We start from the raw sequence: 72,089 nt of genomic DNA, 5'->3' as shown, positions 1-72,089 counted from the left end.
GCCAACGGTCGAATCCCAATCGATTGGATTGCTCCCAATCGATTGTGGAGGCTTTGGATCGATTGGCCGATCGATCCAGAGTGTCTCTGTGCTCCTGGGAATCGCTTGGATCGATCGGCTGATCGATCCAGGGCTTATCGCGTAAAATCGCAGCTTCCAATCGATCAGCCGATCGATTGGAGGCTCCCAATTGATCGGTCGATCGATTGGGAGGCATTTTGTGGGATCGAAAATTCTCCCCAATCGATCAGCTGATCGATTGGGGAAGCCTTTATCGCAGGGACTCGCCCAATCGATCAACCGATCGATTGGGCATGAGCCAATCGATCGACTGATCGATCAGCTCCTTGTTTTTGCCTAAAACCAAGTCCAAAGTCCCCTAAACCAACATCCGGTCAACCATAACCTGTTGGTACATTATGCCTAGCATCCGGCCACCCTTGACCTGCTAGGACTCTCTCACCAAGTGTCCGGTCAATCCCTTTGACCCACTTGGATTTTTCTCCTTGTGCCAAGTGTCCGGTCGTCCATGACCCACTTGGACTTCCACCAGATGTCTGGTCAACCTTGACCCATCTAAATTTCCTGTGTCTGGCTTCACTCACCAAGACTTCCCTTTTGCCTAACTTCACTCACTAGGACTTCTCCTCTGCCTGACTTCATGTTAGTTAGAGCCCTAGAGGTAATCATTTGATGATTGTTGAATAGACTCGTTGTATCATATTCTTGTATATAAATAAAAACATTTGTTTTTAGTTATTATACTTCCTTGTATTGGTGCCAAATAACTAAGTATAATAGCGTCCTTGAGTAGAAGATTCTTACCTATATCAATCGATTGGTTGAATCGATAGTGAGATGATATAGAGAACACTACTCTTAATCATTCCTAGTCAAGTATTAACATTCAGGGACAATGTTAATGCGACGAGACTAGCATGTAGGTCAACTCGATGACTTGATCTCACAAGTCATGGATATGGAGATATCAAGTTGACACATGGGTATGCATTGGAGAATATATACTGAATGACCCTCCATGAGAAAGTATCATAGATCGTTATATAAGTGACATATACTTTCTCATGTGGCTATTAGTATGACTATTAGTCCTTGGACTTGAAGTCACCATGGTTCCCTACATAAGGAGTTACGTACTTTGGCTTCGTCAAACGTCACCCGTAACTGGGTGGACTATAAAGGCGATTACTGGATATGTAACAAATTATGCGGAGGGATGTGAGTGATGTAGATGGGATCTATCCCTCCTATATGACGGGAGAGACATCGATATTCTTGATAGAGTGAGACCACTAAGTGCATGGCCATGCCCAAATGAGTCAATATGAGATGTTGAGCTCATTTGATTGAGTGAGTCTACTTGGAGTTCAAGATTTAGATTGATTAGAGGATGACACGGTCTATGCCTCACATTGATCAATCTAGATATCAAGGATAGAAGGACACTTGTCATATATTGTGAAGAGTCATAATTAGTAGTCACAAGGTGATGTTGGATCTCAACATTCTTATAACTTGGGTAGTAATGATGTGTTGCTAGATACCGCTCATTACTTATGCTTCTAAATGAGTTTAGGAGCATTGCCAACGTTATAAGAACCTATAGGTTCACACACAAAGGGCAATTAGATGGAGATTAGGTTCATTTGATGTACCTAAAGGATTAGGTTCATGTGATGAACCAAATTGGATTAAGAGTAATCCAAATTGAGCTAATTGAGTTGAACTCAATTTGGTTCATGTGTTAAGTGAGTCTAATTTGGACTTAAACTCATTTAATTAATTTAATTCAGTGAATAGAGATTCATTAAATTAAAATTGACTTGAACCAATGGTTAGATTAGATCAACCAAGGGAGAGAAGTGGTCAAGTTTGACTTGACTTAAGTAGGAAGATGAAGAGTCAAGTTTTGACTTGACTTTGACTTGACCAATGCCACATCATCAAGGCTTCTTCATTTGGTCAAGTTTGACTTGACCAAATGCCACCTCATGGAGGAGATCAAGAGCCTTGACTCTTGATATTTCATGGGGGTTACAAGCCATTAAGTGGCCGGCCACTTAAAGATGTGAATAAGTGCATTTTGTGTGCTAATTGATTTTCATCTTCTTCACTTTGTTTTTCTTCTTCTCCCTCTCTTCCTCCTTGCCATGACCATCAAAGGTGCTAGCACACCTTTTGTTTGGTTTTCTCCATCTCCTTGCTTGTGTGGATACATATAGAGGAGTGTCTACTTTGATACTCTCGAGATCCGGCGAATCTTTGGACGAGCGGGATTACGCGAAGGGCTTCGCATCAAGGGTAACCTCCTTTCCTTTGTAGATCTAGTGTAGATCTAGGTTAGAGAAACTCGTACACGAAATTTTGTTTTATAAACTTCGCACGGATCCGTGACATGAGAATTTCGGGGGTTCTGCAACGCAAAAAGCAATTTTTGCAGCCCGAAAACCCCAACAGTGGTATCAGAGTCACGTGCGAAGCATGTACGAGTTTTAATTTGTATTTTTATGAAAATTATAGATCTGTGAATTTCTGTAAGTTTGTGATTTTTATAGATTTTATGGGTAATTTTCTCGTAGAAGCGAAGCATAAGTGTTTAGACACTTGTAGGCTTCGACTGCCGAGAAAATATTTCCGAAACGGCAAGATTTCACCCCCAAATCATTTTGGGACAGCGGACTAAGGCGCTGTAGGATCGCTAAGGAACACTCGCGATGGTTATATCGCGGGTAGGGGTGCTGCCCCTGACCCCGCAAGGGGCTTCATTCCGCGATTGCGCTCGAAAATCGCTAAACGGGACCGCCGGGAATTTTTTACTCATAAAATTGTAAAAATTGTAATAAAATTACAGAAATTTATAGAAATTACATAATTTAGAATTATGTATTATTTTGTGATGGCCATGTCCCAAAAGATCCAATTAGATTAGAAATTTGTGTTGTAATTCATATTATGGCCTGCGTGTCATTTTCTATGATGTGCGTGTTGTATATGATACACGACCTGCGCGTCGTGCCTTTCCTATTTTTATATTCCTGTTGTAAATAGTTTAGACTCGAATGTAACTCGAGTTTCACCTTTGTAATGTACAAATTGGAGCGGTGGAAGATCCAATCGAGACAGAGTTACGAGGAGGGCGCGAGCAACACAAGGTGGTCAAAGGAAGGAGCTTGAGAAGCTGTTGACCTTAGGTTGACCATCCGATCTTCTCATTGGCTTGAGAAGATCGTAGTAGGGACATAACTAATCACAAAATATTTAATTAATTGCTTGTGTCTGTATATGTGATGCATGCTAGAATAGTAATTAATTAGCGCCTTAACGATTAGATTAGATCTAAATCGCGTACATGATGCGCCCTAACGATTAGATTAGATCTAAATCGCGTATATGATACACCTCGTCGATTAGATTAGATCTCAATCGCGTCAACTCATAATGCCTACCATGTCGTGATACCTATCACTACCTCGATCACATGTTGTTGTTGAATCTGCCAAAGTAGAGCAACACATATTATCTTAGTAGGGTACGGAGGGACAATTTTGGTCCCGCCTATCAACGCATGGGTGAGTACAACTCAATTAGATTGAGTAATTAGTTAACTCAATTAGATCGAGTTTAACTATAGGCATTTTCCAATGGTTGGTAGATAGGTCAAAATCACGTTTATATTAACTCTTGGGCGTATTAGCCAAAACTAACTCGAGTTTTAATATAAATGCGGATCTTGATCCTATAAACAAGAGTTGCATAGAGATGTAATTGGTAATTAGTTACCTACCGATCATACTAAGTCTTGGGCGATTTAGCCAAAGCTAACTCAAGGGGTAGTATGATGTAGATCTTGTCCCACATAAATTATAGAATTCAGTGGGAGCATCATTTAATTAAAAGGCCTAATTAAATGATTAATAGAATATGATATTTATTTATTTTTCTGCATTTTTCTGTTGTAGATAACCATGACGTCAAATACGAACTCTTTCTCCCTGCGTTCTGTCCTTGAGAAGGACAAGCTCAACGGAGCAAATTTCCGGGACTGGTACAGGAACCTGAGAATCATTCTCACACAAGAACGTAAACTGTACGTTCTGGAGTAGCCCATTCCGGAGGCACCTCCTGCCACTGCCACGTGAGAGGACCGTGATGCTTACAAGAAGCATCAAGATGATGCATTAGATGTGTCATGTCTTATGCTCGCGACCATGAACTCAGAGCTTCAGAAGCAACACGAGTTGATGGGCGCTTATGATATGGTTGAACATCTTCGTCAACTATATCAAGGACAAGCGAGGCACGAGAGATTTGAGATCTCTAAGGCACTGTTTCAGTGCAAGATGCAAGATGGGACTCCCGTAGGCCCATATGTAATCAAAATGATTGGGTATATAGAAAACCTACAGAGGTTGGGATTCCCACTTGGCCAAGAGCTAGCCACTGATATGATCTTGCATTCCTTGCCAGATAGTTATAGTCAATTCGTTCTAAATTATAACATGAACGAAATTAATAAGGCACTACCCGAGTTGCTTAACATGTTAAGAACTGCTGAGCTCAACCTTAAGAAGGTTAAGCCCAACTTCATTTTGATGGTGCAAAAGGGCAAAGGCAAGGGCAAGCCTAAAGGTAAGGGAAAGTCCCAAGCCAAGGGCAAAGGCAAGGCACTGAAACCCAAAGGAGGGGTTGCTAAGGATGCTACCTGCTTCCACTGCGGTCAGACCGGGCGCTGGAAGAGGAACTGCAAAGTGTACCTGAAAGATCTTAAGAAGAAGAGAAGTGAGACTTCCACTTCAGGTATCTATGTTATAGAAGTCAATCTATCTATTTCTTCATCATGAGTATTAGATACCGGATGTGCTTCTCACATTTGTACTAATGTGCAGGCGCTGAGAAATAGCAGGGCATTGACGAAGGGCGAGTTGGACCTACGTGTAGGCAATGGAGCACGGGTTGCTACTGTTGCTATAGGAACTTATCATCTATCTTTGACTTCTGGGCTTGTATTAGAATTAGATGAATGTTGTTATATGTTTGCTTTAACTAAGAATATAATTTCAGTTTCTTGTTTGGACAAGAAATGTTTTTCATTTATAATAAAGAACAAATGTTGTTCAGTTTATTTAAATGATATGTTCTATTGTAGTTCACCTCTGATGAACAGACTCTATATTCTAGACCTTGAGAACCCTATCTATAACATAAGTACCAAGAGGTTCAAGTCAAATGACATGAACCAAACCTATCTCTGGCACTGTCGCTTAGGTCATATAAATGACAAACGCTTATCCTAGCTCCATAAAGATGGTCTGCTGGAGTCATTTGATTTTGAATCATATGAGACATGCAAGTCATGCCTTCTAGGCAAGATGACCAAGACTCCCTTTAGTGGTCACAGTGAGAGAGCGGCTGACTTGTTAGGTCTTATACATAGTGATGTATGTGGCCCTTTCAATGTCGCTGCTAGAGGTGGTTATAGGTACTTCATTACATTTACTGATGACTTCAGTAGATATGACTATGTGTATATAATAACACATAAGTCAGAATCCTTTAAAAAGTTCAAAGAATTCAAGAATAAAGTACAAAACCAGCTTGGTAAGAGTATTAAGATACTTCGATCAGATTGAGGTGGTGAATACCTTAGCCATGAGTTTCATGACTATCTAGCTGAGTGTGGGATTCTATCTCAACTCACTCCTCCTGGAACACCACAGTGGAATGGTGTATCCGAAAGGAGGAATCGTACCTTATTAGATTGGTACGATTTATGATGAGTCACACAGATCTTTCTATGTATCTTTGGGGCTATGCTCTAGACACAGCAACCTTCATTTTCAACCGAGTTTCATCCAAGGTTGTAATAAAGACACCATATAGGATATGGACTGGGAGAGATGCCTAGGTGTCTTTTATGAGGATTTGGGGTTGTGAGTCTTACGTTAGACGTCAAGTCTCGGACAAATTGGGACCCAAATCCGACAAGTGCTATTTCATTGGATATCCCAAGGAAACGAAGGGATATTACTTCTACATTCCCAGTCAACACAGGGTAGTTGTGGCTAAGACTGGAGTATTTCTAGAAAGGGATTTTGTTTCTAGAAAGACTAGTGGGAGTACGTTCGATCTTGAAGAAGTTCAAAATGTGGACTATAGCACAGAAGCCTCGATGGAAGTTGAACTGAAACCACAAAGTGTTGTGGATGATGTTGTTCCACAAGGAGTTGAGGAACAACAACCAGTTCAAGTAGACCTACCTCTTCGCAGATCTGATAGGGTACGTCGTCAGCCTGAGAGATATTTATTTCTCTTGTCTGACCATGATGACGTTGTGCTCATTGAGGATGAGCCTACCTCCTATTAGAAAGTTGTGATGAGACCAGATTCCGAGAAATGGCTAGAGGCCATGAGATCCGAGATGGAATCCATGTACACCAACCAAGTATGGACTTTGGTTGATCTACCTGAAGGGGGCAAACCCATTGGGTGTAAGTGGGTCTTTAAGAGAAAGACTGACATGGATGGACTTATTTATAAGGGTCGCTTGGTAGCTAAAGATTTCAAGCAAATTCATGGTATTGACTATGATGAAATCTTTTCTCCAGTAGCGATGTTTAAGTCCATTCGGATCATGCTTGCTATTGCAGCATACCATGACTATGAGATCTGGCAGATTGATGTCAAAACCGCGTTTCTGAATAGAAACCTGCTCGAGGATGTGTACATGACACAACCTGAGGGTTTTGAAGATCCACAGCATACTGGCAGAGTATGCAAGCTGCATAGGTCCATTTATGGACTAAAGCAAGCTTCTCGGAGCTAGAATCTTCGATTCGATGATGCAATCAAACAGTTTGGTTTCAACAAGAATGAAGATGAGCCTTGTGTCTACAAGAAGGTTGCAGGGAACACAGTTGTCTTCCTTATATTATATGTGGATGACATACTACTCATTGGGAAAGACATCCCTTTACTGCAGTCTGTCAAGACTTGGCTAGGGACTTGTTTCTCAATGAAGGACTTAGGTGAAGCATTCCGCATTCTAGGCATACAGATCTATAGAGATAGATCTAAGAGATTGCTTGGCCTAAGTCAGAGTATATACATTGACAAGGTACTACTTCGATTTGCCATGCAGAACTCCAAGAAGGATTTCTGCCGATGTCACATGGTATGAGTCTTTCGAAGACTCAAAGTCCCTCTTCTAGAGAGGAGAGACCGCATGGATCAAATCCCTTATACTTCAGCCATAAGATCTATCATGTATGTCATGCTATGTACTCGTCCTGATGTCTCATATGGTTTGAGCATGACGAGCAGATACCAGTCAGATCCAGGTGAAAGTCACTAGATAGCGGTCAAGAATATTCTTAAGTACTTGAGAAGGACTAAAGAATATTTCTTGATATATGGAGGCGATGATGAGCTAACTGTAAAGGGTTACAGTGATGCCAGCTTCCAGACCGACCAGGATGATTATCGATCGCAGTCAGGGTTCATGTTTTGCATAAATGGTGGTGTTGTGAGCTGGAAGAGTTCGGAGCAGGACACAGTTGCTGATTCTAGAACAGAGGCTGAGTATATTGCTGCATCAGAAGCAGCAAAGGAGGCAGTTTGGATCCGTAAGTTCATCACTGAACTTGGGGTGGTTCCTAGCATCGCTGACCCTATTGAGCTCTATTGTGACAACAATGAAGCAATAACACAGGCTAAGGAACCTCGCTCACACCAACGGACCAAACACATACTACGACACTTCCATCTCATTTGAGAGATTATCGAGAGAGGAGATGTGAAGATTTACAGAGTACCCACAGAGGCTAACATCGCAGATCCCTTGACCAAGGCTTTGGCACATAGAAAGCATGATGGTCACAATGGGTCATTAGGCCTTAGAGCCTACACTGATTGGCACTAGTGCTAGTGGGAGATTGTTAGTTAGAGCCCTAGAGCCAATCATTTGATGATTGTTGAATGGACTCGTTGTATCATATTCTTGTATACAAATAAAGGCATTTGTTTTTTGTTATTATACTTACTTGTATTTGTGCCAAATAACTAAGTATAATAGCGTCCTTGAGTAGAAGGTTCTTACCTATATCAATCGATTGGTTGAATCGATAGTGAGATGATATAGGGAACACTACTCTTAATCATTCCTAGTCAAGTATTAACATTCAGGGACAATGTTAATGTGACGAGACTAGCATGTAGGTCAACTCGATGACTTGATCTCACAAGTCATGGATATGGAGATATCAAGTTGACACATGGGTATGCATTAGAGAATGTATACTGAATGACCCGCCATGAGAAAGTATCATGGATCGTTATATGAGTGTCATATACTTTCTCATGTGGCTATTAGTATGACTATTAGTCCTTGAACCTGAAGTCACCATGGTTCCCTACATAAGGAGTTACGTACTTTGGCTTCGTCAAACATCACCCGTAACTGGGTGGACTATAAAGGCGATTACTGGATATGTAACAAATTATGCGGAGGGATGTGAGTGATGTAGATGGGATCTATCCCTCCTATATGATGGGAGAGACATCGATATTTTTGATAGAGTAAGACCACTAAGTGCATTGTCATGCCCAAATGAGTCAATATGAGATGTTGAGCTCATTTGATTGAGTGAGTCTACTTGGAGTTCAAGATTTAGATTGATTAGAGGATGACACGGTCTATGCCTCACATTGATCAATCTAGATGTCAAGGATAGAAGGACACTTGTCATATATTGTGAAGAGTCACAATTAGTAGTCACAAGGTGATGTTGGATCTCAACATTCTTATAACTTGGGTAGTAATGATGTGTTGCTAGATACCGCTCATTACTTATGCTTCTAAATGAGTTTAGGAGCATTGCCAACGTTATAAGAACCTATAGGGTCACACACAAAGGGCAATTAGATGGAGATTAGGTTCATTTGATGTACCTAAAGGATTAGGTTCTTGTGATGAACCAAATTGGATTAAGAGTAATCCAAATTGAGCTAATTGAGTTGGACTCAATTTGGTTTATGTGTTAAGTGAGTCTAATTTGGACTTAAACTCATTTAATTAATTTAATTCAGTGAATAGAGATTCATTAAATTAAAATTGACTTAACCAATGGTTAGATTAGATCAACCAAGGGAGAGAAGTGATCAAGTTTGACTTGGCTTAAGTAGGAAGATGAAGAGTCAAGTTTGACTTGACTTTGACTTGACCAATGTCACATCATCAAGGCTTCTTCATTTGGTCAAGTTTGACTTGGCCAAATGGCACCTCATGGAGGAGATCAAGAGCCTTGACTCTTGATATTCCATGGGGGTTACAAGCCATTAAGTGGCCGGCCACTTAAAGATGTGAATTAGTGCATTTTGTGTGCTAATTGATTTTCATCTTCTTCACTTTGTTTTTCTTCTTCTCCCTCTCTTCCTCCTTGCCATGACCATCAAAGGTGCTAGCACACCTTTTGTTTGGTTTTCTCCATCTCCTTGCTTGTGTGGATACACATAGAGGAGTATCTACTTTGATACTCTCGAGATCCGACGAACCTTTGGACGAGCAGGATTACGCGAAGGGCTTCGCATCAAGAGTAACCTCCTTTCCTTTGTAGATCTAGTGTAGATCTAGGTTAGAGAAACTCGTACACGAAATTTTATTTTATAAACTTCGCACGAATCCGTGGCATGAGAATTTCGGGGTTTCCGCAACGCAAAAAGTGGTTTTTACGGCCCGAAAAACCCAACACTTCTATCACCAGGACTTTCCTTACTGCCTAGCTTCACTCACTAGGACTTCTCCTCTGCCTGGCTTCACTCGCCAGGACTTTCCTTACTGCCTAGCTTCACTCACTAGGACTTTCACCTGGCTTCACTCACCAGGATTTTCTTCTGCCTAGCTTCACTCACTAGGAATTTCACCTGGCTTCACTCACCCGGATTTTCCTTACTGCCTAGCTTCACTCACTAGGACTTTCACCTGTTTCCTTACTGCCTAGCTTCACTCACTAGGACTTTCACCTGGCTTCACTCACTAGGATTTTCAACTCTGCCTAACCTCCCAGTTAGGACTTTCACCTGGCTTCACTCACTAGGATTTTTCAGTCAAGTATCCAGTCAACCTTGACCTACTTGACTCTCCTTCACAAATCTCCCCACATGAACAATTGCACCTGCAATCTCCATGTGTCGTCTCCATGTATTGTCAAACATCGAAACCCAAACATCACGACTCAAGCTTGAACTAATTCAAGCTCAGTCAACCAGGTCAACCTTGACCTAGGGAATATTGCACCAACAACCTAGACCACTTTCTATCTTTCTATCCTTAGATAAGGTAGTTTTAGCATGAAATGATTTATAATTTTTCTTAAGTTTTTCATGCTTCCTATTTTTATGATAAATAGCATTAAAATGATAAAGATTAGATCTAGCATGATTTCTATCATTATTTAAATATATACCATTAACTAATGGTACCTTATCTTTGTTTTTGAAGTTCCCCCTTGACTTGAGATTCCTCCTATCTTTTGGATCGAATTTCTCCCCTTTGGAAATTAACTCTAATAATGCCCTCTTTGATTGCAAGAAAAACACACAATATGCTCATTGCCTTTATGTATCATGGGGCTGACCTCCTTTGGCTTCTCCTTGCCCTTAGGTGCTAGTTGACCATTCTTCTTGGTCAATTTTAGACACTTACTCTTGTAGTGTCCATTCTCTCTACACTCAAAGTAAATGATATGATTTTTATTTTTACAAATTAAAATTGTTATACATTCTTTGTTTGTAGGGGTGACATAAGATTTTTCTTCATTTAACCCAGAAGTAGAAGCTTCTTCTTGCTCCGGTATCAATGATTGACGTTCCCCCTCAATCCTTGAGGTGGATGCCTCTTTAATTTCATCCTTGAATGTTGAGCACCTCTCAACCTCTAAATTCTCATGCATATGAAACAAAGAGTTTCTCTCTTTGCCTTTGTCATTGCATTCGGTTGAGGATGGGTCTTCATGAAACTTTGCCAATTTGCTTCAAAACTCTTTGGCATCTTGATACTCCCTAATTTTACACAATATGGGGCTTGGCAAAAAATTAACAAATAATTTAGTTACCTTGTCTTTTACCTCACACCTCTTGATTTGGTCCTTACTCAATTTCTTCTTCTTGAGAAGTTGTTTGTTTCCATCACTTGGAGTTTGAAATCCCTCCATTAGAGCAAACCATTGCTCTATCTCCATCATGAAATTTTTTTCGACCTTTGATTTCTAAAGATCGAAGTTTCCAATTCCAAATGGTAAAAGTGCTCGGATATCATATTCGAATCCATCTTGTCACTCCATTTTTGAACTTGAGCTCCTTGAACGATAATTTCTTGAATTGTTGAATTACAGCTTCAAGCTTCAAAACTTCTTCTTCTGGCTCGTTGCTTTCTCTGTGATTAGTCTAATGAAGAGAAACCTTACTTTGATACCACTTGTTAGGATACTTCAGGATTTAGAGGGGGTGATTAGCTTTAATTGCTTTGTTGATGATGATTTACAGTAGAAACTTGAAGCAATGCTAATACTCTTGATTTTACTTGGTATTCACCTCATTAAGGTGACTAATCCAAGGGTCTACTCTCCTCATGATCTCATCCACTATGAAATCTACTTCTCGGAAATAATTCAGAGGCGAAAAACCTTGTACAATCTCACAACAAGAATACAATGAAAGCAAGAAGTAAATACACAATACAAATAAAACCTTGCTCGCTTGATCTCTTGTTACTCGTAGATGCCTCTTGAAGCTTGGAAAGTGCAACAACATTTCTCTTCCAAAAACTCCAAGACTAGCGAAGAAGGGTGGAGAAGAAGAGGTTTGAATCCTTTGAAGAAATGCCTTTTATCTAGAAAATTAGGGCTCCCAATTGATTGGCCTTATTTTCAATTGATTGTCACATCATATCTAAACAAATCTAGCTATTCAAATCTCGTAACGGCTCTTTTCTGCTTCTTCCAGTTGATTACTTAATAGATTAACTGACTTCAATCAATCACTTGATCGATTATGAAGCCACTATATGTTCACGAATTCCTTCCAATTGATTATCTAATTGATTAAACTCCTTGTGAGGAAGCTATTATGCTTCGCGAAAAAACTCCTCTTGATTGATTTTTCTGATCGATTAAGATACTTATTATTTAGAGAAGAAAAACTCTCAATCGATCACCTGATTGATTGGCGTAGCCCTTAATCGATTGCCCAATTGATCCAAAACCTTTCCGTTTCATGAAGAAAGACTTCCAATCAATCACCTGATTGATTGACTTTGGACCAATCGATTATCCAATCAATCGATTTCCCAACCCTAATTCACTTAACCCGAGTCAAGGGTTTCCTTTCCCAACATCCGATCGAACATTTGATCAACCGTGACCTATTGAGAATTTCTCACCAAGTGTCTAGTCAACCTTTGACCCACTTAGACTTTCCATCTCATGGCAACTTTCCGTTAGATTTTCAATAACCAAGTGCAGTCCTCCTTGACTCACTTGGACTTTTATCTTGCCTAACCACAGTTAGGATTTTATTCTTACCAACGTGAAATCCTCCTTGACTCACTTGGACTTTCCTTTGCCTAACCGTAGTTAGGACTTTCTTTGCCAATGTGTGGTCCTCCTTGACCCACTTGGACTTTCCTTTACCTAATCACAGTTAGAACTTCCCTTGCCAATGTGCAGTCCTCCTTGACCTACTTGTATTTTCCCTTACCAAACCCTCGAGTTAGGACTTTGCCTTACCAAACCTCTTGTTAGAACTTTACCTTGCCTAACCCTCGAGTTAGTGCTTTGCCAGTTAAATATCTAGTTCTCCATGACCTATTTGACTTTCCTCTCACATATCATCAAGTATCTAGTCAAAATTGACATACTTGACATCTTTCAGATATTTTCTAAACATATTGTCCAAATATCGAAACTCAAACTTAAATCCACTAGAGCTTAGTTAAACTGGTCAACCTTGATCCAAGGATGATTGCACCAATAATCTCCCAACACAAACATGAGTTGAAAATTATGGATTGATAAATCCAGGTGGTTACTCCATAAATATAGTTTCCTCAAAATGACCATTAAGGAAAGCATTAGAAACATCTAATTGTCGAACAAGCCAATTAGAGCTAACATCAATCAATAATAATAGTGTGATAGATGTAATTTTGATAATTGGGCTAAATATGTCATTAAAGTCAATACCTGATTGTTTATTAAATCCTTTGACAACAAGTCGAGTTTTATATTGTTCAAGAGAACCATCAACTCAATGCTTAAGACAAAATACTCATTTAAAGCCCACAATATTTATAGAGGGAGTGCGTGAAACTAGACTCTATGTTCTATTATGAAGAAGTATATCAAATTATATAGTCATTGTACTACGCCAATTCAAATCCTTATTCGATTGTGAAAAATAATTTGGTTCGACAAATTTTGAAGAGGCCACCAAAGCTCGTGGAAGAGGATATTGATTTGTGATTGATGGGCATCATGCATAGATGTCACTTAAGGGAAGTATGCGACAATGAATATTATCATTTAGATCACTTGTTGATGGTGATGAGGAAGTAGACTGACATGGTGATTTTGTTGACAAACTTGTATTATTTGAGGATCTAGAGCTAGAAAGCATATTATCTTCAACTAGTGAGGCTTCTGAGATTGGAGCAGCAACTTGAGTTGATTCCGATGGTATAGGGAAGTTATTAAAGAGCTCCAAAGCAGGATCCAGGATGTCATCATTTCCAATAATGTTAGGTGGTATCAAGAAGGTGTTGTAGGATCGAAAAGAATTTAGATATCTACACAATGGTATGATATTGACCACTTTGGGCCTAAGCCCTCATGGTTTTGCTCTTGGGTTTACCCAAAAGGCCTTATACCAATGGAGATATCTTTTCTCTTATAAACCCATGATCTTTTTCATGTGTTTTCAATATGGGACTATGTTTGCAACCTTGCAACCCCAACAATCCCCCCCACCCCCTCAAACAAAGGACCATAGGTTTCCCACGTCCGATCCTCAACCCACCAGGTCTTCCTGCTCCTCGGTCCACCCGACCTACTAGGACTTCCTTGCCTAGTCGCAACTAGGACTTCCTGCCTGGTATCTGGTCCTCTTGATCCGAACATAGGAGCCCCCACTTTCTTTATTTGAGGTTAATATTGTATCCACACGTCTTAATCAGACCATAGCTCTTGTGCACAGTCGGCGGTTAAACCTTCTGGCAGTCCGGCTCTGATACCAATTGTAGGATCGAAAAGAATTTAGATATCTCCACAATGGTATGATATTGTCCACTTTGGGCCTAAGCCCTCATGGTTTTGCTCTTGGGTTCTACCCAAAAGGCCTCATACCAATGGAGATATCTTTTCTCTTATAAACCCATGATCTTTTCCATGTGTTTTCAATATGGAACTATGTTTGCAATCCTAACAGGTGCCACCTGTATCTGGAGTAGAGATTGAAGAAGCTGCTAAAAAGGGGAATAGAGACTCATTAAAAGTAACATGTTGTAAAATATATATTTGTTCTGTTGGTATATGCTGTTGGGATATACCCGATATGGTGTGTGCTAAAACATGTTTGTAAACATGCATAACAAAAAATAAAACAATAATAATTCATAAATTATTACATCACACGCACCATACGCATACAAGGATACAGCATAGCAAACATGATCGCATAATTAAATTTTTATGAAAAGTAAATTTACGTTAGGTATACCTTACGGATGACCTGTAACGAGAAGGACATCAATCGTAGCGACGTTATCGAACCTCGCCTCTATTCATATCCATGCCGAGCTCGTTAAGACAACTCCTTGAGTACAAGTCTCTCCTTTGGAAGTTACTAGCCACGAGCGAAGAAGAGGGATCAAGAGGAAGAGGAAGAGAAGCACACAAGGAAGAGATTTCTTCCTTGTGGTAGTCACGACAACAAGGGGAATGACTTCCCCTTGTTGGCGGTGGCAAAGAGAGAGGGGAGAGGGAGAGGAAAAGAGAAATTGGGTTAAGGTTTTCTAAAAACCTTACAAGTCAATTAATGATCTCATGTGTATAATTTTCCCTCAACCATATCAATATATATCCCTTATTAATGAGTTGGATTAGAAAGCCTAAATCTAACCCATTATCCCTAAAAAAAATTAGCTCATTAACCCCTTGGTTTGGTTCATAACTAAATCAAGTTGGTTCATGACTAATTCATAATTAAACCAAATATGGTCCAACTCTTCCATAAGAGATGTGACCCATCCGCGCTTCCATTATGACAAATATTTTCATATTTATCTTATATACGATCCAACTCTTCCATAAGAGATGTGACTCATCTGTACTTCCATTGTGACAAATATTTCCATATTTGTCTTATGTATGGTATCCTATTCTTTAACTGGTTTTACGTCTTTTAGAGACTCGTTAGTGTGTGTGACCCAATAGGTTTCTGGTTTATCTTAGCCATTCATAATTAAGTAGTTAATCATAGAACGATCATGAGTGGCACCTAGTAGTATATCATGACACCCAATTAGTTGGAAAATCATATTTGATCTTAGAATTAATTCTAAACCTTTCAGCAACTACAGTGAGTCGTGCCTCATTCCTTTCACTCGTCTTATACCCACTTGGTTCAGGACATAGTCTATGTGTCTTGTCCCCACTAGGCTGACTACGTCACACCTACCCTAAGTAATACTTCCTTATTCTGTGGATTCAAATTACTCGTACATGTGTACAAGAGTCTCATACTCTTAACTTGTGATGCTTTGGCTGAAGACTTTGAGTAATAATCCTAACGAGTGGCCATAGGGAATACGTCTACTCGCAAGGAGCGGTGAATCCTCTGTAGGCTATCCAAACACCTTCGGACACTTCAACTTATACCCAATCATCCCGGGTCCATACCTCAATGAGATGCTTGCTTAAGATGTCAAAGTATGTCTCCATGACCAAGATGAGTTGTATACCTCAAGTCGAAGGAAACTTGCACTTGTATTACAGTAAGAACTTCACAGATATATCTATATATATGTAGAGAATCATATGAAGTCTTACAGTGAGTCACTTCAATGAACTAGTTATCATAACCAGCATCCACGTTTAACTCTCGACATCTCAATATCTCCAGCCAGTGAGAAAACGGCTGCTTGGCCGAATCAATGAGTATAACCTGTGCTAGTCTTACAGAATTGATGATGTCCGAATGCATCAATTTGATGACTAGAAAAATTTTAATATATTCATAGTTGCGCATGTAGAGATAATCACTAATTGCGATCCAATCACAAATTCTCTCATACTATGAATTATATTACGGACATTCAGTAAATGATTTTAAGATAATTAAACATATAATATGCTCTCAAATAGTGAATCTATACTTATTAAATAAATAGAAAAAATCATAAGGTGATTGCCTTAGGACATCCCTCAAATTCTAACATATGCAAGCAACGATACTCATGGTGCAAATTACTATAACTAAGAAAAACACATTGAAGTGAACGAGAGTCAAGTTTATATTTAGAGTAGGGGTTTAACAATGAATAACATGCATAACCAAAAATATGAAAAAAAAAAGTAAAGTCAGAAGTATGATTATAAAGTTTTTCCAAATGACACTTATGATTGAACAATGAGATAGGAAGTCGATTTATGAGATATATCACAATATAAACAGCTTTATCCCAAAATTTACACGGAATTGATGACTCTGATGAACAATCCCACAAGAGAAGATGACAACGAAGAGTTTGATATTCGTCTCCCCAATCAAAATAAAGAGAGAGAATTTTATGATTAAAATATCGTTTAACTTGATTTTAAAAATTATAAAATATATCTAATAAATCAGATTTTCTTCTCATAAGATAGAGCCAAGTATATTTGCTAAAATGATTAATGAAGGTAGCATAATATTGGAAACTTCGGTTAGACAAAATAGGTGCAGGGCCCCAAATATTCGAATAAATTATTTCAGGTGGAAAATTAGAAATATGATCGAATGAAGAGAAATGTAGCTTATGACTTTTAAATTCCATACAATCCCTACATGAATGAGATGGAGAGGAGGTAAAAGAAGTAGATAAACCATACCTATTGATGATTGACTGAATAATGTGAAGAGAAGGATGATCAAGTCGAACATGTCAAGTTAGTTTATTTGTGCGTTCACCAATAAAAATTTTGATTGAAAAACTTTAAAGATAGTAGAGGTCATTTTTTATTCTTTCATAAAACACAATAGTATCTATTTCTCTATCTTTTATAAGATAATGATTATGATACAATTCAAAATAGAGATTTTTATAAAAACAAAACTGGCGTGTGGAGAGTAAATTTTTAGTAATAGATGGAACATGAGAGAGTAAATTTTTAGTAATAGATAGAACATGAAAAGTATTACGCATGTGAAAAGTATGATTAAATAAACAAATATATGTATTTTCAAAATTAATAATTTGTAAACATGAACCATTGTTTATTTTAACCGTACCTGAGCCAATAGCCTCCTTATCTGCTTCTCCAATTTTCCGTTTGGAGGCTGAGTTCATTGCCAATAGGGCCTTCTTCCACACGGAAGAGGAATTACAAAAGTTTCTAAGGTGGGCTAGCTATTGATTGAATTGAGAACCTAGTCTCCATTTTTTCTCCCATTGTTAAAATTATCGAAGATTCAAAGCCCAATTTAGCCAGTTCCGAGCGACATTGCTGTTAATTATGAGGCTAAGGAACAAAAGAGAAGAGAGTGTGGTGAATTTTTACATATTGATATTGACAATCAATCAACCAATAGTGGATTATCAGCTACTTATTAAGTAATGCATGAGGCATGCAAAAGGAAGTCATACAGCGATCCAATTTGCTGCCACTTCCTTATCAGTAATTAAACACTAAACTGTGCCAAAATCTTGGCAAATCACTTGACCTCGACACTTTAACTGTAACTTCGCCGTCTTCTGTTTTTAGCATCATCAGCAGCTTTGTTAATCATCGTTTAGAATCTGCATGGCCTCTCAAGAAGTTGATCAGCCATCAATTTTCCAAGCGACATGATCACATGCAAAATGAGATAAAATATTCGCATATCCAGGCATCAAAATCCATGCAAACTTTCCCACTCACACGTCACTGGCACTATTAATATTTGTCATTCAAAGGCGATCCTATTTAGCTTACGACCTGATTCAGCCGGTTTGCTTGATCAAATGAAAAAGTTGTTCAAGGTCGGAATGGGCACAGTTTGATGTCTCCTCCAACTTAAAAAATATGATTGATACACACTCAATTAGCATAGCCAAGCCCGAGCAGCTCATTGTATTCATTCGTTTGCATATTTAATACTACATGATTAGTCGCAATTATATGATGCATGTTCGTGGTAACGAATGTCTTCGGTTGGAAGGGCATGCATTAGTCCATCATCCAAAAGGCATTCATCCAAGTCATCATCTCTCTTAACGTGATGATGTAGGTCGAGCATAGTCATTTTATAATCATCTTTTACTATCACCATCAAACAAGTTGAGGACTCTTTTCTGATTGTCCAGGCGGACCACCTTAGTTATTACCTGGTCCAATCGAGCCCCATCAAGAGCAAGCTATCTTTGAACACGTAGCTCAAAAAACTTGAGCAATAACCTTATCATGTCTCACTTCTAATACCGTGCATAGGCACAATCCTGTACGTTATGTTGTCCTCTCAATCGCATGAGGTGACTGATGAACCAAACAAATTGACAGATTCGGCCTGTCCGGTCTAAATATTATGGCATTCAATTCAATCCATATATATCCAATCGGTCAGCACATGGTTTCGCATCTCTCTCTTGGCCCATGGAATGCGTACGCACGCACATATCCATATAAAAATTACGATTGCTCACTCCCGTTTCTTTGTGCTCGAGTCCAACACTGTCACTTGGCATCCGAAAAGCTTCGATCTCACGTATTCCTTTGGCCTGCAATGCTGAACCCCATGAGGCTTATCAAGATGGTGAGGAAGTGGCAGAAGTTGGCCGCCCTCGGCCGGAGAAGGATCAAGTCGGAGAGGCCCGAAAACAGAGACGGTGAAGCAGGGCCGCCGTGGTCTTCGACGGTGGCCAGCAAGGGGCACGTGTTCGTGTACACCGCCGACGGGAAGCGCTTTATGGTGCCGTTGAAGTACCTGAGCAGCGGTCTCTTTCGGGAGCTACTGCAGCGGTCGGAGGAAGAGTTCGGCCTGCCGGCCGACGGCCCCATCACGCTGCCCTGTGGGGCCGCATGCATGGAGTCCGTCATCAGCTTCCTCCACGGCCGGGGCAACAGCAACGCGGAGAGGGTCGTGCTTGATACAATCAGCTGTGGCGGCGGTGTTGGACGATGCACGGAGGCGGCCGCTGGGAAAGGAGGAGTCAGCCAGCATCTGATCCTCTATGGTTTTTGAATAATTGATTAAATTGTAGCATCATTTCCGGAGTCCCTCCGTCTTGAAATTGTATAAACAGAGAAACAGCCTCGGATAGGTGGTCAATTCTGAATTTAACTCAGGGAAATAGTTTCCCAATCGAAAAATAAACAAGGGAAAATTTGGGACAGTGGGTTTGAATGTTTGCATCATAAATATATGCAGTGTTGTATATAAAAAAGCCGAATCGAATTGATGTTGACTGTATTTATCAATTAAAAATGTAAATGAACAATAGTCCAACTCAGTATTAGCCTAGCTTGATATTCAATGTTCGACTTGTTGTCTAAAAATCTCAGCAAGCTTAAACTTCGATACGATGGAGCTCATCGACAAACACAATCAGCTAAAACTTTGTTTCGTGAACAAGAAATATAGCTATTTATTCAACTTTGGAGGATTGGAGGAGTAAATCATGTCCATCTACTCTTGTCCACTTATAAGTTAATCCAATAGTTTGGTTATCCCTTAGGTTGAATTGCTAGCTATTTTATATAGTAAAAAGTGATTATATCCATCTTGAATGTTTCTTATAATCTATTTTCAAGTTATACAAAGAAAGGTAAATCATAGATCAATTTATAATTGATCGTTAAGTTAATTAGAGGATGAAAGAATTTTTTTTAAAATATGTATATATCGTTGAAAATTGATTTACTATTTTATTATAGTAAATTTACCCATGCAGTTTAAATGATAAACAAGTGTACTACTCTTGTGCATATATCCAACTTAAGTGACAATTTTTTCAGGCCGGGTTGGAAAAGCAGCTAGCAGCTAGCAGCAGAGCAGTGGGGGCATGTATGCATCATCAATTAAGAACAGCCAAAAGTCAATGAACCTCTACTTGTACAGCACCACATGTTGCTCTCAGTATATTTTTATACTCATTAAAAATTAATCGGAGTATTTATCAGAGCAAATAATAAACATAAAGCATGATTCTTATCACGATTCACAGACAGAAAACTTTTCCCATAACTAATAATCAAACGGTACTGGCTCACGTGAAAGCCCTGCAGATGCAATCGTGCATACTTTACGTTATGAAACTTCCATTCTATGGATGAACAAATTAACTACTTTTAAGGTCATCCGTAACGCTGCGTTAAAGTGACGTTATAATATTATTGTAACTTTAACACGGCATTGCAGAACGTTACGTTAAGATTAAACGCTTGAACGTGTTCAGTGATCTGAACGCGTTCAAACTGCATAGGGGTGGGCCAGGGTGACCCACTCCCATGCTATATATATATTTTTAAAAAAATTATAAATTTTAAAATTAAAAAAAAGGCAACAGATATTTAATTAAAAAAACCAACGGCTAATTAAAAAAAAAGCAACAGCTGTTTAATTTATAAATTTTAATAAAACGGTCACTTTTTAACGGCTAATTAACGGCTAGTTTGAAACTTTGACTATAAATATACATCCATATGTGCACATTTTTCATTCCCACTCACTACTTTTTCAATTTTACTCTCTAAATTCTCTTCCCATCTATTTTTTCAAGTTCCTATCATCTTATTTTCTATCCGAAATGGATGAAAATAATAGGACATTTTTTACAAATTTCTTGAATTCTACAAACAACTCGCAAGAATATTCATCTTCCCAAAATCCATAAATTCTACCAAATTATCAATACCCATATCCATTTCCCAATATGCCGTTTCCTCCACAAAATCTTCAAAATGTCCAAGGTTTTGGAAATTCTATGAATCATCTGAATTATGCCCTTCGAGGTCCATATCAATCGCTTTCAGCCGAATATTGGCAAAACATGAGCCATCCATATTTCATGTCGTCGGTTGTTCATGGATATGGTACCCCGCACACAACTGGTATGTCTTTCACTCCTTCAATGTCGAATGAACCTGCAACTCCGACTTTTGTCCCGGAGACTCAACTTTCCGACCGTGAATCCCCAATTGAGGTGGTCAATTTAGAAAAGGCGGTTTCAAATGCTGAGGGTACAAGAAAGCGTTCAAGTTGGACAAAGGTTGAAGACGAGGTCTTAGCGAGAAGTTTTGTCACTATCAGTGATGATCCAATAATCGGCAATGATCAAAAGGCGGATGCTTTTTGGGGACGGGTTGCAAGCTACTACAATGAGAATCTTCCTCTAGGTTCAAACACCAGAAATGTAAATGTTATACGGTCACATTGGCACAATACAATCCAAAAGAAGGTATATCGATTCAACGCAAATTACAATAGTATTTATAGTTCATATCGAAGTGGTCACAGTGATGAAGATATATTGAGGTTTGCATACGAAAAATATCTATCCGAAAACAATGGTGTTGCATTCAATCTCGAACATGTGTGGAGAATTGTCAAAGACCGTCCAATGTTTACTCTACAGTCCGTTGATCACTTTGTGGCCACAAAGAAGACGAGGACCTCAGAGTCAGGAGCAAGCAACACCTCCTCCAACCAAGATGTGAGTATAGACTTGGATTATGAAGATACTCATCCAATGGGGCAAAAGGCAGCAAAAAGAAAGGGAAAAGACAAAGTAAAATCGACCATGGAGGATCTGACAGTAAACTACAACAATATTATCACAAAGTTTACTGAGTACACAAGCGTGAAGAAGTCCGAAGTCGATTTGAAACAAAAACAACTCGAAGTAGAGGAGATTAAGGCAAAAGCTGTATTGTCCAAATCTAAAGCTAAGAATCGTCGCTTGAAGTTGAAGGAGTACGAAATATTGAACAAAGACACCTTGCAGATGACAAAGGAGCAGCTTATCATACATGAATGTCTATGCAAGGATATTAGGTCGAGATGGAATATCTAAATTATTTACTTAACGTTCATTTTCTAGTATTATTATATTTTCGAGTGATTGTAATTTTTAATTATTGTATTTCTCATTTCGATTAATGTAATTTTTAATTTCGTTTTCTCACAAACATTTATTTTATTTAATACATATATTTAAAAAATTAATTTTATTTTTGAAAAATAATAAAATTTTATTTTTAAACGTAAAATTATTATTAAAAAATAATAATAATTTAAATATTTTAAAACATATTTATTTAATATGGTATAATGTTAAAATGAGTGAGTGGACGGTGGGACCCATGAATAATGAGTATTAACGTTAAAAGGGATTTGGGTGAAAGAATGATGTTATTATAACGAGTATGTGACAGTGAGCCCCATACTTTTTGGTGATGTGGTGGGTGTTATAATACTAGAGCATTGTGGAGGCTCTAAGTCGACGGATCATCACTAAATCTCAAAGACTTGAAAAGAAGAGGACTGTACACGTCAAAAATATATTAATAATTATTTATCCTCATAACAACGGTTAAAATTTTCAACGGTTAACTAAGTATTTAAAACTTGAATTTTAACTACGACATATGATAAGGAATTTTTTTAATGAAATGATAATTTAAAAAATATTGGTCATAAAAATTTTTTATAGATCGAATTGATCATTTTCAATATTAATCAGTTGAAAGAGTTAATACTCAAAGTAAAAAAAAAATAACTTATAAAAAAATAAATATATATCATCAAAATGTACAATTATATAAAAGTAATCATGAAATTTCTTATGTCACATCTGATGAACTGTCAGATTTGGATCGAGAATCATAGTAGCGTGCATGTGCTAACTCAGGTACCATCTCTCACTCTTTTTGTAACGCGTGTTGGTTGCCTACTCATCCCTCATACTTGATACCAAAGTTGAGTTATCAATCAACACTATCCATGATCTATGTCCATATTGTTCGTGTCTCCCAGGGCCAGCTTGAGGCATGTCACCAGAGGTGATGGCCCAGGGCTTCTGATTTTTAGAGGTCCCAAATATATATATATATATATATATATAACAAGGGGAAGCTCCACCTGTCGCATGCTTCTTAATTCCTTTATACTTTTCGCACTGTTATTTTTCGAGCTAGATTCTTCTTTCCATCTTCTCAATAGTGGTCTCTATAAGATCGAAAAGTGCTAGAGGGAGAGGGGAAGGGAGGGGGGGGGGGGGGGGGGGGGGGAATAACGCTCGTGGTTAATTCGTTCGTTTTAAAAGAATCGATCAAAGATACGCAGCGGAATAGTAAACATCAAACACAAATACCAAGATTTTACTTGATTCGGAGTCTATGACGACTCCTACTCCAAATCTCGCACGTAAGAGTGCTTTCGATGGGCAATCACTATAGCTTCGGAAATTTACAAATCAAAGTACACTTTAAATGCAATAAATAAAAATAAACCGACAAGTAAGAAAAGATAATTTAAGGTTTCTGGTTGTCAGAGTCGAGTTACGACTTTGCCAAATCATCCTTTGAGCAGTGCGCAGTAGAAAGATTGCTGAAATCAAAGATGCGTAAGGCTCAGCTCGCGACTGCCTTAAATAGCTCGTTGAGGGCGACTCCAGTTGGGATTTTTATCTTGAATTCACAGCGTCAATAAACTCCACAGCTCCTGCTGCTTATCCACCCGAAGGCGCTTCTAAGCTCCATGGAGAGCACCCTCCATCCAACGTCCAAGGTGCCTCCAGCAGTCTTGGAGGGTGCCTTCTACCCTGTTGTGCGGAGTCTTCGATTAATGCACCCGAGGCCCCCTCCAAGCTACATGGAGAGCGCCTTGGGAACTATTCATTCGAGGTTTTAAGCCCTTTCCACTCCCTGCAAGATGTGTTAGTCCAAAAAATCAACCATACCCTGCAAAACAAAGTTCTCACAATATAGACATGAAAAATAAAGCTTTTGACAATCTCCGGACTATCCGGTTCTGACTCCGGATTTCGCCTCCGAAAACCCTAGGTTGAACTGATGCCCACTATTTCCTCTTCGGGAAACACGTCCTCACCTACTCCTCTCAGGAGAGTTTATCTATTGCCAGATCGGTCCTCTAGACTGCTTGAACTTTCTGCTTAGGGTTACCAATCCCTAAAACCTAGGATTACCGCCCCCTAGGGTTTTCCATAGCCTAGCGTTACCACCCCCTAGGGTTTTCCACCTGCCTAACCGCAGCTAGGACTTTCTATCACCTAGGGTTACTACCCCCTAGGACTTAGAGTTACCACCCCTAGGAGTTTCCACCTGCCTAGAATCCACTAGGACTTTTACCTAAGAACACTTAGGACTTTTCTTGTAAGCTCATTCAAATTTGTTAGATCACAAGACAACTTAACTTTGGACCTTTTGACATAATCAAAATCCAGGTTTGATCGTCAGATGCTTCCCGCACTAACAATCTTTCCCTTTTTGATTATGGCAACCCAGTTCAAAGTTAAGTAAAATAACAATAAATAAAGGAATTTAAGAGCATAAATATAATAATTTGTAAAAAAACTCCCTTATGCTCCTTTCATAAAAATTATGTTAAAATTTTTAACTTTCACTTTTCTCTCCCCCTTTGACATAAATTAAAAATAATACTAAGTAGAGAGAAGGTTGTTTTTACACGTAAAGATAGAAAAAAATATTTATTCTATTTAACTTTAAGCTCCCCCTAAAGGTAGCACTTAAAAAACTTAACTAATTTTTAAGCGTTTGAAAGTGAGTTAGCTTTTTCAAAAAACTTAGCTAAACTTAGCTTTGAAAAATATTTAGCTGGAAAAAAAAACTTAGCAAATCTTAAGTTTTGAAACAGTCTTTGCCCTCTTTTTTTTTTTAAAAAAAAACTTACCTAAATTTTAGCTTTGAAAATAATTGCTTTGATAAAGAGTTAGAGAAAAACTTAGCTTTAACAGGATTTTGATGAAAAAGATTTTGATAAAACATTTAACTTTAAAAAGAATTTCTTGTAAATTTTTTTTTGATAAAAGCTTAGTTTCAAAAAAATTGATCAAAACATAGTTAAGTTGTAACGCCCCGGCCCGGGCGGGCCCCACCCGGACCGAACCAGGAACAACACCATAATTACCTATTGGTTTGATGACTAGCTCCATAGACCACTGGAGGTCCTTTCAGCGTGCTTTGTCCTCACTCGCACGTACCCTGGAAAACTTCCCAGGAGGTCACCTATCCTTAGATTTCTCCAAGCCAAGCACGCTTAACTTTGGAGTTCTTAAGTTTGGGCTTCCGAAAAGGAAGGTGCACCTTGGTGATATGGATAGTATCATCTAACCTTTTAAGTCATATTTAACCAGAATCTCAGAACCGGGGTATTACAATCACCCCCACTTAAAGACACAACGTCCTCGTTGTGTAACCACAAATCACACCACAAACAAATCCCAGAATCTCCCTCGCTAGGTGGTGCCCTGGGTGCTCCTACCACAGGCGCACTCACGGTCGCAAGGTCGCTCTGATACCATCTGTAACGCCCCGGCCCAGGCGGGCCCCACCCGGACCGAACCAGGAACAACACCATAATTACCTATTGGTTTGATGACTAGCTCCACAGACCACCGGAGGTCCTTTCAGCGTGCTTTGTCCTCACTCGTACGCACCCTGGAAAACTTCTCAGGAGGTCACCCATCCTCAGATTTCTCCAAGCCAAGCACGCTTAACTTTGGAGTTCTTAAGTTTGGACTTCCGAAAAGGAAGGTGCACCTTGGTGATATGGATAGTATCATCTAACCTTTTAAGTCATATTTAACCAGAATCTCAGAACCGGGGTATTACATAAGTACTTAGCTTTATAAAGATGTGGATAAAAGCTCAGTTAAGTACTTAGATTAAAAAGGATTTTCATAAAAAACTTAGTTAAGTACTTAGTTAAAAAAAAATTGATAAAAAATTTAGTTAAGTACTTATCTTAAAAAAAATTGATAAAAAGCTTAGTTAAAAAATTTGTTTTTCTAGAAAAAATATTTAAACTTACTTTTTCAAAAAATATTTAAGGATTATTTTAAAAAAAAATGGTTAAAAAGGAAAATTGAATTTCCTTTAAACAAAAACTTTAACCTTTCAAAGAGCAAAAAGAAAAGTTTAACTTTGAAATTTTGAAAAAGAATACTTTAACTTTTCAAAACAAAAAATTAACTTAACTTGACTCCCTTTACTCCCCTTTGATTAATGCCATAAAAATATTTTGAGGATCCTAGAGTCCAAGCATGTATAAGATAAAAAAAATGATCTATTTTTCTAATTTTCCAAGGTAGTTTTCTATTTTCAAGATTTTCCATCTCACCCGTTCTAAGTTATCAAACATGTAAGACTTATGAGTTTGTGTGAGAAGGGGTTAAGTTATTTTAATTTTATCAATATTTAAAAATATTGAATTGAGATTTTAAAATATAAGTTTAAATTTTTAAATTTTAAAATATAAGTTTAATTAGATTTAAACATTTGACAATAACTAAAATTTTGAAGCTTTTGAAAATATATTGAAAATTAATTAAGTTTGAAATTATAAACTTACATATTAATTAAGATTTTGAAAATCTAAGAATTAATAATTTGAAAATTAATAATTAAATAATTAAGATTTTTGAAATTCATTATGATTTTGAAATTAATTTTGAGATTAATTACGATTTTTAAATTAATTATTATTTTGAAATTAATTATGAAATTAAGTAAGATTTTGAAATTAATTATGATTTTATAAATAATTATAATTTTGTAAATAATTATGATTTTGAAATTAATTTTTCAAAATTAATTAAGTTAATTTAATTTAATTTAATTTTAATTAATTTGGGTTTGGTTAACTACTTTAAATTTAGGTCCATCTCACCCTTTTCTAGATTTTCAATTAGGGAATCTTAATAATTTTGTGAGATGGTTAATTTAATCTTCAATTTAAATTCCAATCTCAGGATTGATTTACAATTGAGTTAGACTAAGATTTTACAGTTAATCAATTAAATATTTATTTCAATGATTGACTTCTAAGTTGTGGCGATGCACTAGTCCTTCTTGGGTATGAGATCATCCACCACTTCTAGACAAAGCCTTTCAAAAAAATTGGATATTTAATTTCCTTTCTGAAACTCCTCAGTCTAACTAGTCAAGTGTGAATTAAGCCTAGGTCCTTATCTATCCTAGTCTAAGCATGTATAGTGAAAGCAGTAAAGCAAGCATCAAGCAAATCTATCTATAAAAAAATAGTCTTTCTATTAGCTCTTCCTGGATCATAGCCTCGATAAGGTCTATCAAGATAGTGAATATGATCCTTGGGAATCCAATATTGATCAAGTCCAACTTGATTAATCAAGTTAGACTTGGGGACCCATGCTTGAACTAAGTTTCTATTTGATCAATTTACTAATGATAAGTAGGATCTAAATCTTTGTTTGACCTTGTATCCAAGCCCAATTCAGTTGTATACGACCCTTTGCTTTCCAAGAATCAGATCAAGATTCTTAGAACCCAAAGTAAACCATTCCAATGAGTCATTGAGTTCTTTGACTTGAGTTCTCAAATTGGAATTTTCTTCTTGAACTTGCTCAGTCAAAGAACTTGAGTTACTTGCTTCCTTAAGGGATGCTACCTCCTTTTGGATTGACTTGACCTGGATGTTGGATTTTTTCAATTTCTTTAATAAATATGAAACTAAATTTTGTAAATCATCTACATTAGTACCAGAAATTAGAGAGCTTACAATATGATTAGGCCATTCAGAAACGGATATGGATCTGTGGCTTCTCTCATACTCGGTTTTTGATTCGCTCTCATATCAAAATCGGACTCGGTTTCGGCAATGTACGCTTGTACCGGTAGAGCAAGGTAGCTTGCTTGCTTGCTTGTGTTCTTCTTCATCGGACTCTTTCGATGACTCAGACCACATTGCCTTCAACGCCCTCCTTCTTCCTTGCTCTGGTTTAGACAGTCAGGCTTATAGTGTCCCTTCTTGTTGCAGTCGTAGCAAGTAACCCCAGACTTGGCCTTCGTGTTTGATTGAGTCACCTTCTTCTTTTTGCACATTTTTTGTACCAATTTTATGAGTTCAGCGATAATCTCATTGTCTTCTGAGTCTGGTTCATCTTCGATCTCGGGTTCGATTCGGCACTTGATTTTTGGTTCCCGCGTTTTGCTTGTTCTTGCAATCAAAGCAATACCTTTCTCGGCCGGAGTAGTATTAGTTTGTTCATGAAGCTCAAATTTAGAAAATAATTCATCTAATTTGATTAACGACAAATCCTTAGACACTTTGTAAGCATCTACCATGGATTCCAACAAGGTGTTCCTAAAAAATGCATTTAATGCATACCTGATGACGTCACAATTTTCAACCTTCTGTCTAATCGCGTGGAGTCCATTCAGTAGATCTTGTATGCAAGCATGAAGCTGACTCACTGACTCATCTTCCTGCATTTTTATATTATATAATTTATTCAAAATTAAGTCTCGTTTGCTTACCTTTGTGTCGGAAGTGCCCTCGTGCAGCTCGATTAATTTTCTCATAACTCCTTTGCACTGTTGAATGGACCAATCTGGTTCAGCTCTTCTTTGATTATGCCACATTGGAGAGTGCAAGTTGCTTTTGCATCAGCTTCAATCTTCTTGCAGGTTAGTGCGCCCCATTTGTTGCAGGGGACGAGGACTCCATCTTCGGTGGGAAATGTGAATCCAGTCTAGATTATTATCCATATTTCCACCTGAGTCTTCAGATGGTACTCCATTCGACCCTTCTAATAACCGAAGTCTTCGCCAGAGAAGAGAGGCGGGCGGGCTGTGTTATACCCTTGTTGATGGGCCATTGAAATAGAATCTTGTACACAAGAAAAAATGAGAAAACTTGTTCCAAGACTTGGTCTTGGATTAGTAGTGTGGGATAATAATTTTAAATAAGCAAGCTCTAGTGGTGTTGCACTAGCTTCGAGAAAAAAAAATGAATTTTTAATTGCGATAAAATGATCAGAATAAGGCAATTATACCAACTCTGATTAAATAAAATAAAAGAATTAATACAACGAAAACAAATTACTTGAATGGTGGTTTCACGGATTCGAAGCGACCTCGCTCTGATATCAATTGTAGGATCGAAAAGCACTAGAGGGGGGGGGGGGTGAATAGCGCTTATGGATAATTTGTTCGTTTTAAAAGAATCGATCAAAGATACGTAGCGGAATAGTAAACATCAAACACAAATACTAAGATTTTACTTGGTTCGGAGCCTATGATGACTCCTATTCCAAGGTCCGCACGTAAGAGTGCTTTCGATGGGCAATCACTATAGCTTCAAAAATTTACAAATCAAAGTACACTTTAAATGCAATAAATAAAAGTATACCGACAAGTAAGAAAAGATAATTTAAGGTTTCTGGTTGTCGGAGTCGAGTTACGGCTTTGCCAAATCGTCCTTTGAGCAGTGCACAGTAGAAAGATTGCTGAAATCAGAGATGTGTAAGGCTCAGCTTGTGACTGCCTTAAATAGCCCGTTGAGGGTGCCTCCAGCCTTCATAGAAGGCACCTCCACTTGGGATTTTTATCCTGAATTCACAGCATCAATAAACTCCGCAGCTCTCGCTGCTTATCCACCCGAAGATGCCTCCAAGCTCCATGGAGGGTGCCCTCCATCCAACATCCAAGGCGCCTCCAATAGCCTTAGAGGGCACCTTCTGCCCTGTTGTGCAGAGTATTCGACTAATGCACCCAAGGCGCCTCTAAGCTCCATGGAGGGTGCCTCAGGAACTATTTATCTGAGGTTTTAAGTCCCTTTTCACTCCTTGCAAGATGTGTTAGTCCAAAAAATCAACCATATCCTGTAAAACAAAGTTTAGCACAATATAGACATGAAAAATAAAGCTTTTGACAGTCTCAGGACTATCCGGTTCTAACTTCAGATTTCGCCTTCAGAAATCCTAGGTCGAACCAACACCTACTGTTCCCTCGTCGGGGAACGCGCCCTTACCTAATCCTCTCAGGAGAGTTTACCTATTGCCAGATCGGTCATCCAGACCGACTGGACTTTCTGCGTAGGGTTACCACCCACTAGGACCTAGGGTTACCACCTCCTAGGATTTTCCATAGCCTAGGGTACCACCACCTAGGACCTAGTGTTACCACCCCTAGGGTTTTCCACAGCCTAGGGTTACCACCCCTAGGACCTAGGGTTACTACCCCCTAGGATTTCCAACTTGTCTAACCGCAGCTAGGACTTTCCATCACCTAAGATTACCGCCCCCTAGGACCTAGGGTTACTTAGGACTTTTGCCTAAGAACACTTGGGACTTTTCCTGCAAGTCCATTCAAACTTGTTAGCTCACAAGACAACTTAACTTTGGACCCTTTGACATAATCAAAACCTAGGTTCGATCGTCGGATGCTTCCCACACCAGCAATCTCCTGATTCCTTCCTCGCAGTCGCAGGTCTACACTCTGCAAGAGATCTTGTTGACCAATATTTAATGGTCTGAAAGATGTTAGTTTTGGAGGAAGAGAGTTGCCAAACATAGTTCCATTTTGGGAAAAAGAGTTTGGATTTGTGCTCAAAGAGTAAAACTTGCCAGCTTCTGATAACTGTCAAAAGGTTTGAGACCATATTTAGGAATTTTTAGCCACAGTGGAGGTGATTTACTGATTTTCTTTCTCCCTTCCATAGCTTTAGTTGGTGGATGATTTAATCTAGCTGTGATGTCTTCTTCTTTTCTTTCTATTTGCAGAAAATACTCCTATTTGAGTTAGGGACTCGGTGTCTGAGTTCCTCTAGGAAAAAAAGTTTGGATTTGTACTTGAAGAGTAAAAATTGCTGCGAGTTCCATCTCTCAGTGATCCTTGCCTCAGATTTGTGGTTTGACTGGGATTATTGCAAAGGTGGCATCTATTGATTACTTCAAGTTTAAGCACAAACTAGGTTTTATTGCTCTTTCACTATTATTTTCACTACTTGTTTGTTTTGTTGCTACTTGCTAGCTTTGTTGTTGGTTTTTTGTGTTTTATTTTTCACTTGAAATTTGTATTACAAGCATGTTTCTAAAGAAATATCAATCCAGGAGTCAAAAAAGAAACAAAAGAAAAAAAGTGGAACAAATTATTAAAACTTAGAAAGGTGCTCTTCATAATTTTTTAAAACTAACTCTTCAATTGAAGATTCAGTTGATGAATTATAAGAAGAAAGTAAAAAATATTTAAATGATTATGCAACAAATGAGCAACATCTGAGTAATCAAGAAAAACTAAATGATCATGTAATCAATGAGCAAAAAGAATTGATAGAAAATGATGACAATAATCATTCAACGAATGAGCAAGAAGAATTGAGAGAAAATGATGATAATGATTTAAATGTAGAAATTGATAATATAATTGAGAATGAAAATGAGTTAGAGAAAATTGATCATGTTTTGGATATATATGATCCAAGATCTTGGAATAACATTGATAATAAAGCAAGAGATCTTTTGGTAGAGAAAGGCCCCATAAGAGAAGGTAATATTAAGTTCACTATAGATGAGCTTTGGAGACATTTTTCATATTCTTATTACACAAGAAAATTACCAAATGGAGAGAATCAAGATAGAAAATGACTTGTGTACTCTAAAGATGCGAACAAAGTATATTATTTTTGTTGCAAATTGTTTAAATCAGTGAAAAATAAAAGTTTGCTAGCAAATGAAGGTCTTAATGATTGGAAATATTTAAGTGATAGATGTAGACAACATGAGAATGATATTGAGTATATTACTAGTTATAACATGAGAACTTAGATTGATTTGCAAATTAAATTGAAATAGAATGAAACAATTGACAAAGAGATCCAAGTGCAAATTAAGAAAGAGAAAGACCATTGGAAACTTATTTTAGTAAGGATTATTTTTGTTGTGAAATGTCTTGATAGGTGTAATTTGGCTTTTCGTGAAGATAATGAAAAAATTTATCAAGGTAGTAATGGTAACCTTTTGGGACTACTTGAATTAATTGCAGAATTTGATTTGGTAATGTAAGAACATTTTAGAAGCATTCAAAATAATGAGATTCATTATCATTACCTTAGTCATACGATAAAATGAGTTGAATTTTATATTAGGTTCTAAAGTAAGAAGTACCATAATTGAAAAAAAAATAAAAGAGACAAAACGCTTCATCTACACTTTTATCCATAAAAGATCCTCCAGTTGATGAATCCAATAAACTCTTGTCTGAGAAAGAAATTCCCCCATAGAATATGTGCAGAATCAACCATTTTTCAAAATCATGATGAGGGCACTGCCATTGAAGACTCTTGAATCAATCCCATGCTTCATATAATGATTCTCCATATGCCTGAGAAAAATTTGTTGTGCAATTCCTCATATACACTATTCTGCTTGGAGGGAAAAAATGATTCAGAAATTGCTTCTCCAATTGCTCCCAACTTGTGATACTTTGAGGATGAAGAGAATATAACCAAGTCCTTGCTTTATCCTTGATACTAAAAGGAAATGCCATCAATCAAATTGTATCTGCTGACACTCCTTCACATTTCACCATATCACAAATCTTTAAGAATGTTTCAAGATGCAGATAAGGATTTTCTGATACTTCTCCTCCAAATTTTTGACCTTGTATCATGAAAATTAACTCTGGGTCTAGTTGGAAACTTTCTGCTTCAATTTGAGGTTGCATAATGGGAGATAAAAATCTTGCAGAAAGGGTGTAGAAAAATTTCTCATGGGCCTGCTTGACATGTTAGTGCTCATGGATATTCAAGAAAATGTTATTAGAAGGAAAAAAAAATTGAAGAATCAAAGACAAGAAATCAAATGCAATATGAAAAGCAAGAAAGAAAATGCAGAATTTAAATTTCAATAAAGAAAGTGCATAATGAAAACAAGAAAGAAAAGACAAAAGAAAAAGAAAAGTGTCTAGAATAATTCATATGTTAATCAACTAATGTGTTTATAAGTTCTTGTAATTCTTGATGCCTTTACGAAGTTTGATCTTCTCATACACAAGAACAATATTGCAAGATATGTTTACAAAAGAAAAGTAGAGAAAAAAAATTTGAATCAAAAGGAAAACAGAGAAAAGTTAGACTAGAATGCTAGAAATCAAGAATGCAGAATTAGAATTGCAACAAAGTGAATTGTCAAGAAGTAGAAAGATATACAAAAACTATGAAAACAGAATTCTAAAGATTAGTTACAATTATGCTAACGAAAAGAAAAGTTATGTTTAGTCTAACTCAATTGATAATCTCTAATGTTATAGCGCAGTCCCCGGCAATGATGCCAAAAACTCATTAACGATCCGCAAGTGTACGGATACGTCGTCAGTAATAAAGAAAGATATCATATCCACAGAGACTGGTATAACCACTAAAGATATCTCAAAATAAATTAGCTAAACAACTAATCAATTGATTTATAACAACTAAGTGCAACTATGGAAAGTAAGTCATAAAAGTAAAAGCATAAAAACAGGGATAAGCGCTATGATAAAAGGATGTTCTAGGAGTTTTGGTTTCTTTGTAATATTATTCAATGTAAATGATCTACCAAATCTTACTTCTCAATTGTCCTTCATTTGTAGAGGATTACCGATTCTCTCTTGCAATAGAAAACCGGCCTAGGACCAACATCTATATCTAATGTGATCAATAAGGAATGATTCCTATGATGTCTTTACACGGGCTTGCCTGTCACGTGCATCCCTCGGATAATCAACATAGAAATTCACTATTTCTCAACCATATCAAGATATAAAGATTAATGCATACAATCTATCCTATCTCCTTGAATGTCCTTATTTCTCCTTCAAGATTATCCCTCAATTGTCCTTACACGGGCATGTCTGTCACGTACGTCTCTTGGATAATTGAATGAGGGATTACCTCTACAAGATCCACAAGACACTCAAATATTCAATCAAGTATGGTAATTAAGCCCAATCACATCAATCCATAAAAGATCAAATATATACAAAATAAGACCATATCATAGAAATAGAGAATTGGCAAATCCACAAGAGTTTAGATCAAATCACATTATAAATATTCCCTCCATCCTAGAACAAAGAGACCTAATCCATAGAACAAGAAAAGAAATCCAAAGATAAAAAGATTACAAACATCTTGATCCCCAAGATCCAAGAAGAGAAAGGGAAGAAAAGCTTATCAACGATGAAGAACGATCTTCGAATCCAATCCTCGTTCCCAGAGTTGATTCGTTGAAGATCTGCCCTTAGATCGCCGGAAAATCCCTCCAAGAAGGTGAGGAACCGCCCAAATCTTGCTCTCTTCCAAAAGGGTGAACTCCCCTTTCAAATGAGGAAGAAACCCTTATATAGAGCTGGAGTTTGGGCGCCACACGGCCCCGAGACACGACCGTGTGAAGCTCACACGGCCTGGTCCATTCCCTTCACTGCCCAGGTGACACGGTCATGTGATGCTCACACGGCCGTGGCATTCTCTGCTACTGCCCCCTTGCATGGCCGTGTAGATCTACACGGCCTGCTCTGCCTCTGGCTCTGAAACTCCTGCACGGTCGTGTCTGGGACACTACCAGGGCTTTCTTAGCTTCTGGAAATGTTGCACGATCGTGTGACACACGCGGCCATGCACTGCTTTGGCTCTGGAAGGCTTTAACGACCGTGTAGATCTACACGGCTGTGATCTGCTTGTCTTCAAAAATTGACACGGTCGTGTGATACTCACACGACCGTGCCCTTCCTCCTTCTTGCTGAGGCTACACGGGTGAGCACCACCACATAGCCTGGACACTCCTTCATTCTGCCAGTGCTGCAGGGGTGAGGATCACCACACGGCCTGGGCAACTCCCCATGATAGGGTCGTGTGGCACTCAGGGATGGTACGTTCCTCCTTCGTTCAATTGTAGATTTTACCTCAAACATCAATTCTTCTCCAAAATCGACTCCTGCGTACAGAAAATATACAAAAGTAGATCTCTGAACAGAAAGAGTAAATATGCTAAAAGCAAAGCTGGAAGTACGAAAATGCACAGATAAAGCATGCGTAATATATGTGAATGTGCGTCAAATCATGCTAAACAAGTGTATACAATCTACGCACATATTATACCTAATGAGAACCAATAGTATTTTTCCTGGTGGCAACGAAAACAAATCCCATGTATGAGTCTAATGCAAAGCAGTTAGTTCCTCAGCTATATCATTCTGTCAAAGTGGATTACAAACAGCTTCTCTATATGATACAGGCTTAGAAAGACAATGAATAGATGCAACAAATAAAGCAAAAGAATGAGAATAATAAGAGTAAGAAAAATCTGGCAGTTTAGTAGACTTACGAACATGAGTAGATTGATGATGGTGGAGAGAAGGATCATCCGCAACCTTAGGAGATGATTGGATAGTGGCAGAAGGAGGAGCATGTGGAATGGATATCTCAGGAGCCAAAGTACTAGATTCAGTTAAGCTACCAGTAGGAGTTGTGGGTGAAACTTCCTCAGTGTCGGTATTGAAAGGATTAATACAAAGAAGATATGACTTTATCATATTATGCGAACTAGCTGGAATAGAAAAGAATAAAATATGCTTAAGAAACACAACATGACGAGAGACATATAATTTTTTACTAACAGGATCAAAGCAACAATATCCTTTTTGAGTAATACTATAACCCAAAAAGACACAAAGAGCAGACCGAGAGGCTAATTTATTACGCTCAACATGTGGACGAAGGATAAAGCAAGTACAACCAAAAATACGCAAAGAGGAATAGAGAAGAGCATGCACTTACAATTTTTCAAAAGGTGGCAAGCCTAAATTGTGTGAGGTTGGAATTCTATTAATCATGTGAGAAGTGGTAAGGATTGCTTCCCCCCAAAAGGTACTAGGACCATTGGCAGATAATAAAAATGAACGAGCTGTTTCAACAAGATGCTTATGTTTTAGTTCAGTCATATCATTCTGTTCAGGAGTATTTGTACAAGAGGTTTGATGAATAGTACCATCAGAAGCAAGTAATTGTAAAAATGATTCGAAGTGTATTCACCACCCAAATCATAATGAAAACACTTTATGATACTAGAATGTTGAGCTTTCACAAGAGCTCAGAAGTTGTTGAAAATGGTAAGATAATTAGACTTATGTTTCTTAAGATAAACTCAAGTGTAACGAGTGTAATCATTAATAAATGAATAGTACCATCAGAAGCAAATAATTGTAAAAATGATTCGAAGTGTATTCACCACCCAAATCATAATGAAAACACTTTATGATACTAGAATGTTGAGCTTTCACAAGAGCTCAGAAGTTGTTGAAAATGGTAAGATAATTAGACTTATGTTTCTTAAGATAAACTCAAGTGTAACGAGTGTAATCATTAATAAATGAAATATAATTCCTTGACCCTCCTTTTGTAGGAATAGGAGAGGGTACCCACACATCATAATGGATAAGATCAAATGAAGCAGAAGAAAAAAAACATTTAGAAAATAGTAAGGTAGCAAATTTGGCCAGTTTGCAACCACTACAATCAGAAATATTAGAACTTTTTAAAGGTCCTAATACTCCTATAAAAGCTAAAAACTGTAAACTAGATGTTGAAACATGACGTAAACGAGAGTGCTATAAATAAAAATCAGAAGATGAATGATTCAGATGAAAAGATGATAAATCCAACTTGAAGCTACAACTTCTGGTACTTTGAGTTGATCTAAAATATAAAGTCCTCCTTGCCTACGACTATCCCAATTAACCTATGAGATTGTGGATCCTGAACATAATAATTGGATGAAGAAAAAGAGACTAGGTATCTAGACTTACATAATTGACTAACATAAATAAGATTTAAAGTAAGACTCAGAATATAATAAACATTAGTAGGAGATAAACAAGATGTAACAATTGAACTGACACCTACTAATGACATAGGAGTACCATTAGTAGTCACAATAGATATAGATGAAAGGAGAGAAAAAGAAACAAAAGATGATAAATTAGATGACATATGATGGGAGGCACTAGAGTCCAAATTTCATAAAGAAGAAGATATACCTGAAATACTAGATGATGACAAACCTATATGAGAGGAAGCTGACATGGCAGAGGGTTGTGAAGCAAGGAACTGTTGAAACTGCTCCAACATATACGAATCATATTTACATGAAGCATCTGCATGACCAGGCATCATAATAGAATGAATAATTCTCAGAATAACCAAACTGTAAGGATATCCGTAAAAATTGGTGTTAAGACGACCCATGGTCACACAGAGAATTTGAGGTAGAAAAGGATGTCAAACGTAAAAATTGGTAGCACAGGACATCGGTGTCGAAATTAGTAGAAAAGGACATCAATGTCAAAATCGGTAACACAGGGCATTGGCACCGAAATTGACAGAAAAGAGCATCGGCGTCGAAATCAACAACATAAAATGTCGACGTCGAAATCAACAAAAAAGAGTGTCGATGTCGAAATTGGTAGGACAGGTCGTCGGTGCCGAAATCGGCAGGATAGGGCGTCAGCAACGAAATTAGTAGAAAAAAGAGTTAGCACCGAAATTGGCAGCACAAGGTGTCGGTGCCAAAATCAATAGTAGCAGTAGGAGACGGTAGCAACAACAAAAAGCAATAACAGGGGAGGACAGAAAAAATTAGGTTAGAGAAGGAGAACTTGACTTTGATACCATGTAGAAATTAAGAAAAAAAACTAGCCATATTATTGAATCTAAAATTGATATTTTTTTGATGTTTTGAAATACAGAGTATAAGGTCTTATATATATATATTAGTTAAGAAACCCTAAACTCTAAATATAAAATTGAAAAGATCAAATTGCCTTAAAAGCTATAAACAAATAAATATATATAATCTAACAATGGGTTGCCTTGAGTGAAAATTTTATCCATTTAATTTAGTTTGGTTTTCAACTCATGTATCGAGCTAATATTGTTTATTGGTTCATTTATATTGTAGGTTATGAAATTGTGTGACTTTGAGGTAAAATACGACAACTCTAAAATTATGTCGAATATTTAGTTGTGATTATTTGAATTGCGATGATATTTGGAGATGATGTTTATGAATTTTGAAGTTTAGATTTTTGGCTTAAAAATTTATTGTTGTGAATTTGAAGGAAATAATTCATTGGTTGCGATATTTGAGAATTATAATTATATCGTTTACTTATCTACTGAATCTAATATATTTATTTAATTGACATGTTGATACGTCTTATTTTAACTTTTCTCATTTCTACAACAATAACATAATGAACATTTTTAATTATGAAACATATTAAAATAGTTCTTCATAACAAGATGAAGAAGTGTTTTAGCAGATTCTATAATTATCTAGAGAATCAGTTGAAAAAATTAATAATGAGAAAATAATTAATTAGTTCAATTCTAATATTTTTGATTCTAAGAAAAATCGAAGAGCACAATTTCAATAGTCTTTTAAATAATTTTAAATATATTAAATATTTGTATTACATATTTTTAAAAAATTAATACTTCTGTAATTTTTTATTTTATCTATATTTTTAAATTAATTAATTTATGGTATCAATTATAATCAATGGTTGGCCCAAGGTACTTTTGAATCCTAGGTCTGCCCCTACACGTGGTGCTATTTTGAAAAAAAAAAAAACAACACCAACGTAGTGTTGTTTATAAAAAAAACACCACTTTGCATGCATGAGAGAGACTTGTATGTCGAAGAGAAGATAAATGCATGCAAATGAGAGAGGAAAATAAAAAAAAAAAAAATCAATTTTTGCTGCGATAGATGATCCACATGAGATGTCGCCCACGGTTGTGCAAGATAAGTCGCCCAAACTATATATATATATATATATATATATATATATATATATATATAACTTACTTCTTCTTTGGTCTTCTAGTGAGCCTCACCTGTAAAAGATTTACAAGATAACCAAATGCCCTGGCTATGTAGGAAGATGACACTAATTTGCCTTCCTGTTTTCTCTAATGAACAATTAAATATACTAAACCCTAAACAACTATATCATCAAGGTTTGTTATCCTTTTCTACTTCACTTTATATATATCATAGAACCCCAACTACTACACTTACCAGATAGAGGAGAAGAAAGATTTACCCTTATGAATAAAGAATCAGCCAGAATACTTTTACAAATGAACCATAACTATATCCACTTAGGACTTATTGTGTTTGGCCTAAAAGGACTTACCAGAAAAAGCATAGGAGCTAAAGTCTTTCTAGTGGTATATGACTCAAGGTTCTCAGATCATGACAAAGCGTTTATTAGACTTACAGAAGTAGATATGAATAGTAATCTCGGAATTACATATTTTTGTCCCAATTTTAATATGACTATTCCAGACTTTATCGACCATATTAAAATTTCTATTCAAGCCAGGGGATATGGATATTTTCAAAAACACAATACTCAAATAGACATAATCTTTCTAGGAAAACAATGACTAGTATCAACAACAGTTTCAAAGTTCAAATTAATAATATTATAGAAACCCTTACAATAAAGGGAATCTATTTCATCTAACCAAAAGACTTTTCTTCTTACCTACTTACTAGATTAGAATGGAATCTTAACCTAGATCTAAACATTACACCACAAACATTACAATCAATAGAATCCATCATCTATAAAGATAGACATGGCAAATCCATAGTAAGATTTCACAATTACAAGCCATCAACCTCTCAAGAAGAAAAACAAGACGATAACTAGTCTGCTCTAAATCTAATGAATATAGACACCAGTACTTACTTACATCCGCAGAGGGAAGATAATAACTTTTTATTTTATGATGATTTAAATGAATACGTGTACCTCCCATTTGAAATAGCTATTTATTTTACAAAAGAATATCTTACTTAATTAGAAACTTTTGATGTTTTACATCATAAGTTAGATGAAGATTGGATGTTATACTTTGATGAAGACCATAATATTATAGCCAAAAAGAAAGATTATTTTTCCAATGTTGCTTTAATGAATCCTACAGAATCTAGTGCTACCAATACATCACAACCTTTACAGGTAAGATATCCAGAAAGTTCTATGAGAACTATTGATTATAGAGAGGGGCATCCTCCACGAACACAAATTCACCCTTATACAAACAATAATCCCTTGTTAAGAACTATAGGAAAAAGAAGATCGCCAGAAATTACATACTTTGGTAAAAATTTGATTCTACTTAATATAGGAGAATGCAATGACCCTCAAATGTATGACACTAACTTAGAACAGTGGATAGTCTCTGTTAAAAGAGACTACCAAGCCAAACATGAGCTAGACATAGAAGCTGATGATGCCATGATAAGAGTCGGTGAAAATTATTTAGGTGATGTAGCTAGAGCAGCATGAGACTCATATAAAACTACTCATCCTGAAGAAGTAGCTAGGATTGCTTCTCAGGGAAATAACATACTTAATTTATGTTATATTATCCACAGACTTTTTATAACAAGAGATGCCAGCACAAGCTTAGATATTAGACAAAAAGAAGCTATGAGAGATTTAGAGCAATTACAACTTTTTAATTGGAATTGGATTAAACCTTTTTGCAATGACTTCCTTGCCTTAATAGCCCATATCAGGAAATTACTGTAACCCAGAATTAGGAGAAAGACTATTTAGCAAATTTCCTGGGGAATTAAGAAAAGAAATATATAAGGCATGGACAGACATGAAAGTAACACCTCAATATGACATTATTGGAATACGCATACAACACATTATCTCTGCATTAAAAGAAAATATACTTATATTCATATTCAAAAACAACTTAAAAACCAACAATATGGGTTCTGTAGTCAAATCTACACTCTGCAATAGTACGACTCAATGGTACCTAAACAAAAGTAAAAATATTATAGCAATATTAAAACAACTACATAACTTGTTAAAACCAAAAATGTCAGACCAAGAAAAACATATTACGTCCGAAAAAGCAGAGAAAAGAAACCTTATTTAAATAAAGACAAACATGTCAGAAAATTCAAATAAAGAAAACCTATGCTAACACTATTACTTGTTTTGCCTGCAATGAACCAGGCCATTTATCTTTAGCTTGCCCAAATAAAAAAAAAACTTATATACAAGAGAAGCCAAATTAGTCACTTGTACAAATTTAGATCTAGTAGAAATTCAATTAGACGTCTCCGACACATCCTCTATTTACTCTATTATTTTCGTCGATAACATGGAAGAAGTTCCCCCCTCTTTAGACTATAGCCTAGTAAATTCCTTCTTACAACCTTCATATTACCCAGACTTAGACTATAGTCCAGTAAACCTAGATACTAACCTATGGGATGTATTCCCACCCCTAGGCAAGAACTTAATGCTGACACAACTAAATACAACTATAGGTGTATCCAACTATACACATGATTGGAAATTAAAAATAGGAACAGATAACATTCCTTGTTATTTGTGTAGTTATTATCCATCAGTTGATAAAAGAGGCACCTACACAAATTGCAAAAAGCAGGCCTGCAATCTTTGTCTCCATAGCTATTTTAACATTATAATCCCTATAGGCGACCCACTAAAAGCAGTTCTAGAAATATTCTTTTGGAAACAAGAGTATTGCCATTATAAAATAGAATAAATCAGTTAGAAGCTCATTTGGATCTTGTAACAAACCAACTAGAAGACCTAGTCTTACAGCTTTCTCCATAGCCTTCTGATAAGGGTAAAAGGATACAACTTACAGATTCACCAAATATTGATATGGTTTTCATTAAGGCCTCTAGTATCTGTAACACAAGTAGAACTCTTGATATTAGAGTAAAATGCCTAGTAAATATACATGACCATAAATTTACATTACATGCCTTTTTAGATAGCGGAGCTACAAATTCTACTATAGATGAAGCCACACTCCTATCAATTTTACCCAAAACGTTTATCAAAATAGCCTCCCAACCTTTAATCAGTACACAATTTGACGGATAATAATTTACCATCACCCAATTTGTCACTAATACACATTTAAGGTTTTATAATAATTGTGGTACCTATAGTGCTCTCCAAACTCTCTCCAAATTATGGGTTAAACCCTTGTTACTGTTAGAGTGTATACTAAAAGCCTAACTTTTGTAAACATTTATTTTTGAAATAAAAGAATCACATTGGTCAAATGTCTACATTTATTTGTTAAGTGTAGTTGTTCAATTAATTTATATTGTAGATAACATGGTGTGTGGTGTCACACACAGAAGATCATATTATCAGTTCTTTATAAATTATAAATAGTTGCTCACGACTAAGATGGAAAGGAGCAAACCATTGGAATAGTCATAGTGTAATTAGGTATTAGTTTATCTTGACTAATAAATTACACTAGTACACTCTAAGTGAATTGAGTAGGACCATTTTAAGTAAGTTCTTTTTATACTGACTTAATAAAAGAACTAGACCTTAGTTATTATGGAAGTGTGTGCTCTTAATCCTAATATAATAACAAGCACATATATTTAGTATTTATTTCTTTGACTTATCAAAGGGTGAGATTTAGCTTGATAAATCAATAGGTCCAATAAGTTGAGAAATGATATTACTTATAGTGTGTGTTGTTGATTATAGAAGGAAACTGTGTCCTAGTAATCTAGGTTGAGAATGTCCCCAAGAAGAGCTCATAAGGATTTTCATGTTAAACCCTACAGGTGGACTTAGTCCGACATGACAATAAGGTTGAGTGGTACTACTCTTGGACTAAGACATTAATTAAAATGAGTTGTCAGTAACTCAATTAATTAGTGGACATTTGATATCTTAAACACAGGGAGACTAACACACTCATGATAAGAAGGAGCCCATAATGTAATTTGAGATTGGTGTGGTAGTGCAATAATAACTCTCTAGTGGAATGAGTTATTATTGATGAACTTAAGTTGTGTGTTCGGGGCGAACACGAGATACTCAAGCTCGTCGGAAAGCCAAAACCAATTTCTCCTCTAGGTCTCTGTCGTAGCCTCAATGAAGCCTTAAATCCACTCATGAAAAGCCCATCTTGGTGTCCAAGAAGGGGTCGACCCATGGCTTGGTGACCAAGCCAAAGGGGTCGACCATAATCTCCTTAAGGTGGCCGACCACTTTTAATTTAAAGGGTGTCGGCCACATAATTCAAATCATGAGGGGTGTTTTGAATTTTTAAAATATTTTCTTTGTAGATATCTACAAGTTTTAAAAGAGAGATTTTAAAATTTAAAACTTTCCTTATTTGAATTAGGCCACATGGTTTAAAAGAAAGTTTAAAAGTTTTAAAACTTTTCTTTTTTAACCATCCTCATGGTTTTTAGAAAAAGGAAGAGAAGTTTTAAATTTGAAACTTTCTATTTTTGTAACCATGTTAAAAAAGGAAATTTTATAAGAGAAGTTTTAAATTTTAAAACTTGGTTTTAATTTTTTAAAACTTTCCTTTTTTAACATTCACATATGGAAAGAGAGCTTGTAAAATTGTATAAAAAGATTTATTCTTTTATAAAATTTTATAAAAAATTATTTCTCTTGATGATGATGTGGCCGACCACCCTTGCTTGGTGTCCAAGCAAGGGGTCGACCATTAAAAGCATCCAATCATCCATGATTCAATCAATTGAATCAATGATTGATGATTGAATCAATCAAGAGGAAAGAAAAGGGAAAATAAAAGAGGAAAAAGGAAAAACAAGAGGAAGATTTTAATTTTTGTAAAAAGTCTTTCCTTATTTGCCTTGGGCAAGTAATATAAAAGAAGGGGAGAGGAGGCCTCATGTATTATCAATTCTTATTCTCTTGTTGAGCTCTCTATTGTGGCCGACCCTCTCTCCCTTCCCTTTCCCCTTGCTCTCTTTGGTTCCTTGGTGGTGATGGTGGCCGGATTTTAGAGAAGGAGGAAGAAGGTTTTGGGTGGTGTTCATCTTGGAGGATCGTCGCCCACACGACGTCCAAGAGGAAGCGAGGAATACGACAGAAGATCTCGAGGTTATTAGCATACAAAGAAAAGGTATAACTAGTAATTTTTTTCTGCATCATGCTAGTTATTTTTCTTTGTATGAATTCCAAACACAAAAGGCATTAGATTCTAGTTTTTCGAATTTGTAATTCGAGTTGTGTTTTTTTTGTTTTTCGAATTTGTGATTCGATTGTTCTTTTTGGTTAAACCTAATGTTATTTTAGGAAATTAAATATTAAATTTCTATTAAAGGCTTTGTCGAGGCAGTGGTGGATGATCCCATACCCAAGAAGGCCTAGTGCCTCGCCATGTTTGATCTGGGAGCCGATTTTAGAAATAAATATTTAATTAACTTTATAACATAGGTTGATTTGGATCAATAGTGTTAAGTTTCGCTTGCGATCCAAATCTAAACCATTAAGAACAGATAAGTTAAATTTAGAATCAATAATGTTAAGTTCCGTTTGCGATTCCTAATTTAACTTCTAAATAACACAATAGGTTGTTTAGGAAAGGTTCGACACTTGTACAAAATTTTTGTACAGTGGAACCGGTACGATCTTCCTAGGACCAACCAACAGTTACATCCTAATATACACCTTATCTTGGGTCTCAATTTTCTCATATCACCAGACTGAGCTTTTCTGCTTACTAAAGACTATGCCCTATTCTTTTTTTACTCCAATAGTAGCCCCTATTGTTTCAGATTATCCCTCTGTAGTTCAGCCTCTGATTGCTCCATCACATACAACAGAAACTCAAACTCAATCCTCTGACGCCACTTGTCAGTGTACTATCAAAGGGACTTGCAAACAGTCTTCTCTTCTGTCAACTTGTGAACTCGCTTTTTCTGAATATCAGGAAAACTAGACTCACTTGGCTAGACAAGCCCTATAAATGATTCTATCTGGGATATTCTTAAGGATTTTATCTTCCCAAAATAATTACTTCAGACAATCAATACCCATCAATCAGATTTAGACTCTCTTGTCTTTCGATTAGAAAAACTAGAAATTATTGATAACAATTCAACCAAATACTGGGAACGTGACAAAGTATATTGTAAATTGGCAATAATTAACCCTGACCTAACCATTAAGGAGCAAAATTTAAGATAAACAAATTGGGAAACAGAAAAATGTTAGTTAGAGCCCTAGAGCCAATCATTTGATGATTGTTGTATGGACTCATTGTATTATATTCTTGTATATTAATGAAGGCATTTGTTTTGGTTATTATACTTACTTATATTGGTGTCAAATAACTAAGTATAGTAGCGTCTTTGAGTAGAAGGTTCTTACCTATATCAATCGATTGGTTGAATCGATAGTGAGATGATATAGGGAACACTACTCACAATCATTCCTAGTCGAGTATTAACATTCAGGGACAATGTTAATGCAATAAGACTAGCATGTAGGTCAACTCGATGACTTGATCTCACAAGTCATGGATATGGAGATATCAAGTTGACACATGGGTATGCATTGGAGAATGTATACTGAATGACCTGCCATGAGAAAGTATCATGGATCGTTATATGAGTGTCATATACTTTCTCATGTGGCTATTAGTATGACTACTAGTCCTTGGACCTGAAGTCACCATGGATCCCTATATAAGGAGTTACGTACTTTGGCTTCGTCAAATGTCACCCGTAACTGGGTGGACTATAAAGGCGATTACTGGATATGTAACGAATTATGCAGAGGGATGTGAGTGATGTAGATGAGATCTATCCCTCCTATATGACGGGAGCGACATTGATATTTTTGATAGAGTGAGACCACGAACTGCATGGCCATGCCCAAATGAGTCAATATGAGATATTGAGCTCATTTGATTGAGTGAGTCTACTTGGAGTTCAAGATTTAGATTGATTAGAGGATGACACAGTCTATGCCTCATATTGATCAATCTAGATGTCTAGGATAGAAGGACACTTGTCATATATTGTGAGGAGTCACAATTAGTAGTCACAATGTGATGTTGGATCTCAACATTCTTATAACTTGGGTAGTAATAATGTGTTGCTAGATACCGCTCATTATTTATGCTTCTAAATGGGTTTAGGAGCATTGCCAACGTTATAAGAACCTATAGGGTTACACACAAAGGACAATTAGATGGAGATTAGGTTCATATGATGAACCAAGAGGATTAGATTCATGTGATGAATCAAATTGGATTAAGAGTAATCCTAATTGAACTAATTGACTTGGACTCAATTTGATTCATGTGTTCAATAAGTCTAATTTAGATTATGACTCATTGAATCAATTTAATTAAATGAATTAGATTCATTATATTAAATTGGCTTGAATTAAATGGTTAGATTAGATCAACCAAGGGAGAGAAGTGGTCAAGTTTGACTTGACTTAAGTAAGAAGATGAAGAGTCAAGTTTTGACTTGACTTTGACTTGACCAATGCCACATCATCAAGGCTTCTTCATTTAGTCAAGTTTGACTTGACCAAATGTCACCTCATGAAGGAGATCAAGAGACTTGACTCTTGATATTCCATGGGGGTTACAAGCCATTATGTGGTCAGCCACCTTTAGTGTGGAAGAGATTGATTTTTTCATTCAAGGCATTCATTCTATCTTCTTCCTCTCTTCTTGCTCTCCCTCTCCTCCTCCTTGGCCGAACCATCTAAGGTGCTAGCACACCTTTGTTTGGTCTTCTCCACCTAGTCTGTTTGTGTGGATACTTCTAGAGGATCGTACACTTGACGATCTCGAGATCCGGCGAACCTTTGGACGAGCGGGATTGCGAAGGGCTTCACATCAAGGGTAAATCTCTTAACTATGTAGTTCTAGTGTAGATCTAGATGTAAGAAACTCGTACTCGTAAATTTTTTGTTTTTATTTTACTTCGCACGGATCCGGTGGCATGGAAATCGAGGTTTCCGCAACGCGAAAAAGTAATTTTTGTGGCCCGAAATTCTCAACAAAAAATGCAAAATATATATCTAATAATTACTACAATTATGCGTCATTCAAAAATCTACTTCTCTACATAAACCCCCAACTTTTATAATCAATAAAGAAGATGAATAAAAACACGATAAATCCCGAATAATCTTTAATTATAAAAGATTACTTTATAACTATCAGGAGGACCGCTATAATATACATTAGGGGTGATCATGGATTGGGTTGGTTCGATTATTGGGGTAAAAAACTATCCGGCCCTACTAGATCAGATAATGTAATATCAGGACCTACATCCGGCCCTATATCCGGCAATTCTTATGTATCAGATATCCAACGGGTTGTCAGTTATTTGGATATCCGACCCTATATCCAATGAAATATAAAATATAAATATAAGTACACCAACAAAAAAATAAAATATTTTAAAATGATAATAAACATTACTCATTATACGTTGTAGTAGCTAATCGGAAATAGCTACTATAACATATAGAAGCTTATCGACAGTAGCTGCTATAACGTGTAGCAGCTCATCAATAGTAGTTGCTACAAGTCGGGGTGATCGCGGATCGGGTTGGTTCGGTTATTGGGATAAAAAATTATCCGGTCCTATTAGATCAGATAATACAATATCAAGATCCTATATCTGGCTCTATATCTGACGAATTATTTTTTTTTAGTTCGATTCGAATCGGCATAAGCGGGTTGATGGATTTGATGGATTAAGTGCTGACCCCTAATATACATGGACAGGGTGTTCTATGAATATACAACTTAAGCGCGTGCACTTAAATATAGAAAGTCAAATAGTTGGAAGCTGGAAAAATAGTGGCAGGTGGATGTGAGAATGGAAACTTGAAAAGTAATGGCAGGTGGATGTGAGAATGGAAGTTGTATATATATAATTAATTAAATTTATTGTATTAATGTCTTACCTGATTTTACAAAATGCATAAATAATAATTATCCGGTTGAATACAAATTGAATATATTAGGCTCTTCAAAAAATATAAACGTATATGATTCACATGTATATAACTTATTATTTATAAGTCACATGGGTCCAAGCTGAAGAACGCACATTTGAATGAATTTTTTTTTTTTGCCATTAATGGCATTCAAGAATTGAATCTTGGCATGTGATGAGTTTTAGAATACGTATCCATTATCACACCATTTGGATGTAAGAGTTTTAAAAGAAATAATATCCAAGCAAGGGTTGACTGACGGTGGTCATATAAAGTTTGTCTTAATTCTAACTTTTTGTAGGTATTGTCATTAAGATACAAGAATCATTGTTTAACCTTTTTTTATATATAGCTTTGCTTGTTAGGTATGTTCTTTTTATTGCGTTTAACTATTTTTGGGTGAAATATTTAACTGTTCCTATCGGTGGAATTGATTCTCTTGCTTTAAGCAAATAGGAATATTTTGGAATACGTATTATATTGGAATCATGAAATGTGCGTGTGTATAAATACAATTTTAACTCGATCCATAATGTTAGAAGAAAAAATAAAATAAAAAGTAATTTTCTTCTATTTATTTGACGTTTACAAATGAGGAAATCAACAGTTGGTGATTCCTGTTGTACATTTGTTTTGTTTCTCTTTTGCATCACTTTTCGTGGAGAGAGAGAGGAATGGAGGAAGCTCTGCTCGGAAACAATGGAGGCCGAGCCGGCAATGCGGAGGAGGACATGGAGGAGATTAGGAGCGTGAAGCAGTTCGGTCGGGCGTGGGCGGCGGAGAACAAGCGGCTGTGGTACTTGGCCGGCCCCTCCATCTTCACCTCCGTCTGCCGCTACTCCCTCGGCGCCACCACCCAAATCTTTGCCGGCCACCTAACCACCCTCGAGCTCGACGCCGTGTCCACGGAGAACATGGTCATCGCCGGCCTCGCCTTCGGCATCATGGTCATCACCGTTTGTACTTTTATTCACATTCTTTAAAATCAACGATGAAGTCCGTTTGTTTTGCCCGTCGTTTTTAGCTCATTTGGCATCCTCGACTCGATCGTCCCTGTCTCCGCCTTTTAAGATTTACCATTGATTGTGTGATTCTCTGTTTGGCAAAAATGGCAGATGGGGATGGGAAGCGCCCTGGAGACGCTCTGCGGGCAAGCCTACGGCGCGAAGCAGCACCACATGCTCGGCGTGTACATGCAGCGATCCTGGCTCATCCTCCTCGCCATGTCCGCTTGCCTCCTCCCGATCTATCTCTTCGCCACCCCTCTCCTCCGTTTCCTCAAGCTGGACGACGACATCGCCGTTGTCACCGGCCGCTTCGCCATCTACATGATCCCCCAGCTGTTCGCCTACGCCCTCAACTTCCCCATCTCCAAGTTCCTGCAGGCGCAGAGCAAGGTCATGCTGATGGCCGCCGTCGCCGCCGTCGCCCTCGTCTTCCATGTCTCCTTCACCTGGCTCCTCGTCGTCCACTTCCGCCTGGGCCTCGCCGGCGCCGCCGTGTCGCTCAACCTCGCCTGGTGGATCGTGGTGGGCTGCCAGTTCGCGTACATCGCCATGGGCTACTGCCCTGGCGCCTGGAACGGCTTCAGTTGGTCGGCCTTCACCGGGCTGGGATCCTTCGCGTGGCTCTCCATCGGATCCGCCATAATGATCTGGTAGTTAATTAAAGATCAATCAAATGAACTCCAAGCCGCGATTTGCCAACGATCTGCAACGATTTCTCACTGTTTCGATTCGCAGCCTCGAGTTCTGGTACTACACGTGTCTCATCGTCCTGGTTGGCCATTTGAAGAATCCTCAAATTGCAGTCGCCGCAGTATCCATCTGGTCAGTTGACCTCCCATATTTTAAAATATTAGAATTTCCTCCTCATAATATATAAACTAAAACAAAAAAAATAATTTTATTTTAAACCTTCACTTTGAATCTCCATATTTGCTCACCTGCATAAATCTTCTTCTCCGATCCGTCGCAGCAACAACATCAATGGCTGGGAGTTCATGGTGTTTTTCGGCTTCAACGTAGCAATCAGGCAATTATCCAAACACGCGAACTCACTCCCCTTCCTTGGCTCTGTTTCCTTGACCAATCTGTTGTTAACGATATATATATACATGCACGCAGCGTGAGGATATCGAATGAGCTGGGAGCAGGGCGGCCGCGAGCGGCCAAGTTCTCGATCCTCTGCGTCGTCATGTGGTCCTTGACGCTGGGCATCATCTTCTTCAGCCTGGTGGTGGCTTTCAGGGACGTCTACGGAGCTCCCTTCACCAACAGCCCCGAGGTGGTTCGCGCCGTCTCCAACCTCGCCGTCATCTTCGCCTGCACTGTCCTGTTCAACAGCGTTCAGCCGGTGCTAACTGGTGCACTGTCCTGTCCTATAATTTGCTTGTTAAGTAAGAGGACTCGAATGCATGTACAAGTGACTCGAGTTTAATTTAATTTGTTTGTCTCGGCAGGGGTAGCAGTTGGAGCAGGGTGGCAGTGGCTGGTGGCGTACATTAATATGGGCTGTTACTATTTGGTCGGGATCCCAATGGGATGCTTGCTGGCATTCTATTTTGATTTAGGGGTTAAGGTATGAAACTTGAATCGATAAGTTTAATTTCAAGCACCACCATTCATTTAAAAAAGAGAAAAAAAACACACACTAGAATAGCATCAAAGTTTCCTATATATACCAGTATATTTCAACCGTTTAATTAAAAGGATACAACAACTAGGATGAAGGAGATAGATCTTCATAATATAGCTGAGCGATTTGGCTTTTAATCCCGATCATTCATTCATCTGCAAATGGTCGGCGTTAAATTGGCAACGGATCATATGGGGATCGAGTTTGTACATGATTTTTCTGAGAAAGAATTAAAAGCCAAATCTTTCATCTGCAATTTTAGTTTTTGAAAATTGACTTGTGTTGAATGAACGTAGGGAATGTGGAGTGGCATGCTGACTGGAGTATGCATGCAGACTGTCATTTTAATCAGCATCACGGCGGGAACCAATTGGACGATTGAGGTAAAGTCTTTCACATTTACTCTGCTGCCAACAATCAAACCATGAGCATTTCACCAAAACTCACCATTCATAATTGGAGATATCTGAACAGTTTGTGTTTTTTGTTACCCTCATTTTGTCAGGCAAGGGAAGCAGGTTCTCGAATAAGGAAGTGGGCAGGCGGGGATAATGAAACGAGGGATAATTATTCTGCAGTAACTGAGGGATCTGAAAGGCTTTCATAATCATATGAAATTATGTTTCAGAGACAATAGGTTCATTTTGCAGAAAGAAGCTCAACAAGATGAGCTGTTGGAATCACAAGGTTTTCTTGTCGTTATGTAACCAGGAGATTTTGATCAGAAAACATGCAGCAGTTATATGTAGTTCTGATCAGAAACAGGATAACGTTAAAACTGAATGCCAGGTTACTCTAAAAAAAAAAAAGCAATTATAACTGATCATGTTTGAAAGCGCAGAAGATAGTCTCGCTGTCGCCTACGATTGCTTGGGGCTTCCTCTCCCCATCGTAAGTTCATCTCTCCCATCTTATCTACTTCCTTTGTCCGTTTTCCATGGCCTCTACTTCCTCTTCTTCCATCCTTGGTCTCTGATAGACCTCCACTGAATTAGATTTTAACAGAGGAGAGGTAGATCAGATGCGCCTCAATTATAATATCCCCGACGATCACCAGATCATCATACCTTTAGGCTATTATTGTCTCAATCTTCCTCTGGCTGGCTATATTACCTTTTACAAAGATCAATTTCTGGCCAGTTTTTGCTTTTCATTGCGGGATTCTTTTCTGAAATCTCTTGTTACTTCCACATTCCCTTCCAACAACTTGTTCCCAGCTCCATAAGGTTGTTGTGTAGGGTTGTGATTATCTTCATACTATACCACATCCCCTTGATTCATAGCTTCTTTCACTTTTTTTATTATCCCAAAAAATTTAAACCAGGCATCTTTTTGTTCCACGTTCAAGTGAGTTTCATTTTTTTTTTTGACAAAATGCCCTCTTCCATTAAATGTTGAAAATCTCATTACTTCTATCTCCAACTCGTCCCTCTTGTGTTTTTTCCTACTGGCTAGCAGATGGAATTGCCTCCTACACCAGAGCTGGGTGAATATCGAGAGACACCTTTGTATACCCATGCTTCAGAGATCCTCTCTGACTTAACTTCGATATCCACAAGTTACTTCGAGCTTAATCTCATTTGAGCCGGATTGCCTAGGAGCTTTGGTAAGGGACTCGACTCCCTTATGCTGTTATACCTAACTGATTCTCTTTTATTGTTTTGCAATTGAAATCATGTTGAGGGCTTGCGTATCAACGTCCATTATGATGGACAATGAAGAAATGAATCAGCATGAAAAGGTCAAGCTAGGTTATTGTGATGCTTTGCCAATCGACTCCACCGAAGACTAGACGGGCGAAGAGGGTACCAGCTGAGCTGCGGGGATTGATGCAGAGGCCAACACTATAGAGTTGCTACCCACTCGGCCTTCTCTAGTTCCCAAGTCAGTCCCTGCTAAGTCCACCGAGTCTAACGTGCCTCTGGGCCTTCATCGCAAAAGACACCGACCGGTTGTGTCTACACCCCCGACTCCAACCACTGCCACCTCAACTCATCCACCGTTCGAGCGAGGAGAGAACTCAGCTGTTGTTAGACCCACCGCACCACAGACTCCTACTCCCTCTAATCTGGCACTAGCGCATCCCTCCATGTCGACCAGCCCCCTTATGGCTCCACATGTCTCTTCTTTACCCCCTAACGAGGAGGGCCCTGTGTCCAAAATAACCTCCAAGTCAACCCCCAAAACCAAGTCAATTTCACAGGGGCCAAGGCCTCGCAATGTCAATGTCACGCTAAGGCTACCTTCTCAGAGCTAGTTATGTACCAACCCCTATGAGCCCCTATCACCCTAACACACCATCAAAATTGAAGAATTGGTCGGCCGCTTTGCCCAGGACATTACTGTTGGTGCAACCTTAGGTCAAGGTTGACCTGGTTGACCTGACTCGAGTTGACCTGACTCGAGTTGTATTTTGATGTTTGACTTAGGAAGATTGTTGGTACAACCTTAGGTTAAGGTTGACCTAGTTGAGTTGTATTTTGATGTTTGACACTCGTGGAAGAGTTGTATTCTTGATATGGGACAAGAATAGATGTTTGGGAGATTATTGGTGCAACCGTAGGTCAAGGTTGACCTGGTTGACCTGATTCGGGAAAAAGTCCAAGTATGGAGACTTGGCAACGGAAAAGTCCAAGCAGGGAGCTTGGCACTGGAAAAGTCCAAGTATGGAGACTTGGCACTGGAAAAGTCCAAGCAGGGAGCTTGGCACGCGAAAAGTCCAAGTATGGAGACTTGGCACGGGAAAAGTCCAAGTATGGAGACTTGGCACGGAGAAGTCCAAGCAGGGAGCTTGGCACGAGGAAAGTCCTAACTGGGATGTTAGGCAGTGTGGAAAGTCCTGGTGAGTGAAGTCAGGCAGTGAGAAAGTCCTAACTGGGATGTTAGGCAGTGTGAAAACCCTAGTGAGTGAAGCTAGGTGAAAGTCCTGGTGAGTGAAGCCGGGCAAGGGAAAATCCAGATGGATCAGGGATGATCGGACTTCTGGTGTTGGAAAGTCCAAGTAGGTCAAGGGAGTGATCGGATACTTGGCACGAAGAGGAAAATCCAGATGGATCAGGGATGATCGGACATCTGGTGTGGAAAAGTCTAAGTGGGTCAAAGGGATTGACCGGACACTTAGCGGGGAGTGCTAGCAGGTCAAGGGAGTGACCGGATGCTAGGCATGATGTACCAACAGGTCAAGGTTGACCGGATGTTGGTGTGGAAGCCTTAGGTTTAGGGCTGAGAAGTTTGGATCGGGCTGCAGATCGATCCAATGATACATGGGTCATCTGATCGGTCTGGTGACCGATCAGTATGCTACTGATGGTTATCTGATCGGTCTGGAGACCGATCAGAAGGAGATCAGTGGCAAACTAGCAGAGAAGAGAAGCCTGATCGGTCTACGGACCGATCAGAAGGTTCCCTGATCGGTCTGTGGACCGATCAGGATGTTTCCTGATCGGTCCATGGACCGATCAGGGACGGAATAGAAGCGAAGGCTTCTTCCCTGATCGGTCTGCAGACCGATCAGGATGTTGCCTGATCGGTCCACAGACCGATCAGGGTTCTAGCCGTTGCGACACAACAGCTAATTTCTTCGCTGTTTCTTCTTCGCAAGTATAAGGAGACGAGGGCATCTTCCGTGCGGCTTACTCTTCTCTTTCCTCCTTAGAACTTCTGTTCTGCTGCTGAAGTTTCAGCTTCGACTGAGCTTTGTTGAGCTCACTTCCGAAGCCCCGCGTGAGCTTCTTTCGGCTGAGCTGCTTGTTGGCATTCGTCCGTGAAGTTGTTGCTTCCAGGACTTCAGTCGACGACAAGAAGGCAAGCTTGTATTGTTACATTCATTGTATTTACTTCTTGTATTCCTTGTATTCTATCTTGCTGTTGCGAGTTATTGTGGCGAGGTTTCTCCACCCACAAGGAGTATCTATTAGCCGGGTTTCCGGGGACTCATCCACCGACGGATTGGTAGGCTTCGTCCACCTCACGGACACGCCGAGGAGTAGGAGTTCATCTCCGAACCTCGTTATATGGTTTGTCTCTCTTCTCCTGTTTTTCTTTCTACGTTGTATTTCCGCTGCACTAACCTAATCGTAGAAAGAAACGCGAGCAATTGGGGTCGGCTATTCACACCCCCCCTCTCTAGCCGTACGAAGAGATCCTATCAAGTGGTATCAGAGCGAGGTTTGCTCTTCATCGGATTAACACCCGGGGAGCACGAGCTAGAGGATGGATCTACTCGGAGAAGATGTCACCATTCCACCCTTCTACGAATGCGGTGACTTCGCGTATTGGAAGGTAAGGATGAAGTACTTTCTTATGACTAACATAATGAATTGGTTTTGTGTACAAGAAGGTTTTACTCCTCCGGTGGATAAGGAAGGAAAACCTCTTGAGAAGAAGGAGTGGACCAGAGAACAAATTCACAAATCCGAAATCAACGAAGAGGTAACGAGAATAATTGAATTTTCATTACCTACTAACATCTTGTGTAAGATAGGTTACAACAATGCCAAGCAATTATGGGATAACTTGGCCAAGTACCATGAGGAGAGCTCCACTTCAAATCATGAAGAGGAGACAAGTGAGTCATCAAGTAGCTCACATCATGGAGGAGAGGAATTAGAAGTTGAGGGTTACTCAACATCTAAGGACGAAGAGGAGGAGAGTTCTTCTTCAAGTTCGGAGCAAGAAGAAGAAGCTTCTACCTCCGAAAGGGATGAAGAAGAGAGCTCGCATCCACCCTCAACCCTAGGTAACTCAAGCAATTTAAGTTTAATTAAATTACACATTATGTGCTTTGAGTGTAGGGAACATGGACATTACAAGAGTAAGTGTCCGAAGAGGGTAAGAAAGACTCCACCGGCGCCAAAGGTCAAGGAAGCCGGAGTCCCGAAACGCAAGGGCAAGGAGCACATCGTGTGCTTCCAATGCAAGCAAAGGGGACACTATAGGAGCCATTGTCCGAGGGGGAGGCAACCTCACAAGGGCAAGAGACCGGGCACATCGGGGAGCTAAGGCAAACCCTAAGGTAACCTCTAAGCTTCATTTTTGCAATTCTAATAAAATGCATGCTAGGAATTTTATTGCACTTGTCGATAATAACAAGCATGATAACCTTAGGAATCAATACATGTGCTTAGGAGCTAAACATGTGAGTCTAGATAAGGATAATTCTAGAAAGGCTAACCCTAGGATCAACCCATCTAAGGCTAAGGATAATCTAGGTAGGAATCCTAAATCAACTAGACATATGCCTAAGAATACCTCAAGAAAGAGTGATAAATCAAAAATTGAGGTATTAGAAAAGGAGAATCAAGTCTTGAAGTCAAGACTTGATACTTTGGAAAAGACTCTTAAGAACATGGAGAAGTCATCCCTAGGGTTTAAGGGTCAAAAACCAATGTCCAAGGACAAGAAAGTTATGGGTCACAAACCTAAGTCCCAAGTGGTCAAGCCCACCTATCATGATGTTCCATTCGATTATGGAACAAAACCTAGGGCTAGGAAGACCACCAAGGTCACAAGGGGAGTCACCCCTAGAGTTGATCTTGATGAGTCCCAAATGACCAAGGCTTCAAAGCCTAGGAGGGTCATTAGGAGGGTTGTTAGGGAAGTCATCCCTAGTGAATATTTAGTGAACCCAATGAGCTCACATATATATTGGGTTCCTAGGAGCATCTTCTCTATCCCATAGATGGGTTAGAGAGTGTCAACTCCAATTAGAAGGGTAGTTAACCCAACTTTGAGGAAATTGACACTCAAGGAGCATTTTCAAGGTTTTGATAACCTTTGAAAATGAAAAAGAATTATTATTTATTCCTTGAAGAGTAAATTGTGCCATATTTGAAAAATATCGATTTTAATATTATTTGGCACAATTTAAGAGAAATACCATAATTGGGATTTTGGTTTTCTCTTAGGAATATATGGGCAATCTAGGGTTAGATTTTAAGTTAGCTAAGGCTAAGGATACTTAGATAGGGAATTTAGGTATTTTATTTGTGCTAACTTGCCATGATTGGTTGCCATATTCCATGCCATGACATCATATTTATTTTATTATCATTTGAAATGTCATGATAATGCTTAGGCTAGTTTATATGTCATGCTTTATTTAAGTTTTCAAACTTTATGCCATGACATCATGACATTGGCACATGTTTTTACTTATGATATCATTATATGCCATGTCATCATCTCTTGCATTATAATCAATGAAATTGATTTGAGGACAAACATATAATTTGATATTGAGATCAAATTGGTGTTTAGAAAATGCATGAGAACTTAGCCTAAGTTGACCTTAACCCATATCTCACATCAAATTGACTTGAATGTGGTTTGATACACCTTAGATGTGTGTGAGATATTAGGATCATGAGTTAGGATCAAGGTGCATTGTCCTTGTACCTAGATGACCCTAATTCAAGAAATTAAGGATCATAGGGAAAGCTTGTGTACAAGTCATGTACATCTAGCCCTAAGATTATGGTCCTAAATTCAAATGGTTTTAAAAGCATTTTAAAATTGATTTAAAAAACCTTGATGAAGCTTTCCTAGTGATAGCATTCATCATTGAACATTGTGATACAAAGTTGAGTTAAACTTGAACTATTTCAAAGTTTTTGAACTCTGTATCAAAATTGAAAAATGGAAGTTATTTTCATAGAAAACTATTTTTCCATGATAGTATATGTTATGAGGAATGTATCCTCAAAATTTCACAATTTTTCGAATTTTCTGGAATTTTCTAGGAGTTTCTGAATTTCAGGAAGGAAATTTTAGAAATCTGCCTATCAGAGTCTGGATCGGTCTGGGGACCGATCCAGGTAAGTCCTGATCGGTCTGTGGACCGATCCAGTGAAGCATGGATCGGTCTGCAGACCGATCCAGTAAGAAGCAGAGAGCTTGGTGTGATCTGGTGAAGGCCTGATCGGTCTGGGGATCGATCCATGGGGTTTCTGATCGGTCTGGGGACCGATCAGAGCGTGCCAGTTTCTGATTTTCAGCTGTTGGTCTGAAATTTCAGCTGGAAGTTGGGTTTTGTAGATTTCTAAAGGTTTGGAACTCACAAAGACATTGTTGGTGCAATGGTCAAGAGGAAGTTAACCTTTAGGGGGAGTTTTACCTAATTGTCAAGGGGGAGTTGACTGTTAGGGGGAGTTTTTACTCCTTAAGACTTTTGAGGATTAGTGATATGGGATTATCACTAAGCTGATTGTTGAGTTTAATATAAAGGGGGAAATTAAGAGTTTCAATGAAATGTATGGGACTTTCATTAGGAAGAAACTCTTGACCTTGATACCTTTTTTTTTCCTTTTTGATGTGTGTCAAAAAGGGGAGAGTGTTCATTGGAGAATTATTGGAGAACCCAAGTTAGGTTATCGGGTTAACCTAAGCTAGGGAAAGAATGTCAAGGAATGTTCAAGAAAAGAACATTGAAATTCTTTTTGATGTGTGTCAAAAAGGGGGAGAATTATTGGAGAACCCAAGTTAGGTTATCGGGTTAACTTAAGGGGAGAATGTTCAGAGAATGTTCAAGGAAAGAACATTGGACATTGGAAGATGATTGGAAAACCTAAGTTAGGTTATCGGGTTAACCTAACTTGATTATGGGTTTTGTCAAACATAAAAAAGGGGGAGATTGTTGGTGCAACCTTAGGTCAAGGTTGACCTGGTTGACCTGACTCGAGTTGACCTGACTCGAGTTGTATTTTGATGTTTGACTTAGGAAGATTGTTGGTACAACCTTAGGTTAAGGTTGACCTAGTTGAGTTGTATTTTGATGTTTGACACTCGTGGAAGAGTTGTATTCTTGATATGGGACAAGAATAGATGTTTGGGAGATTATTGGTGCAACCGTAGGTCAAGGTTGACCTGGTTGACCTGATTCGGGAAAAAGTCCAAGTATGGAGACTTGGCAACGGAAAAGTCCAAGTAGGGAGCTTGGCACTGGAAAAGTCCAAGTATGGAGACTTGGCACTGGAAAGTCCAAGCAGGGAGCTTGGCACGCGAAAAGTCCAAGTATGGAGACTTGGCACGGGAAAAGTCCAAGTATGGAGACTTGGCACTGGAAAAGTCCAAGTATGGAGACTTGGCACTGGAAAAGTCCAAGTATGGAGACTTGGCACGGAGAAGTCCAAGCAGGGAGCTTGGCACGAGGGAAAGTCCTAACTGGGATGTTAGGCAGTTGGAAAGTCCTGGTGAGTGAAGCCAGGCAGTGAGAAAGTCCTAACTGGGATGTTAGGCAGTGTGAAAACCCTAGTGAGTGAAGCTAGGTGAAAGTCCTGGTGAGTGAACCCAGGCAAGGGAAAATCCAGATGGATCAGGGATGATCGGACTTCTGGTGTTGGAAAGTCCAAGTAGGTCAAGGGAGTGATCGGATACTTGGCACGAAGAGGAAAATCCAGATGGATCAGGGATGATCGGACATCTGGTGTGGAAAAGTCTAAGTGGGTCAAAGGGATTGACCGGACACTTAGCGGGGAGTGCTAGCAGGTCAAGGGAGTGACCGGATGCTAGGCATGATGTACCAACAGGTCAAGGTTGACTGGATGTTGGTGTGGAAGCCTTAGGTTTAGGGCTGAGAAGTTTGGATCGGGCTGCAGACCGATCCAATGATACATGGCTCATCTGATCGGTCTGGTGACCGATCAGTATGCTACTGATGGTTATCTGATCGGTCTGGAGACCGATCAGAAGGAGATCAGTGGCAAACTAGCAGAGAAGAGAAGCCTGATCGGTCTACGGACCGATCAGAAGGTTCCCTGATCGGTCTGTGGACCGATCAGGATGTTTCCTGATCGGTCCATGGACCGATCAGGGACGGAACAGAAGCGAAGGCTTCTTCCCTGATCGGTCTGCAGACCGATCAGGATGTTGCCTGATCGGTCCACAGACCGATCAGGGTTCTAGCCGTTGTGACGCAACGGCTAGTTTCTTCGCTGTTTCTTCTTCGCAGGTATAAGGAGACGAGGGCATCTTCTGTGCAGATCTCTCTTCTTTTTCCTCCTTAGAACTTCTGTTCTGCTGCTGAAGTTTCAGCTTCGACTGAGCTTTGTTGAGCTCACTTCCGAAGCCCCGCGTGAGCTTCTTTCGGCTGAGCTGCTTGTTGGCATTCGTCCGTGAAGTTGTTGCTTCCAGGACTTCAGTCGACGACAAGAAGGCAAGCTTGTATTGTTACATTCATTGTATTTACTTCTTGTATTCCTTGTATTCTATCTTGCTGTTGCGAGTTATTGTGGCGAGGTTTCTCCACCCACAAGGAGTATCTATTAGCCGGGTTTCCGGGGACTCATCCACCGACGGATTGGTAGGCTTCGTCCACCTCACGGACACGCCGAGGAGTAGGAGTTCATCTCCGAACCTCGTTATATGGTTTGTCTCTCTTCTCCTGTTTTTCTTTCTACGTTGTATTTCCGCTGCACTAACCTAATCGTAGAAAGAAACGCGAGCAATTGGGGTCGGCTATTCACACCCCCCCTCTCTAGCCGTACGAAGAGATCCTATCAATTACAGGGGTAAGCATTCTCCCTCACCTAGATGTTTTTATTCTTTACAATTTGTCTTAACTTGTTCTCTTTCTGTCAATTTTGGGTAGCAGGATTATCTATATGCCAAAGGTTGGCAGAGTTAAATCATGCCAACCAAACTTTGAGGGCTTCTGCGGAGGAGGTGTGAACCTCTCAAGCCCTCGCCGAACGACTTCAAGAAGAAGTGGAGCATTTGAAGAAAGAACTGGAGGCCCAAAACAAACTGTTGCTAAGAGTCAAGTGAGTCCTAACTAAAGAAAAGGACAGAAGACTTGCCTAGCAGCCTCCGTGGAAAAACTCTAGAAACAACTTCAGACTGTCGAGTCCAGACTCAAGTCCGAGAATGCTCGAAAAATAAGGGCCATTGAAGATTTGGATCAAAAGAACACTGATGTCATTCCTTGCAATTAAAGGAGGCAGTAACTATTCATTCCCTCATGTTGGCAAGCAAAGTAGCCAAGCTAACAGCTAAGGACGTATAGCTCGAGGAGAAGCAATAAATGTTGGATAACCAAGCTGTCGAGCTAGCTAGTTACAAAGAGGGAGAAGCCGAGCGGCTTGAGGCCCATAGAGTGGCTTATCTGTGCTCTTGGGAATTCAACATGATGCTCGGCCAATGCACCTCAAAATTATTTAGCTATGATGCAGAAGGAGCTATAAAGCACCTTGGGGAAGACGACTAACCTGAAGGTGGACATCCCCAAGAATTTCATTAGTTGTAAGAAGATCTTAGATGATGTTCTAGATGATGTGTTCCCAGATTTTGCTTAAACTTTGTTCAGTACTTCCTAGAAAATCCTTTTTTTTATTGTAATCCCTATTGTTGTACAAACTTACACTATTTTGTTGTGAATGTTCCTTTTCATTGCCCTTTGGCTCTCGTGCTCTTCTATGTATGCTGTGTCAAGCTATATTCCTAAATTTATGAAGGTAATGCTTGAATGGCTATTAAGTACTTAAGTGTATTTTGTAGACACTCGTGAGTAGTGTCGATCACACATTTGAGTAATACCGAGCGAGCAGTTGAGTAGTGCTGAGCAAGTGACTGAGTAATGTCAAGCGAGCGGTTGAATAATGTCGAGGAGTGACTAAGTATTACCGAGTGAGCGCCTAAGTAATATAGATCTACCGAGTGATCTCATGGTACATGTATGGATAACCCCATCTACGACTTAGCACTGGAGCACAAGAGTTCGTGGCGTCAGCGTGTGAGCAAAAATGCTTATAACTTATCCTGGAGGTCCAAGAGCATGGATATTGGGGCATGTGAGCAAGCACCCTTATAACTCAACTGAGCAGAATGAGAGTCTGGATATTTGGGCGTGTGAGCAAGCATGCTTAAAACTCAGCCGAATGACATGAGAGTCTAGATACGTGGGCACATAAGCAAACACACTTATAACTTAGTTAAACAATACGAGAGTCTGGATATATGGGTGTATGAGCAAGCACACTTATAACTCGACCGAGCGGGTTTGGATACTTGGGCATGTGAGCAAGAACGCTTATAACTCGACTGAACTATATGAGAGTCTGGATACTTAAGAGTATGAGCAAGGACGCTTATAACTCGGCTGAATGACATGAAAATCTCGATATATGGGCATGTAAGAAAATATGTTTATAACTCGATCGAACAGCACGAGAGTTTGGATAGTTAGGCGCATGAGCAAATACGCTTATAACTCAGCTAAACAGTTCAAGAGTCTGGATATATGGGTGTGTGAGCAAGCACGCTTATAACTTGGTCGAACAGCATAAACGTCTGGATACTTGGGTGCATAAGCAAGCATGCTTATAACTCCGCTGAATGGCTTGAGAGTATGGATACTTGGGATCGTGAGCAAGTATGATTATAACTCGGTCGAATAGCTCGAGAGTCTGGATACTTGGGTGTGTGAGCAAGCATGCTTATAACTTGGCTGAATGACACGAGAGTCTAGATACTTGGGTGTATGTCAAGTACACATATAACTCGACCAAACGGTATGAGAGTCTGGATACTTCTGCATATGAGCAAGCATGCTTATTACTTGGCTGAACGACATGAGAGTCTGGATACTTGGGTGTGTGTCAAGTACACATATAACTCGATCGAACGGTATGAGAGTCTGGATACTTCTGCATATGAGCAAGCATGCTTAAAACTCGGCCGAACAGCATGAGAGTTTGGATATATGAGCGAGTGAGCAAACACACTTATAACTCGGGTGAGCGACACGAGAGTCTAGATACTTGGGTGCATGAGCAAATACGCTTATAACTCAGCTGAACAACACGAGAGTTTGGATATATAGGCGCATGAGCAAGCACGCATATAATTCAGTCGAATGGCATGAGAGTTTGGATACTTGGGCACTTGAGCAAGCACGCTTATAACTTGGTCAAACAGTTTGAGAGTTTGGATTATGGGCATGTGAGCATGCATGCTTATACCTTGACTGAACAACACGATAATCTTGATATACAAGCACGTTTATAGCTCGACAGAACACACAAGAGTCTACATATATGAACGCATGAGCAAACACGCTTATAAGTCAATCAACGACATGAGAATTTAGATACTTAGGCGCGTGAGCAAACACACTTATAACTCGACTGAACGGTTCGAGAGTCTGGATATATGAACGCATAAGCAAGCACACTTATAACTCAGTTGAACGGTGCAAGTTTGGATATATGGCCCATGGGTGCATGAGCAAGAACGTATATAACCCAATCTAACGACACAAGAATATGGATATATGGGTGCGTAAGCAAGCAGACTTATAAGTCGACCGAACGACATAAGACGCTGGATATATGAGCGCGTGAGCAAGCACGCTTATAATTCAGCTGAATAGCACGAGAGTCTAGATACTTAGGTGCGTGAGAAAGTATGCTTTTAACTTGGCTGAATGACACGAGAGTCTGGATACTTGGGCGCATGAGTAAGAACGCTTATAACTCAACCAAATGGCATGAGAGTATGGATACTTGGGCGTGTGAGCAAGAACGCTTATAACTTGGCCGAACAGCACGAGAATCTAGATACTTGGGGGTGTGAGCAAGAACACTTATAACTCAGCCAAATGACATGAGAGTCTAGATATATGGGCACGTGAGGAAGTATGTTTATAACTTGGTTGAACGACACGAGAGTCCAGATACTATTATTGCAATCGACCTCGAGGGTTTTGATGTTTGACAATATACCTAAGTCTAGTCAGTTTTTCCAATGGTTGATCCAAACAGAACTTGATATTTAGAAGAGAAAAGTCTAGTCAGGACTAGATGACTAGAAAGGGTAAGTCCTAACCGCAGGTTAGGTAGGTAAGAAGTTTACTAAGTGACTAGTCCTAATTGGATGTTAGGCAAGGGAAAGTCCTGGTGAGTGAAGTTAGACCCTAGTGAGTGAAACTAGGTAATGAAAGTCTTCTTGAGTAAAGCCAGGTCCTAGTAAGTGAAGCTAGGTGGTGAAAGTTCTGGTGAGTGATGTCGGACCCTAGTAAGTGAAGGTAGATAGTAGAAGTTCTACGAGTGAAGTTGGACCCTAATAAGTGAAGCTAGATAGTGGAAGTCCTGTGAGTGAAGTCGGGTCCTAGTGAGTGAAGCTATGTCGTGGAAGTCCTGATGAGTGAACCTAGACAATGGAAGTCCAAGTCAGTGAAGCTGGGCAACCCTAGGGGAAGGTAATGTTGGTGTAGCGGGGCCCGACAAGAGGAGAGTGAATTGCCTATAAAATTTAAATAATCTTTCTCGATCTTTGGACTTGATTAGTATAGCAATAATAAAACTAAACTAAACAACTTAAAATGAAGATTAAGAGGTTAGAATTTTACTTGGTTACAACCTAGATGATTGTTAATCCAAGACAGTCAAAGGCACTAAAAGATCTCCTTCGTTGTAGGCGGAGAAACCTCTTACAATGGTTGAAAAGCTCAAAGAAATACTAGGAAAGTGTTACAAGAGTTGTAGTTCAAGTTTTTGATTATTTCCTACGTCCAAGGATCTTTTTATAACTCCTGGAAAACTTTATTCGAGGCTGGAAGTGTTAGAATTTGAGGGATGTCTTAAGACAATCGCCTTACAATTTTTATATTTATTTGATAAGTACAGATTCAATATTTGAGTGCATATTATATATTTGATTGTTTTAAACTCATTTACTGAATATCCGTAATATAATTCATAGTATGAGAGAATTTATTATTGGATCACAATTAGTGATTATCTCTACATGTGCAATTATGAATACATTGAAATTTTCCTAGTCCTCGAATTGATGCATTCAGACATCATCAATTCTGTAAGACTAGCACGGGTTATATTCCTTGGTTCAGTCAAGCAGCTATTTTCTCACTGGCTGGAGACATTGGATGTCGAGAGTTAAACATGGATGTTGGTTATGATAACTAGTTCATTGGAGTGACTCGCTGTAAGACTTCGTATGGTTCTCTACATATACATAGATATATCTGTGAAGTTCTTACTGCAACACGAATGCAAGTTTCCTTCGACTTGAGGTATACAAGTCATCTTGGTCATGGAGACTTATACCTTAACATCTTAAGCAAGCATCTCATTGAGGTGTGTACCCGGGATGATTGAGTATAAGTTGAAGTGCTCGAAGGTGTTTGGATAGTCCACGGAGGATTCACCGCTCCTTGCAAGGAGACGTATACCATATGGCCATTTGTTAGGATTATTATTCAAAGTCTTTAGCCAAAGCATCACATGAAAAGAGTGCGAGACTCTTGTACACATATACGAGTAATTTGAATCCGTAGAATGAGGAAGTATTACTTGGGCTAAATTTGACATAGTCAGCCTAGTGGGGACAAGATACATAGACCATGTCATGAACCAAATGGGTATAAAACTAGTGAAAGGAACGAGGCACAACTCACTGTAGTTGTTGAAGGGTTTAGAATTAATTCTATGATCAACTATGATTTTTTGACTAATTAGGAATCATGATGTACTAGTAGGTGCCACCCATGATCGTTCTATAATTAAGTAGTTAATTATGGACGGTCAAAATAAACCGGGAACCTATTGGGTCACATGCATTAACGAGTCTCTAAAAGACGTAAAATAAGTTAAAGAATATGATTCTTAGATCAAGAAATAAATATTTGGTTGTATCATATATAAGACAAATATAGAAATATTTGTCGCAATGGAAGCGCGGATGGGCCACATCTTTTATGGAAGAGTTAGACCATATTTGGTTTAATCATGAATTAGTCATGAACTAAATTGACTTAGTTATGAACCAAACCAAGGGGTTAATGTGCTAATTTTTAGTTAAGGGATAATGGGTTGTATTTGGGCTTTCTAATCCAACTCATTAATAAGGGCTATATATTGATATGGTTAAGAGAAAATTATACACATAAGATCATTAATTGACTTGTAAAGTTTTTAAAAAACTTTAACCCAATTTCTCTTCTCCTCTCCCTCTCCCCTCTCTCGTTGTCGCCGCTAACAAGGGGAAGCCCTTCCCCTTGTTGTCGTGACCACCTAAAGGAAGAAATCTCTTCCTTGTGTGTTTCTCTTCCTCTTCCTCTTGATCCTTCTTCTTCTCTCATGGGTATAACTTCCGAAGGAGAGGATTGTACTCAAGGAGTTGTTTTGAGGAGCTCGGTGTGGATACGAATAGAGACGAGGTTCGACAACGTCACTACGGTTGATGCCCTTCTCATTACAGGTCATCCGAAAGGTACACCTAGCGTAAATTTACTTTCCATAAAAATTTAATTATACGATCATGTTTGACATGTTGTATCCTTGTATGCGTATGGTGTATGTGATGTAATAATTTAGGAATTATTATTATTTTATTTTCCACTGGACATGTTTACGAAACGTGTTTTAGTACACACCGCATCGAGCATATCCCAACAGTAGTATCAGAGTCAGATCGTGCTTTGACATAATCGTAAAATTATTTTACGGGTCATAATTTGTGCTGTAATTAATTTTAGATATTTTTAGAATTATTAATATTTTTCTATTTTTGTAAAGTTTCCTAAATTATTAGGAAATTCTATTTTTGGAAAGTTTCTGATATAATTTCAGAAAATTAAATTTAGAAATATTCTATTAATTTAGAAATTATCATTTATGAATTTTTTAAAATTTTAAGAAATATTCTATTTTTAGAAAATTTCCTAATTTGTTAGGTAATACCAAATATGAAAAGATTCTGAATTTTTTTTAAAAAAAATTCAAATCTGAGATATTTTAAATTAACTTATAAAATTAATCTTTTCTGAAATTTTTAGATTTATTAAAATATTTGATTTTTAGAAAGTTTCTAAATTATTAGGAAATACCAAATTTGGAAGATTTAAAAATCATAAAAAAAAATCCAAATTTAAGATATTCTAAATTAAATTATAGAATTAATTAGAATTAATATTTCTAAAATTTACATATTTATTAAAATATTACATTTTTGGAAGGTTTACTAAATTGTGTGGAAATACCAAATTTGAAAAGATATAAAATCATAAAAAAATTCAGATTTAAATTATTTTGTAATAAATTAAGAAATATTAATTATTTATTTCCTAAATGGTTAGAAAATTAATTTAGGAATTTATTTCCAAAATAATTAAAGATTATTAATTGATAGAAAGATTCTAGATGAGACATGTTAATTAAATTTAGAAATTGATTTCCTAATTTGATTAGATAAATCTTGTTTTATTAAAATCATATTTATAACATATTTTTATTTCCAAAATAGAATTATAACATATGTAAATTTATGACATGAACATATCATATTGTATGCCATGTAGAAGCATTAATTATGTCATGATTAAATTTTTTCATGCGTGTGATGTGATTAGATCTTATCATATATATGATGTGTCATACTATGTCATGCGTGTGATGTGTCATGTCATCATTTATGTCATGCGTGCAACGTGCCATGTCATCATTTATGTCATGCATGTAATGTCATGTAGATAGAATTTTGCATGATGTAGATGAGACATAAATCCCTTACTCAATATTAAAACTTATTGGTGCAATATTCCCTAGGTCAAGGTTGACCTGGTTGACCTGGTTGACTGAGCTTGAATTGGCTCAAACTCGAGTCTTGATGTTTGGGTTTCAATGTTTGACAATACATGGAGACAAGACATAGAGATTGCAGGTGCAATTGTCATGTGGTGAGATAGTGAAGGAGAGTCAAGTAGGTCAAGGTTAACTGGATACTTGACCGGAAAATCCTGGTGAGTGAAGCCAGGTGAAAGTCCTAACTGGGAAGTTAGGCAATGGGAAGTCCTGGTGAGTGAAGCCAGGCAGTTGAAAGACCTAGTGAGTGAAGCTAGGCAGAAAGGAAGTCCTGGTAAGTGAAGCCAGGCAGTTGGAAGTCTGGTGAGTGAACCCAGGCACAGGAAATCCAGATGGATCAAGTTTGATCAGACATCTGGTGTTGGGAAGTCCAAGTAGGTCAAAGGGATTGATCGGATACTTGGCACGGGAAATCCAGGTGGATCAAGGTTGATCAGACACCTGGTGGAGATGAGTCCAAGTGGGTCAAGGATGATCGGACACTTGGCACGGGGAGAAAAGTTCAAGTGGGTCAAAGGGATTGACCCGACATTTGGTAAGGGAGTCCTAGCAGGTCAAGGGTGACCGAATGCTAGGCATGATGGACTAACAGGTCATAGTTGACCGGATGTTGGTTTAGGAGGCTTTAGACTTGATTTTGGGAAGAGATCATGAGCTAGATTGATCAGCCGATCGATTGGCTCATGCCCAATCGATCGGCTGATCGATTGGGCGAGTCTTCGCGACAAGCCTCCTCCCAATCGATCAGTGGATCGATTGGGAGAAGTGCGCGATCGCACAGAACAGCTCTAGATCGATCGGTCGATCGATCCAGAGCCCCCAATCGATCAGTGGATCGATTGGCAGGTGCGATTTCGCACGATAAGCCCTCGATTGATCGGCTGATCGATCCAAGCAATTCTCGAGAGCACAGAGGCACTCTAGATGATCGGCCAATCGATCCAACGCCTCCCCGATCGATTGGGAGCAATCCAATCGATCGAGATCCAACCGTTGGTGCTGGATAAAGCCATTGGCGTGTGATTCCTTCGCCATCTCTCTCGCACTGTTCATTCCCGATCTACACAGCAATCTTCGAGGGTTCTTCTCCAGAGCTCACTGCCAGTTCTTGAAGCTTCTTGGAGCAGCGTTTCCAAGGTCAAGAGGCATCCCAAGCAAGAGGAAGAAGCGCTAGGGTTTATTGTACACAATCTTGTAAGATTTACTTGTATTTGCTTCTTCTTCTCTTCTTGTGTGTTGTGTGAGTTTGTAAATGTTTCTCCACCTTCGGTAGTTGCCGTAAAGGAGTGTTTTCATAGTGGAGAGTGCTTGTGTGTGTGGATCCTTGGATTAGTCACCTCTTCTTGAGGTGGATACCAAGTAAATCCTTTGTGTTAGCATTGTATGTTTTGTTTCTTGTATTCCCATTGCATATCATTGAAGAAACAAGCAACGAAGAGCACGAGGAGCGCGATGAGCTATTCACCCCCCCTCTAACTACATTTTGGTCCCAACAAGTGGTATTAGAGCGAGATTGCTCTTCACCGGAATCATCGCCGGAAAGGGAAAAGAGCTAGAGGGCGAAGAAGTTGGAGCAAAATTCTTCAAGTCAAAGATTTTATCAAGCTCAACTTCAATGGAATTCCAAGACGGACTTGGATTTGATACAAGGGTGCCTCCATTATTTATTTCATCAAACTTCGATCTTTGAAAATCAAGGATCGAGAATTTCTTGATGATGGAGATAAAGCAATGGTTTGCTCTAATGAATGGATTTGAAGCTCCAACAAATTCAAAGGGCAAAGTACTCAAGAGGAGCAAGTGGAGCCAAGAACAAATCCAAAGATGTGAGGTCAATGACAAAGTGACCAAGCTTTTGGTCAATTTATTGCCAAGCAACATCTTGGAGCAAATTGGAGATTTTGAAGATGCCAAAGAGCTATGGAGCAAATTAGCAAAGATTCATGAGATCCCCTCCACTGTACCAAACCAAGAATAACCCAAAGAGGGTGACTCATTGGAGCAAGACCAAGAGGAGGAGAATTCCGAAGGAGAGAGATGCTCATCTTCCGAAGAAGAAGTCCAAGAAGCTTCATCTTCAAAGGAATGCAATGAAGAGGGCAAGGAGAGGGCATACTCCTTGTTCCATGTACAAGATGAAGATGAAGTAGCCTCCACCTCTAGGGTTAAGGGGAAGCAACCTTGGTGACGCCAGATCAAGAAGAAGGAGAAGCTTCTACATCCGGGTCAAATGGAGAAGAAGACGATGTATCCTCCAAAAATCAAGAAATATCAAATGGAAGATCATGTGTCATCCCTACACATGAAGGTATAACTAATTCAATTAAAAATAAAAATCACATTGTATGTTTTGAGTGTAGAGAACATGGGTATTACAAGAGCAAGTGCCCTAAGTTGGCCAAGAAGAAGGGCCAAGTTGTACTAAAGGGCAAGGAGAAGCCCAAGGAGACCGTCCCCACAACAAAGAAGAGCAAGGAGCATATTGTGTGTTTCTCTTGCAATCAAAAGGGACATTATAGGAGCCAATGTCCCAAGGGGAAGAAAGCGGTCAAGGCTCATGGAGGAATCACAACTCAAGGGGGAGCCTCCAAGGTAAAAAGAAAGGTATCATTTATTGAGCCTACTCCCTTGAATAATGGTAAAAAACATGCTAGTTCTAATTTTTATCATTTTAATGCTATTTACCATAAGAATAGAAAGCATGAGAGTCTTAAAGAAAAACATGTGGCTCTACATGCTAAAACCACTCAACCTAGGGTTAGGAAGGTAGATAACCAACTAGGAAGTAATCCTAAGGATTTTAGGTATTTATCTAAGAAAAAGAAAAATCAAGGTTTTAGTGAAAAATCCAAGGTTGAGGGATTATGGAGAGAAAAATCAAGTCTTAAGGTCAAGACTTGATAAATTGGAGAAGACTCTTAGGAAAATCACAAATGATACACAAGGATTCAAGAGTCAAAACCTAGGTCTAGGACAACATGGGTCATTCAATGGTCATAGAGGTTTGGGATACAAACCTAAGGCTAAGAAGGATGTACCTTCTTATCATAGAGTTTCATATAGTTATGGAACCAACCCTAGGTCAAATTGTCAAGTCAAAAATACTAGGAAGATTATTCCTAAGAGTATTTTTGCAATAGATGTGACTAAGACTTATAAGAAGTCCAAGAAAGTCACAAAGAAGGTCACAAGGGAAGACATCCCTAGAGTTGACCTAGAAAATGTGACCAAGGCTTCTAAGAAGCCTAATAAGGTCACTAGGAAGGTATCTAGGGAAGTTATCCCTAGTGAATACCTAGAGTATCCAAAGAGCACCAATAGGTGTTGGGTTCCTAGGAGCATTTTCTCTACCCCTTAGATGGGTTAGAGAGTGTCAACTCTAATTGAAAGGGTAGTTAACCCAATCATGATAAAGTTGGCACTCTAAGAGCATTTTCAAGGTTATTGTTAACCTTTGAAAATGATAAGGATTAATAGCTTACTCTTGGAAAGAGTAAGATGTGCCAAAAATTTGAGTATTTGGATATAATTTTAATTGGCACAAGAAATCAAGTCTAAAGAAATGCCAAGTTGGGATGTTGGCAATTTATTGGGAAATTAAAGGCAAGTCTAAGCCTTATTTTAATTTGTTACTCCTTAAAAGAGTAATTTGTGCCAATGAGGGTTTTGGTTGATTTAAATTGGCACAAATTAGGAAAAGAAATGTCAAAATTGGGTGTTGGCATTTCTTGGGAAATAGTGGGCAATCTAGGGTTAAATTTTAATTTAGCTAAGGGTTAAGGATACTTAGATAGTTATTCTAAGTATTTTACTTAAGCTAATTTTCCATGCTTTGTTTGCCCATCATATGCCATGACATCATATTTTTTATTCATGTCTTATTATGAAAAACACAAAAATACCATGTCATGTCATACATACATCATGTAGTTATAGGAAATTTTCTTTTTGATGTATGCCATAACATATCATGCATTATTTTAATTCCTTGCAATTTAAGGACAAATGGTATTTATTAACAAATAACATCCTTGGTGGATGTTCATAACCTCAAAATGCCTAGATAGATATGCATGATCCCTAGATTAGGGCAAAATCAAACTTTACATCTCACAAAAGAACTATAAGGTGACTTGTATGTGGTTTCATACACATTAAATACAAGTGAGATGTTAGGATGATGAACAAAACTCAAGATGTTGATTTAGTGCATTCTTGTGAGTTTTAAATTCATCGAACACATAGTTATGTATTTTCCAATCATTGGGAAAGCTAATGTACAAGTCATGTGCATTGAGCCCAAAGAACATGGTTGGAAATTGGTTTTGTAAATGATTTCAAATATGTTTTGGAAAACCTTGGTGAAGACTATCTTTTGATAGTACTCATCATTGAAAAGTTAGACACAAACTAGAAGAAAACACTAAAGTTTTACAAGTTTTGTAGTTTGTGTCAATCTTGGAAAATATGAAGTATTTTCTTAGAAAACTATTTTTCCTTGAAAGTATATGCCCTAAGGAATGTCTACATGAATTTTCATAATTTTTTGAATTTTGTAGAATTTTTGGGGAGTTTCTGAAATTGACTGAAATTGAATTTCAGCTTTTTCAGAGCTTCAATCGATCAACCGATCGATTGAAGTGTCTCAATCGATCGGGTGATCGATTGAGAAGGCATTTCTCGCGAGCAGAAGTTTGCTGGATCGATCAAC

At 38.4% G+C, this 72,089-nt stretch overlaps 3 protein-coding genes and 1 non-coding gene across 4 annotated transcripts; all 4 read left to right on the top strand.

Moving 5' to 3' along the window:
- Nucleotides 1-18,923: 18,923 nt before the first annotated feature.
- On the top strand, nucleotides 18,924-19,706 carry LOC121973148 (auxin-responsive protein SAUR68-like). Its single transcript, XM_042524734.1, has one exon. The coding sequence runs from the start codon at nucleotides 19,030-19,032 to the stop codon at nucleotides 19,486-19,488; it is 459 nt and encodes a 152-aa protein (XP_042380668.1). The 5' UTR covers nucleotides 18,924-19,029; the 3' UTR covers nucleotides 19,489-19,706.
- A 1,472-nt stretch (nucleotides 19,707-21,178) lies between these two features.
- Nucleotides 21,179-22,318, top strand: LOC121972249 (glutathione S-transferase T3-like). The gene has a single exon (XM_042523940.1). The coding sequence runs from the start codon at nucleotides 21,179-21,181 to the stop codon at nucleotides 22,316-22,318; it is 1,140 nt and encodes a 379-aa protein (XP_042379874.1).
- Nucleotides 22,319-32,571: 10,253 nt separating this feature from the next.
- LOC121973911 lies at nucleotides 32,572-32,677 on the top strand. The gene has a single exon (XR_006109817.1). It is a non-coding gene; the product is annotated as a small nucleolar RNA R71 (small nucleolar RNA).
- A 16,143-nt stretch (nucleotides 32,678-48,820) lies between these two features.
- Nucleotides 48,821-51,390, top strand: LOC121972248 (protein DETOXIFICATION 33-like). Its single transcript, XM_042523939.1, has 8 exons — nucleotides 48,821-49,093; nucleotides 49,262-49,803; nucleotides 49,889-49,975; nucleotides 50,124-50,180; nucleotides 50,273-50,511; nucleotides 50,608-50,726; nucleotides 51,080-51,166; nucleotides 51,289-51,390. The coding sequence occupies exons 1-8, from the start codon at nucleotides 48,821-48,823 to the stop codon at nucleotides 51,388-51,390; spliced, it is 1,506 nt and encodes a 501-aa protein (XP_042379873.1).
- Nucleotides 51,391-72,089: the final 20,699 nt, after the last annotated feature.

Source organism: Zingiber officinale, chromosome 4A, assembly GCF_018446385.1.
Source record: "Zingiber officinale cultivar Zhangliang chromosome 4A, Zo_v1.1, whole genome shotgun sequence".
In the NCBI taxonomy this organism is placed as follows: domain Eukaryota; kingdom Viridiplantae; phylum Streptophyta; class Magnoliopsida; order Zingiberales; family Zingiberaceae; genus Zingiber; species Zingiber officinale.
This window is presented reverse-complemented; position numbering and strand designations above follow the sequence as displayed.

Coding starts and splice junctions, on each gene's coding strand:
- LOC121972248 (XM_042523939.1), top strand. CDS start 48,821: ATGGAGGAAGCTCTGCTCGGAAACAATGGAGGCCGAGCCGGCAATGCG. Junction 49,094..49,261: donor GCCTCGCCTTCGGCATCATG/GTCATCACCGTT, acceptor CAAAAATGGCAG/ATGGGGATGGGAAGCGCCCT. Junction 49,804..49,888: donor GGATCCGCCATAATGATCTG/GTAGTTAATTAA, acceptor TTCGATTCGCAG/CCTCGAGTTCTGGTACTACA.
- LOC121972249 (XM_042523940.1), top strand. CDS start 21,179: ATGCCGTTTCCTCCACAAAATCTTCAAAATGTCCAAGGTTTTGGAAAT.
- LOC121973148 (XM_042524734.1), top strand. CDS start 19,030: ATGCTGAACCCCATGAGGCTTATCAAGATGGTGAGGAAGTGGCAGAAG.